We start from the raw sequence: 71694 nt of genomic DNA on the forward strand, positions 1-71694 counted from the left end.
AATCCCCCCTAAACGTGTAACTTACTGTCAATTTATCCCCTGAACTTTAATTTTTGCCAATTACCTTCTTAAACTTTTATTTATGGCCAAATTCCCATCTCCTGTCAAGTCTCACACATTTCATCCATGGTTCCGTTAGTTAGTTTGGAGGTCAAAATCGTCATTTGGATCATTTTTGTTTCCTTTTTGAATTAGCATCTGGGATTCGACCAAAAAGAAAGGATTAACATATGGGATTTGTTGTGGGTCAGGTGGGTTGTGGTGAGGTGTTACTGGGGCTGAATTTGAGGGAAAGGGCAGTGGGATGAAGGGGGTAGCTGATTGTTTGAGGTTTGGGGTCGGTGGGAAGGGGCACAATCGGGTAGAAGAGGGAAAGTGAAAGAGAGATGTGGTTTCTTTATTTTTTTTTAATTAATTTATTTTTATTTTTAGTATGAATCATGGATAAAAGGTGAGAAATTTAAACGGCAGGGAGAATTTATCCATAAACAAAAGTTTAGGGAGTAATTGACGCAAATTAAAGTTGAGGGGACAAATTGGCAGTTAGTTTTAAGTTTAGGGGGTGGGGATTTTGACAAATACCTTTTTTAAAAAAGTAATTTTTTTTGTTTTACCAAACACATTTGATGTTCTAAATTTTTTACTAAGTTGTTTTTTTAAAGCACTACAATCACAAATCAGCCACAATAAACACAAATTTGAATGCAACTACATACACTCCACATCAACCTTGGAAGACTACGAGTTGAAGAACTCCAGTCATAAAAAGGGCTTGACTATTATGAAACTTTTAGTCCTTTAATATGTCACACCTTAATCTTGAGATATGTTCGGAATGATAGTAAATATCTCTCGTCTCATTAATGTGAGATTTATTCTCAACACTTATTATATTAGTGTCTATAATTAATTTCTTATGTGTAATATTAATGGATATATCCCCATTCAATTCGAATAAGCAAAAGCAATATCTCATTGCATATTATGGACCCCAAACATTCATGATTTGGATGTCGGAGAGTTGAAATAAGCATCGATCTGGAGATTCTGGAATATGTTAATCTTTCAAACTGTAGCTCAATCCATGTGCCTTTAGGAACCAGACACATATAGTGCATGATTGTTGTCAATCTGTGTCGTAAGGTGTGAGTTAAGTCTTGTAATGACCGCAACCCTTGTGTTTAGTTACCACTGTTAAATTTAGAACCCTTGGGTGTGTTTGTTGCACCGGACTGTCTCGGACTAGATTAGCTTCAGGGATTAAGCTGGACTGGCTTAGACTAGATTAAGCTGGATTAGTTTAGTGAAGCGTTTGGTGCAGTGTCGGACTAAGAAGTTGGATAATTATCTAACTTAAATATTATATTATTTTATCTATATTTATTAATATTTTATTATTAATTTATCATTTTATTTGTTTCTAGAATCATATATTCTTATGTAAGGGCCAAAATCTTTTTATTTATTTATTCCTAAAATAATCTCTCTCTACCCTATTCCTCTTTTCCTCCGCCATTCTCCCTCTCATCTCCTTCTTTTTATTCTGTTTCTCCATTTTTCCAAAATATTCTTCCTCTCTGCAACTTCTCCCTATTTTCTTCCGGCAACTCTCTCCTCCCCCTCTCCTTTTTTTCCCTTCGTCCACTTTATCCCTAACCTCTCCCTCTTTTCCTTATGCAGAAGATTCGCATGGAGGATTCATCGAAGCTCTCCACGCAGTGCCTCCTGATTTTCTTGAAAAATCTCAGGATTCTCTGGTGATTTTGCCTTTTTGTTTTGAATTTATGTGGGGATTTGCAGGTGCTTGAGCATTTGGTACGCTTTCGGTCTCGACTTGCGTTTGGGTTGCGCGCGAATGCGGAGATCGACGGCGAGCTTCTGGTGATGGTTGTCTGGTGGTGGTCTGGTGGTTGCAACTATGACGATTTTGCTGAGAAAGAGAGTGAATTGAACGAAGAAGAAAGGAAGGGAATCAATGGATTGTTTTTCAGTTTTGTTTGAGGTCTGGGTTTAGGCTTTTGGGTGGCATAGTGAAGGCCCAAGGGAGTGGGCAAAGGTGCGGATCAGAAGGGAGAGGGCGAAGGAGAAGGGAGACGACGAGGGATCAGTGGCGGGGGAGAGAACGGGACTAGCAGTCCGCTTGAAATTGAGGGGTCTCCTTAAGAACGTTTAGCGAAACGTTCAGTCGGGGCGAGTCCCCTTTAGTCCCATTAAACTTAATCCTTGTCCAGACCAAACAAGGGACTACAGTCTAGTCTAGTCCAGTCCCCCTTAATCCGGTCAAACAAACGCCCCTAAGCAGACTACATATGATGTTCTACCACTGTTAAATTTAGAACCCTAAGCAGACTACATATGATGTTCTTTTAGGCACGCGCTTTTAATCATTCTAAAAACATTTTGCAAACGATCATACATTTTTCACTTAAAAGCAAAGTGCTTCCCTTGTAAAGTCTAGAGCTTTTGTGCTTCCATAGTAAAGTCTAGAGCTTTTCACAGTAAACAAAAATGGCGTCTCAGCTGCAGAAGATCGAAGGAGACGAATCTGTACTGCTCCGCGTAACACATTCCAATCTCAAGACCTTCTCCGCCGACATCCGCTTCTCCCTCCAGAGCTCCGTCGAGTCCGTCAAGGACAAGCTCTGGCGCAAATGCGGCACCTCCGTTGATTCCATGTCCCTCCACCTCTACGACGACGCCAACACCCTGGTCTCCACTCTCACCGACAACTCCAAACCCCTCGGCTTCTATTCCCCTCACGATGGGTCAGCTCTCCCTCGCCCCCTCTCTCTCGCATGTTATTTGTTAATTGTGATTTTTTATCTGGTTGCATTCTGGATTAGTGAGATTGTTGCCTACATCATGTTTGATAAAATGCCGCAATGAATGTATGTTAGAGAAGTATAAGAATATGAACAGACAAGTTGATGTAAAATTGTAATACATAGATCAATTTGGTGTATATTAAACCGAAACTGAATCGAGGTTATACAAAAAGGAGAAAGAATTGAAAACTGACTGTATGAATTGATAGGGGCTTGCAGAGCGTGTTACAATGCCCTTGTAGACAGAATTTCGCCTCTACTTTGTCGATGTCCACCAGAATTGCTCTATCGAATTCAAGTTCCTAGCACATGTATATTTCTCCGAAAATATCATGAGAGCGCGCCTTATCTTTTGATTAATTAATCATCCCGTTTCTAAGCCACATGGACGATAGATCCGTCCACGGTGATTGCTTTACTCTAAATTACTATGTCATATTGACATAGGCGTATGAAAGAGATGTTGATGAGTTGCTCTCATCAATGTGGGACAATAGCACTTTTAATTTTCATTCGAACTCCAACAATGTAGAACATGATTTGGTGATTCTTTTGGTTGGCGATCTCTCTAGGTTGGCCAGCTACTCAGTCTGACAAAGTGATACCAATGTTTGTTAGAAACTACTGGTTCACAGTTGCATTGTTTTGTTAGTGAGACCAATGTTTGTTAATTGTGATTTTTTGTTTGTTTTATGTGTTTTCGAAATCGAAAGATTCCGGCTACATGTTGTAGACTTGGATCCTTCGTCGGTGACCTCCGGGGGTTGGCTGGAGGACACATCGTTGGTGGAGAAGTACACCATTTCACAGGAAGCTTATGAGAAGAGGGACGGTGAGAGTTTCCCGATATATTTGTAATTTTATGTGAATAATGTCTGTAAAATGTGTGTTTTTATTTAGTTCAATGAATATTCTTACTGTTTTGTCCGAGGGTCCGTATTTCCGGGGTTTTGTGATCAGGTACTTTCAGAAAATTTAAGGACAAATTGGTGTTGCAGAACCCATCAGCAGTTGAGAACAAAGTAAGTCTTTCCTATATATGTTATCTATTCCTTTTGTAATCAAATTATACCCCATTGCTTCTACTGGTGTTTGCTAATCATGAATCAAATTGAGTTGCTTTTGTTGTTAGTCAGCATTGCATGTGGAAGTGAATGGATATGTTGATACGTTTGTTGACAGAAGTTTCTGTTTGTAGATACCAGAGAACTACATGGAAGATCTCTGTGTGAATATTAAGGTCCGTACTTTTCCCATTTTACTTATTGGCAAAACAAGCATTTTCAGTCCTTTAAGATGAACCTATAACATTTTATAAGGATGATAATGAACTTAGATATGCGGAATAGATGATGGAAAAGAAGAAGCTTAAGAAACCAATAGATTCTGATTGCAGCTCGAGTAAATTTTTTTTAAGACATTAGTCTCTTTTTATATATTCATATCAGTACTTTGTGGAATCACACTGCACTTTAATGAGCTGAAGATTCATAGATCATGCAGTAAAATCTCTCTTTCTTTGAATATATAATTTATATGTATACTTTCCTGGTGGCCATAAAATCTATGAAATTTGATCCCAAAGGGTTAAAGTTTGTAGAATTGAAGTCTCCATGGAGTTATTCATAATATTGTGCTATTAAAGGGTGATGGTGTAAGACTAATCTCACCTTTAGAAACCCGAAGAAGATGAAGTCATAGTCGACTTCAATGGTCAGCTTCTCCTCTCTTGCAGAAGCAATATGCTCGATTTACAATAGGTCTAAGTCCAATAATGAGCGTCATATTCTGTGAGAGCAGTGACCACTATTTATATGGAAACAATCCTTGTGATTTCCCTATTAAAATCAGTGTAGGAAACTGACAGACAATTCCAATCCAACTATGAGTGCTAAGTATCAAGATTTAATTAAAGTTTCAATCCCAAACTGATTATGACAACTTTAAACTCTTTAACAAGACCTTTCCATACCAATTTCTAATACAATAGCCGGTTTCTAGCACCCACAATCATTCTCATATTCTAACAGATTATTCTTCAAACCTTGTTGGTTTCAAGCATTAGCGTCTAGGCGGATCATTTTTGAGATGCAGTTGGCATTTTCTTCAGCATTCAATATGGAACATGAACTGTAATTTTATATGAATAAATGAACTTTTTTATACTATTTTTTCTTTCTTGTGTTCTTGTATTTTGTCTAGGAGTTGAGATAATTATTGCTGTCTATAATCTTCTTCAAATTACATGTGTTAAGTTTCAATTTATCTTGTCTTATTTCTTGTGGACCAATAATCATGATTGTCTTAGCTGCCTTCATTTATATGTTGAAGGTCGGAGATAGATGTGAAGTTGAACCAGGGGCTAAAAGAGGTGTTGTTAAATATGTCGGTCGGGCAGAACCTTTGGGTCCTGGTTTCTGGGTTGGAGTTCAATACGATGAACCTTTGGGAAAGCATGATGGCAGGTAAGTGAGCTCCTAAATCATGAGAAGTCTTTTTGGTTCTCATTTGCCAATAATAAATATTGTCAGTTTTCCTTTTTGTGTTCCCAACATATTTCTCAGTTATAAAATTTAAAATGCTTTTGGGAATTAATCTTGCATTCCTGTCTTCTGCATATTATTTGTTTGACATTATTCCTCTTCTTCATGTGATAGGGTGAAAGGAACGCGTTATTTCAGTTGCCCCCCACTTCATGGTGGAATGGTTCGGCCAGAAAAAGTAAAGGTTTGTATGCCTTACTCTGGACACGCTTTAAAATGTTTTCTTTTTCCTCCTGATTTTCCTGTAGAATGTTTTCCATTTGGTTATTTGGCAAGAAATAGGAATGTGTTTGTTTTAAACTTTAATACGACCTGTTAGCTCATGTTGCCACCCATCTGTGTGCTTGGAATAAATCCCCTTGTCATGACGAAAAAATTAAATAAGCCAAGATGACAAACACAAGGGAATACCAAGATACATACTTCAGCTAAAACCAGCCTATGCCCCCGACTAGCTTTCACCTTTCCTAAATAAACTTGTACAAAATAATGGTCAAGAACTACTCTCAAACCCGAGCCCTTGCATCCAATATGGATACCCCTTGTACACCTTCTCTCAAGTCGTAGAAGTATACTCCTTTCTCCAGTTCTCCATCCACCAACTCACCTTTTCTTCTCAAAAGAAAACCTTTGAGTTGAATGAGGAATGAGGCGGAAGCCTCCATAACAGTCACATGCGTGATAAAAAGTTACTGAAAGCCACTTTGTAAATATTCAACCAAAAAGTTTTGGCCACGATGTTTCCACATTTTGTATGCCTGCATACTCTCTGTATCTGATTCTTCACAAGTTGTTAACACCATTCTGGTGCAAAAACCGTTCCAATCTGAAATGTTAAATGCAATTATTTTAAATGACCTAGAGAAAGACCCTGCTTATGAATTGAGAGGATTTCTTTACAACATGGCCTTTTTGTGTATTCACTGTACGACTTCTTTATGGATTTGACTAATGTGATTAGTACACTTTCAGGTTGGCGACTACCCTGAACGAGATCCATTTGAGGAGGATGAAATTTAAGCAGGTCTTAAGGAGAGTACTTATGTACTTCATGTTTCGGCCTAACCCTTTAGAAGCAATCATGTTTAAGTTTCCTTAATTACATTTGTTTTAGTTGTAATTTATCAGGAGCGAGTTATGCGTGTGAAAAATCCTTTGAAGTGTTCAAGGCAAGGGAAAAGTTGTTGAGGTTCCTCAAGGGTCGGAGCGGAACCTTCGTTTTGAGTCTGCCACCCGTAGTAGGTTATTACTGGAATGCTTGCTTTGCAGCTTGTTGGGAGGAAATCTGGGGATAAAAGAGGGTAAAGAAACAATGGTCTTGTCGAGATTCTTCGGATTGGGTTTTCTTACAACTGTGTGAAGAGTTTGCCAACTGGAGTTGGAATTCATAATTTGTGATGGGATTATAGGTTGCTATGAATGTGAAGTGGTTCAGTTGTTATCATTTACTGTGTTTGGGATTATTGAGTTTGTGAATATACATAAAAAAAAAAAACTAAAATAAAATAAAAAAATTTGTAAGTGTCGCGTAGCGTGCATGATTAAAAAATGCATGTTGTGTGCGCTTAAGCGTGTGCGGAGAGGTTATTAACAATTAATTGGGTATATATATATGGCCATACTGTATAACCCTAAACCTTAATTCTGCTGCAATTCGCCCCGGTGACATCCTAAAAATATGACCCCTTCCGTTGGTATACAAGTAGAGGAATGCGGCGGAAAAAACATAGGTGTGACAATCAGTATGCCAAAATCATCTGGTTCTTACAAGGTCGTTGCCCAAACACAAGGTTGAAGTTATGAATTCATATTATTGAGTGAGGATCCTCGCCGAATTCTTTTTGTGAAGATTATGGAGATTTTCAAATCACATCCGTTCATCATACATCGTGCGGTCAGAAATTATTATAAATTTTTTTGTTTAAAATTGAATATAAACAGTACTTGACGAAAACTGATAGCACGGTGTACGATGAACGAATGTGATTGGAGGATCCAGCAAGGATCCTCTCTCCATATTATTAACCCTTTTGTCAGTTTATCCGTCAAATTAGCCGGTTGAAAAGTGTAAATGTAAAACAAAAAGTGACAAGTACTATTCCACGGTAGTAGGCAAATACAAATATATTTACGTGGAAAGGTTAGCAATAGTCCGACCTTAGCTCAGTTGGTAGAGCGGAGGACTGTAGTTGTATAAAACAGACATCCTTAGGTCGCTGGTTCGAATCCGGCAGGTCGGATATTTTTTCTTTTCTTTCTTCCCCTTTTTCAATTTCCTTATCAACGCTCCGAACCCCCGATCGCTGATTGCTCCCTCCTTCTCTCGCTCGCCATACATCTTTTTTACCCTTTCTCTCTCTCGCCTGAACCAGTCCCTCTTCTCTTCTCTGCTCTGCTCTGCTCCAAACATGGTAAACCCATCGGATCTGTGAGCTCATTTTTTACTTTCTCACTCTCTGTTTGGTTGCTGAGAAAAGTGTGTAACGGAGTCGCTTTCTCGGCGGCCAAGCAGACCCTTAAGGAAAAATTTGAGATCATTAAACCAAATTTGCATGATCTCTTGGGCATATAATTCGCTTAATTTCCATTGAAATTGTTGTTTTTGCAGTTCCTTTTAACTCTGACAAGGTTTATTTTTTTTATTTTTTCTCCCAGTCGAACTCATTGCGATTGTACTTGGCGTGTATAAGGAACACTCTCGATGCCGCATTGTGTCTACAGGTAGGTCTTCACATTTACGGGTCCAGTTTTATGCGAAAGCCGAGCCCTTTTAGCGTTGTTAATTTCTGTAGAGCTCTGATTTCTTCTCTACCTACCTGTTTTTCATGTTGAGTATCTGTTATGTTTATGTGTAAAATTAAAAGAATTGGGCAGATTACACTTGCGCTAGTATTCAGATGGGAATTGGTGAATTTCCACATGCTTTTAATGCCTGATTTGATTCTTTATCGTGTGTGCGTACGATGCGTTGTTTGCAGAATTTTCCTTGTCAAGAAGTTGAAAGGCATAACAAGCCGGAAGTTGAGCTGAAGTATGTTCACTTGCTGCCGCATTAAATTCTTTAAATTCTTAATTTTAATGTTTTGTAATTAGTATGAGAAAACGAGCTGCTTAAATCTAGTAAGGTGGCCAGTAGAGAAATGGATGTCTGTAATTATATGCTATTAAACTAAGTTTTGTCACAATAAGGCTTAATTCATTACTGTTTACTGCTTTTTTGTGTTTTAAGAAATATCTAGATTAGTCGTTTTGTATGACAAGTTAACGCAAAGTTTACTGGTAAATGATGTAAGGAAATCCGAGTGAGACTATTTGGATATCCGAGTGAGTCTATTTGGATATAGTGCCATTATCAGTTGAGAAATCCCATTCCCTACATTGTCAATAGAAATTAAAACATGAGCACTCCTATCGTGGAAGGTTTTCCTCATTGTGCTACCCTTTTTTTTACGGGCATGATAAACACATGCATATTGTGTATTGAGTTTACCCATAATTCAGAATTTATGTTCTTTTTGGCGGAAGTTTTATTAAAACTAATCCAAATATATAGTACAAGATGTCCTCCCTAGGAAGGCTATTGCGTTTCCTATGCCTCACCATGTCCTTCAGTTATTCTCTTGTCCTTCAAATTTTCACTTTTGACGTTTTTGCATGTATTTGTACACATTTAGTAAGGTCTTATGAGAATAATTGTGTTGCTCACTATAAAATGGGTGGTTAAATTCAAAGGATGAAGGAAACTTAGAACTATTGACTAATGTGTTTAGCCGAGAAAGTGTTAATCTTCTCTTCATGTTTTGCAGGACCAGCTCGGAACTTCTGCTAAATCCTGTAAGAACCATCTTTTTGGCATGATAAAGATCAGTCGCCGCCACCCTCTTTTTTTCCTGTCCTAATCTTAAAGCTTAACAAAGTTGGTTGTTTGCCTACATGTAGATTCTAATGCCTTGCACTATGTCAGGATTTACAGCTTTTCTTTTCTTCACATTTTTTCTTTATATGCCTACTTTAAACACGGCAGAGGTTGTGGAATTATTGTATGAGTTAGAGATTTTGGCAAGGATGCTTCCCTTTCATGCCCAAACTTTATCAGTGACCTTTTTACCATTTTTGTGACAAATTCAGTGTCAAAAAAAATTATTGGACTTAAGCAAATTAAATATACAAAACTTGCTGTAGCTAATGACCTGGAAATCGTCATGAACATAGATTTCTTAGTAAATCTCCCCACCCTCTACCTTATATGCTATTCTCGATAGCTCTACAAGATCTTTCCTCTATACATTGTGCCTATTAAACGTGGAACTTCTAGACTTCATAGCTTATGGTTACATGATGTTATAGTTGTCATTGAACACATGAACTCTGATGAGCCAGATACTCCTAAAAAGAATATGATGGATATCTTAAGCTCATGTTACCAAGATTTCGTTATTTTTTGTTTCCGTAAATATATGACGCTCAGCTTTTTGTATTATTGCTGTCACAGGTTTTGATATGTCGAAATGAGGCTGAAAAATGCTTAATAGAGACATCTATAAATTCCCTTCGGATAAGCCTCAAGGTGAATATACTTTAGTATGTAGTTGGTATGCTCAATAGCAGATGTTCGCTTGGACAGTGTTGTGTTTTGTTTACCGTTTTAACATTGACTCTATCTTATAAAAAAAGCCAGAAGCTACGGACTGTGAATCGGTGCTCCGAGTTTGTAATCTGTGTACTGTCTAATTTTTAGGATAGATTACAATTCTCGCCTGCAAGATTTGTAGTTGTATATAGAATTGATATCTATATCCCTTTTTATTTTCCCCTTATCTCTCTGTTTTTTTTCGGGTGCTCTCTCTTGTAGGTAAAGCAGGCAGATGAGCTTGAAAATATACTCACTAAAAAATTTCTTAGATTTTTGTCGATGAGAGCAGAAGCATTTCAGGTGTTGAGGAGAAAGCCAGTGCAGGTACATTAATTCTTTTGTGCATAGGACAATATATTATGTAGATGAAGTCCCCAAATTACTCAAGCCTTTTTTTTTATTTTACTGTGCAGGGTTATGATATTAGTTTTCTTGTAACAAATTATCATTGCGAGGAGATGCAGAAGCACAAGCTCATTGATTTCATTGTACAGTTCATGGAGGCAAGCATTTTTCGAAACCCTATAAAATTCCATGCTTAATAGTGTTTTTATCCGTACGAGTTGAGTCACAAAATAACTGGTCAATTTCTACATTTGAGAATACCAATTGCCTCTAGTTGGGGTGTCGTAGGCTGTTTTTGGAGCATGCAAATTTAATCTCTGGAGCAAGTTTCTTATCGTTACACGGCTTGAAACTCGTATGATATTATTGACGTGTATACGATTAATAGTGTATGTTTATACGAGTTTTGAGCCGTATAACGTTGTGTTCAAATTGTTAACTCCATTGCTTCTTTGGGTTGCAGGATATTGATAAGGAGATAAGTGAGTTAAAGATGTCAGTGAACACCCGGGGGAGGCTGGTCGCCACAGAGTTTCTGAAACAATTTATGTAATATTTCTGTCACCAAGTTGTATATGAATTCCGCTTTCACATACGCTGTTGAACCGTCAGACAGTTTGTTCTGTTACCGTCTCATAACGGTTTGCCAATGGTATGAAAGAAGCTTTGGAAGTGAGTTGGTTTACATAGCCCATATGACCAGTATTACCTATGTTATAAATAGGTTCTTGTTTTAATCACAAATGGTCCTTGTAATTATGCAAACGCATTTATTCACTCAAGTCAAAAATCGAGATGTTCATCGATGTCGTCTCTTTTTATGTGTTTAGATTTTTTTTCTGTTTAGATTTCGTCAAAACGTGTTAGTGTTTTCACGGACTTCGGTTTTGATTCTGTCATAGTTTGTTTGTGTGCTCAGGTGCCACGTGTGGGGCGAATTGACTGTTGAGTATTAAGATTCTCAACTTTCTTTGTTTTTGAATATTTTATTAAAATATATGTTACATGTATGTATAATTGTTAGTCTTCTAAGTTCTAACATAACAAAAAAGTTAAAAAGGCAGCCGCGTAATCTCACAAACAAAATTTTAATATTTTTTATTTAAGTCTCATCTACACATGATTTTAACGTTTTCTAATTTTCTTTAATTTTTAAAAATTAGAAAAAAAAAAAAAAAAGAATTAAACCCCACTCCCATGTACTCTCTCACTCTCTTCTCCTCTCCTTTCAATAAAAACAAAAATAAAAAATGTTAAGTTGCGTTGTCTGCCTTTTGCCTCCCGTTATTACAAATCTTTCTATTGTTATAATATAATGAGTTTTTTTTAGAATAGTAATAACAATTCTAATAAGTAAAACAATAAAAAGGGCCAATTACCACGTAAACGTGTGACAAGAAGCTAGTATTTTATAAAATCTCAGGTATAATGGACAAATATGTCTCGACTGAGCTGATACCTATGAAAAGCAACCACACAAGTTAGTTGTTTCTTTATGTACATATATACATACACTTTCCAGAATCTATCATTATACATACAACAGCGACTCGATTCTTCACTGAACCATAACAAGTCCTGCTAGAGTTAGTATATCGTGGCACGCCTGATCGTAGTTGCTGCAACGCAAATTCCAGCAAACCAACCGGACTAGCACATCGGTAGGATATGACACGGATACGCTAAAATCTGGTCAAATGAGAGCAGCAACTCAAGATGTAGTTGTATAAAAGCATAGCTGCTGCAATTGTACCAAAGCAGAGCAGGGATCACTATGTACCTTTCTGTTCTTGTATCTACACATGCTAGTAAAACATGTACCTGCTGAACTGAACTTTGGATGCAGCCCAAAGCCGATCAGTCACATGGGGGCCGGCTTATGAAGCACCGTCACGACAGCAGGAATAATTCCTTGTGATGCTTAGGCATCGAAAGATTCAAATGCAGCTTGCCCGACTGACACAATTTCACAGGGTTCTTGTATACCGAGACCCTTGCAGCATTATTACCCAACAAAATGACATGCAAAATGCTGAAAGCTTCACCTTTTTCAACTGCGAATTGCCACTCCCTCATTGATATGCGAAACCAATCTTTTGTCCGGAACTGGGTTGCTTTAACTTCAATGAACTCTGTACTATCTTCCTTCTCCCTTATAACTATGTCATAGGGAAGCCCGGTTTCGTTACATTCATTGACCCACTTCACAACAGACTTTCCAGCTTTTGCTATCAAGTATTTAAAAGCAACAAGCTCACCTAGTCTCCCGGTCAGCATCGCATCTCTTCCATCTCTTCCACTGGATGTACCAGCATGTCTAGGTTGGTCTCTTTGGCTAAAACTAGACAAACGCATCTCAGGAGGGTCAGAAACAAAACCTAAGTTAATAGGATCAAATTCAATACGCATTCTATTGTCAGTCTCATTGCAAGCTGCACCACAATGTTCTTGCAGATCATTGAAGTCTGGCATGACTAAAGCTGCAGATGTCGTTGCTGAATCATCTTCAATGGTCCAATTAATGTCAACTGAACCTGGAGTCAAATTATCCAACTGTCCGATAATGCCACCAGAATCATCATGCATTTCTTTTTCCAAGGCACTGCTAAACTGTGCAACCGGTGCAGTTTTCCAATCAACAGGTGGCCACTTTATTGCTTTCCTTTTGGATTTTGAACAGCTTTCCTCATTTATTTCTGTCGAAGTTACACTACTTTGGAGTGACTTGTAATTGTCTGTCAATGAACGCACTGATGGCAGGGACCAAACAGATTCTCCGCCAGAAAGTTTTGGCACCTTTTGGCTGTTCAAGATAAAAAACTCTGTCTGCTCCTCAGTTGAACCTGATTCAGCCATGATTGTGATCATATGAAGGAAATTTGCCAAGTGTAATTCTGGAATTCCGTCAAAAAGCAAACGTGATAGCTCCACAAATAATGCGTGTGAATCTGGCTCTTGGTTCGTATACAACGTGCTACCCTGTATTTATAAGATGAAAATAATTATGGCTTTGAAAGAGAGTTTCCATGTCCCCATTATGCAAGTATCACAAGTGCTTGGTACAAAATCTTCCGAATTAAAAAAGCATAACCATCAACTATTAGAAAAAGATTTACATATTATGTTACCAACATGATATGATTTCAAAGGCTAATTTGTTAACATTGTAAATATCAGTATTTTGAAGGGCTAGGCATAGGCGCATCATGAGGAAGGCAGTCGAGAATCTCCTGACCAGTGCCTCCATTTAGAAGTTTCCTAGGAACGCAAACGCCTGACTGTGGCCAAGTTTTGTTAATCGTTTCGCCTTTCACCTAACAGTCTAATTTTGTGTCCTAAAAAAGGGCATGTATAGCCACTTTGTCAGGTTTTAAGAATGAAACCGAATTATGTACCCCCTTTTCTCTCCTTCCCAAATAGAATGCCAAAACAAATTCTGTACCCTCTTCTCTGTCTGATCCAACTCCCAACTCTCTCTTGACGCCGTCTTAAAGAGCTTCTCCTCCAACTCAAGGTCTCTTTTCCATTCTCCACAACATGGCGGCGATAACCTAGAAATTTTACCTCAATGCTAAATGATTGCTAATGTTTCTTAAGCTCCCAGACTTAGTATATGCTATTCATTCCACAGTTTGTTTTAAGTTTTAGTTAGTAAACTTTTTAAATTAATTAGCTTAAGTCCAAAGGATTATACCTCAGCACTTACGCTTACTGCTGGCCTTTCAAACCATTGGTAAATATAGTGATCCCAACCAACTTCTGAGTCAGTTTGTATTTTGGTGTAAGCATATAGGCATTAGGAACACACACACACACACGCACTTGATGAAAGACAAAAGAGAATACCTGCAGCAGACAGCTACATCTTTGCCTCTTCTTGGATTTAATTCCGAAACTCTTTATAACGTTCTGATAAAACAGCTTTTCAACAACTACTACTTGTAGACGATTTACTATATCAAATCCAAAGTGCTTGAGTTGTGTATATTTATCAGGGTGTACACTTTGTAAGTAGCGTTGTGCATATGGAAGAGCCCAATCCAGCAATGCAGCTTTAAAGCTACAATCTCCCAGACCGGAAAATAATGCCTGACGAGTTACAGCCTGCATGCAAATGCACAAAGTGGAAAGATGACAATTACATTTCTATCAAGTGTACACTGTTTCATCTATTTATTTTCTGCATTAATTTTGCAATATATGAAATCCTAAATCTTGTAACAACATATCTTTTTACAATGCAGATAAGCGGAGGGTTTCTTCAAACAACAAGGAGCTGGGTCAACTATTCAATCAAATGAAATGGAGCATGTTTTCTCATATAACAATATAACATAGTAACAATGCATGGGCAGATGTAAAAAGTACAACGTTTAAAATTCTTTTACTTCGAACTTCAAAGCATATTGCTAATGATTCAGAGACGCACACAAAACCAAAGATATCTCACCTCTGAAAGTGCAGGAATCCCTAAAGCTTTCAAGAGAATGGAAACTTTCTTAAATAGCATCTCTACATCATCATGACTTAGTTCACCGAAGTATAAAAAATGAACGCCATCCAAATGCGTAAACTGCTGTCTTAACATCAAATCATCACACCAGCAGACAAATCCAAAGGAAGGATGTAGAGAAACCCACTTATCTTGCACAGTAGGAAGCACCGTGCATTCAATCTTCGTAAGAGACCTTTTCAGATAAAGAATATCTTCAGCACTTGATCCTGACTTCAACCCATCAGTCCATTTGAGGAGAACTCGAAAAACCTGCAACAAGGAACTCTTACATCACCGTGTAGCTTGCACTAGTTATAATATTTCTACAAACTTGATTACTTACAGCAATAGCTGCTTGTGAAGGCAAAGCAACATTTGATAAATCTAACAAAATCTGAAGGTAGCTCCGAAAAGGTGGGGTCTCATGTACTCCAAAGTGACCAACAAAGAAGTCATGAAGGCCTGGGTAGAAATTACGAAGCATCTTATTTAAGGGGATGTGATTGACAGCTGTTGAGCTGCACACAGGACGGACAGCTGTTGAGCTGCACTCAGGATGGACCGCCTTGATAAAGTTAGAGGAATCATCCCAATATACTTCTTCAGGGGACAAAAATACACCAGACACCACATCCTCGTGACTGAAGCCAGATTGATATGGAACAAATATGGAAGGTCCAGAATGGAACTCGTCCATAATTATCTGCTTTGAAGGAGCCATTTCATTCCAAACTAATGAGTAAAATTTGAACATTTGTGCTAGGCTGAGACAGAAGACAAGGAAGTGTGGTTCAATATGGGCACAAGCAAGGAAATTAACAAATAAAAGAATAAAGGAATGCGAACATACATGAATCTCACATGTCAAGCATCAAAAAAAGAAATTGAGAAACTTTTTATGTGGAATTTTCTTATCACACTTTGGAAACTGTACAGAATAGCACAAAGTCTCACAAGTCTACAATCAATAGAGGTCAAGACCAAGCTTGGAACAGAATGCACTAGTTCTGATTTTATTTAATAAGAAAAAGACATCTTATCCCTGCTGAAAAAGCTTTAGAAAACTACATTGAGAGAATATGATAACTTGGTAGAGATAAACATAAGGTAAAAGTGTAACACCCCCAATTGAGATTTAGAAAAAATACCCCTTTTGGGAGGCCGAAAAAGACTTTTGCCCCCTTTTTAAATTTTATAGACTTTTACTGTTTTTAGGTGCAAAAAGTCTTAAGTGCCCTTATACCTAGGTTTAATTGTTTTCAGTCTCCCTTAAATTGCTTTGAAACCTAAGTGTTCTGAACAAGACGAAGTCTGTAAACTGTCCCACTTCCTCATGAATTTCTCTCACTGATCAACTACCTGAGAACGATCGTGCTTTTATCTCTCACGTAAAACCAAAGAAAAGGCAAACTTACGGCGTCGCGCCTCTTTCCAGGTTCACCAACGAGTAGTCACCTCGACGAGAACCCACCACCCACCACCTTCCTCCTCCTCCCTTGAGGGGATGTTGAGAAATGTTTGCAAGATCTCTTGAGGTGATGTTGAGAATAACTTGAGGGTTTTTCGAGGAGATGTTGAGAAAAGCTCGAGGGTCTCTAGAGGGGAGAATGTCTATAACTTGAGGGTTTTTCGAGGAGATGTTGAGAAAAGCTCGAGGGTCTCTAGAGGGGAGAATGTCTAGAAAAGCTCGAGCTGTCTCAAGAAAAAAAATACAGGGCCGCCGTCTTGCTTAGTGGGGGCGTCGATTCAAGTGTCGCTTCCTACCTCCTCCACGCTGCCAGTCACTCCTTCACTACCTTGTACCTCAAAATTTGATTCTAATTTTCTTCTTAATCTCAAACCAATAGATCTGAAACTTATCCCTATCTATTATGTTGTCCAATTGTTCAATATATATATATATATATCTTTTGTTGCTTTGGTATGGATCTTTTTCTTGTGTTAATTTCACTTTCATCTTCAATTTGCTGATGATACTATTTTCTTCTTGGCGGATGATGAGGAAGTTTGGAACAGTTTATTAGAGGTGCTCAATTTATTTTGTACTGTTTCAGGGTTGAAAATCAACAAAGCAAAGTGTTCTTTGGCTGGAATAAACTCAGATTGTGAGAAATTAAAAAGGTTGGCAGATTCTTGGGGTTGTGAGGTGGGTAGATGGCCAATAAAGTATTTGGGTCTCCCTCTTGGGGGTAGGCCAAGAGCACTTACGTTTTGGGATCCAGTGGTAGAAAAAATGGAAAAAAGACTTCAAAATTGGAAGAAGGCCTTCTTATCCAGAGGAGGCAGATTAACTTTGATTCAATCTGTTTTGGGAAGCTTGCCAATCTACTACATGTCCTTGTTCAAAATTCCTTGCGGGGTGATTGGACGCCTAGAAAAACTAATGAAAGGTTTTCTTTGGGAGGGGGTGGAGGAAGGAAAGAAAAACCACCTGGTGAAATGGGAGAGAGTTATTAAAAGTAAGGAGGAAGGGGGTTTAGGAGTAGGGAATTTGAGGAATCAGAATGAAGCGTTATTGGCTAAGTGGTTGTGGAGATTCCCAAAGGAACCAAATTCTCTCTGGCACAAGGTGATAAGAAGCAAGTATGGGCTGCAGGATAATGGGTGGAATGCAAACCCTCCAGTGCGGGGTTCAAGTCGAAGCCCCTGGAAAGATATTTCGTGTGGTCTCCAATCATTTCTACAATGTTGCAAGTTTAAGGTGGGCAATGGGGAGAGGGTGAGGTGTTGGGAGGATGTTTGGTTGGAAGGGGGACCATTGAAAGAACAATTTCCTAGATTATTCTTGCTATCGAGAATGCACAACCAGAACATCGCAAGTTTTGTGGATCTTTCTATCAATTCTTTGAGCTGGAATTTTGATTTCAGGAGAAATTTGAACGAGGTGGAGATAGAAGAGGCGGCTAGATTATTACAGAAAGTGGAAAATGTTCGCTTGTCTCAATCAAGAGCGGATGATAGAAGGTGGAAACTGGAATTATCAGGATTGTTCACCTGCAAATCCTATCGCTCTTTCTTGAGCAACAATGGGATTGTGCAACATTTTCCACCCTCTTCTCAGATTTGGAAATCAAAAGTTCCTCCGAAGGTCAAAGTTCTTGTGTGGCTAGTGGCTATTGGGAGGCTCAACACTTGTGATCAAATTCAAAGGAGAAGTCCTTTTATTTGCATCTCTCCCCATTGGTGCAGTTTGTGTAAAGCAATGGAGGAAAGTGTTAACCACATTTTTCTTCATTGTTCTTACACGATTCAACTGTGGTGGAAATTGTTTCAGGAGGTTAGAGTAAGTTGGGTCATCCCAAAGGGTTGTTTTGAGCTTTTAAGCACTAATTTTGAGGCTCTAGGAATTGGGAGGAAAGCTAAAGCTTTGTGGGGTTGTCTGGTGTCGGCAGTTTTTTGGAACATTTGGTTGGAGCGTAACAAAAGAATTTTTGACGATTATACTGGTGTGGGGGTAGCAGATCTGTGGGGAAGAGTAAGATATTGGGCAGCATTATGGGCTTCAGTTTCAAATGAATTTAAGAATTACTCTCTTTCTCACATACTGTGGGATATGTTAGCAGTGGTAAAATGATTTTGGTTGAGGTTGTCCTACTTGTAATCTGATCCTCTGGAGAGATTTTCTTGTTCTGTTCTTGGTGGATTTCTTATCCACTTCTGTGTATTACACTTTTCTTTTTTAATAAACTGTTATAGTTTCTTCTCAAAAAAAAATTTCACTTTCATTGACGGATGAAAATCAAAAGCGCAGCAAACTCCAAATTTTTTATAAGCATAGATTATAGTGTGATGGTATAACTCCAGGACAAAGTCAGACTACCAAAAAGGTACAACAATAATATGAACTTTGTGATGGAAACTCGAAACGTTTATGCAGGTCAGTCGTAGAAACAGAAGATAGATAAGAATAATGAGAAGAAGAGGCATTTTGTTTGCCTCGTTCCAGGTAAAAAGGGAAACAGGTGTGTCACCTAGGTAAAGTGTTATGTCACGGGCTCCATAAGTGTCCACTACTAAGGCTGCCATGCACCAACATTGTCCCACTTAACCACCTAAGCCCAATATCCTGGGTGGTATCAAGACCAATGGACCTTTGGTGTGGAGTTTTATCTCAAAAGGCCTCGGGGCAATTAGAAGTGGAACACCTATATTTAAACCTTAGATTAATGTTGTACTTCTCCGATGTGGGATTCCCTTCACATCCATCTTGGCTTGTATCAAGCCAAACTTTTACACCAATAATAAGGGCACTAAAGTTTTTGTGCATGCAGAAAAGGGCAGAAATCTATAGAATTTAAAAACAGGAGCAAAAGACTTTTTAAGCCTCCCTAAAGGGCATTCTTCCAATTTTCTCAATACCCTTGTGACCGAAAGGTCACCGGTTCGAGTTGTGGAAATAGCCTCTTTGCAAAGCAAAAGTAAGGCTGTGTACAATAGATATTCCCCCAAACCCTCGCAAAGTGGGAGCCTTTTTGGCTCGGGGTTGCACTTTCTTTGTATTCCCATGTTTTTCACTTTCATCCATAATGAGGCTCACGGAAATGGGGTAGAGGAAAACCTAAGAAGACATATAAAGAGGCTATAAGAAAAGATATGGAATACTTGGATCTAACATAAGACTTGGTGCAAAACTGAGCACAACGGTGTTCAAGGATTCATATAGCCGGCCCCACTTAGTGGAATAATGCTTGGTTAGTGATGTTGGATCCATAATGAGGAATAATGGTTTAAACTACCATTTAACTCCACTGGATAAAATTGCTTTTTATGACGAAATAAAACATAGCTAAAGCGATACTTAAGAACTCATAAATAAATCTCTTTAAAAATGAGTAGAGACTTTGCCAAGACGCGAAAACTAAGAATCACACAATCATTTGCTTTATTCGCCCCACCAGCATGGTCTTCAGAGGAATTCTAATCCGACATTAACCTAGACCCAGTAACCTGTGGCTGACATCGGTGATCTTTGCTAAAGTTTAAGTTTAACAAAACATAGTGTATGCTTAGGTATTTTATTTTGATCCAGTTTCACTGATGATAATGGTTAACCCTGAAAAGGTAGATTAAGATATAAAATACCAACGACTGCACTTCCAGATAAACGAGGGAGAAAAAAAGTAATCAAAGCATACCTGGCCCTGAATGGTTTCTCACACCTCCAGAGTTTCAAAATCTCAAGAACATCGCCAAGAGAGATTCTTGTCTTAAACCCAATATCACTTGCAAACTTTCCACTTCTCACCTGTTTCAAAGAGAAAAAGGTAGCACAATCAACAATACAGGAATTTTTAAACGACTTTAGAGATTTCAACATAGCTGAATCTGTGATTGATAACAGTGAGATGAATAATGGACAACAAAAACTCTGTATGGTTTAAAGCTTGTTACTGGTTATTTGGTTTGAAGCTTGTTGTATGATACATCCTGCATTACAACAGCAAATACTGCAGCAGATGTCACACAACTTACAAACAAACAAAAAATATTTTTGTATTAATGAGTTAATTACATATATGTTCTCTCTCTCTCTCTCTCTCTCTCTCTCTCTCTCTCTCTCTCTCTCTCTCTCTCTCAAAGAAAAGAAACTTTCGGATTTTTTTGTTTTTTGTATCTTCTCACACTTACGAGGAAAAGTACATGACCTAATGTTGAGAATATAATTCCCACATCAGGAATTCCAATTTCTAAGCTTTGCAATGCAACTTATGAAACCCTGGGTTCTCCACAAATTACCAATTAGTCAACATCACAACTGTAACAGTCTCTTGAGATCATATTTCTATGACTACAAACATCCCAATGTGTGCTGCTTTCATGTCTAGAGCTCACTAGCAATGAGGAAAAACCCACACATGTGGGGAAGTGTTAGAATATCAAAACAGATGTTCGCTCACGTCCTGACATCATACACTTCTCAGAACAGTTGTAAAGTTAACAATCAAAATTATTGCTAACTTTGCATCATAGCAAACAATTTATCTACGTCTGAGACTCATCTTTACCAGAGGTGTTCTGTGTCACCCAATATAATTAATGTATATGTTTTTCCCAATCTGACCACAAGGGAGGAATGCCCAATCAAATAAGAGAATCTAACTAATAAGGGCTTAAGAAACTTTTGGATTACCCATAAACATTTGTCAATTTTTTTTAACAATTAAGGACATAGTTTAAACTTTCTCTAACAATTAAGAACATAGTCGATGTAGGCAACTCACGTACCAACACTTGGGATTTTTTTTATAGGTTTTGTCCTTGGTTGTAAAAACAAATTTACCACAAGTTATTAGGAAAGTTAAAAATTTTGGCAGGGGCCTAAATGTCAAACTCCCTTCAAATATTCCGAGTCTTGCATGTCAGTGTATAAAATCATTGGCTTTTCCAACAATTGATCCACGGTTCGATGCTCCAAATTTAACATCTTAGAACTGGAACATCTTTTTTCCTAAATTTCTCAAGCTAGTTAACGATTACATGGGTCAACTTAACAAGAAAAATCATATAAGAAAAATAATACGGTAAAATCCCTTTAAAGTCATAAAGTTGGGACCAAACTAATTTTATATCTTTAAAGCGGTTATTACTTAGTAGAGGTATAGTTAAAAAAATATTATTTAGTGACTTATTTATCCTTCATGAATGTTGTATTTCCTAAATAAGATTCTTGATGATGATAGTATGGAAATACCAAAAGTTTCATACCAAGAAGCTATAAACATGCTCGAAAAGTTAGAGACATTTTTGCTTTAACAAGAAAGTGTCCATGTTGACGAAGTATTATATACGCGCAAGCTCAAAAATGTGGCATCAAATCTAAAAACTAAAGCATTGTCTCAAAGAATAGAGAAATATTTAGTTCGTCTTAAACTTTTATTTGTGATATTGCAAATTTTTGTGCTCGTTGACAATTATTACCATGTGGCTGTGTGTTTCCTTAACATGGGAGTCGGTTAGAGAGGTTTTGTATAGATTTCATATAGGGGAGAAAAGGATGCAATGAGGACTTACATTTAGACATTTTCATAATGATGAAGAGAGAAAAATTAGCAGCTCTTTTAACACTTCTAGAAGGAGTTTGTTTGGTGGAAATGAGAGGGGATAAAAGGTGGTGGAAGCTGGAATCATCAGGGGATTAATCATACAAATATTTTTAGGGTTTAGATAGTAGATTGGAAGACCAAATCCTCATATTATATCATCAGCTATAGGATGACGTTACTATCATAATTTTCAGTGTGGCTGCTGTTACTTTAAGATCTCTATTAATTCCTGTTTTTGTTTCCGGCTTCTGGACTTCCGGTTCACTGATAGTAAATTTTTGTTTTAATAAATTGTTTCTTTTCCAGGAAAAATAAAGGAAAGGCGAGTTTGAGTGTACCATGTTTAACTAACCTTTGGAACAGAATATGGAGCAGATGCACCCAGAATCGAGCGCACTGCATGACAGTTGTGATACAAAGTTTTTGGATAGTGAAGTTCATCATCCATTGTTGATACTACCCATTGCACATCACAGATACTGCTTATAAACGAAGATCTGAAAGGCCATCTATCAGCTACCGATTTAGAAATGCAGTAACCTGTTGTTTTATCACTGTAGCAATCATCCCATAATGTATCGAGAACCTCTAAGAGATACTCACAACCTTTTTTGTCGTCATCTCCGGATAATAGGGTCAATAACTGGACTAATTCAGGTGACTCCCAATCAGTGGCATTCAATCCATGGGAAATGATGTCTTTATTGAACATCAACTCATTCAATAAAGCATCGGATAAACTACTGATTCCTTTCTCAACTTGAACTACTTTCACAAAATCTGTAACACCAATTTTCTGGAAAAATTCCCTCCATTTCATCAGTCCACTTGGGAGTGATCTGGTGGCAGGATGCTTCAGATAGGAGATGTCAATCTCATGCCAAACCAGATCCACCCCATCAATCAATTTATTTATGTCAAATGGGTTTCCAAATGCTTTACTGAAATGAATTGATGCTTCAGCTGGTCGTTTAAAGCCGCCATTTGTTAATATATATGCTTTGTTTCCTAGTTCTGAGATTATGTATTCCCGTTCAGAACGACAATCATAGCAGTCCAACTGTAGGTGAACCATTACAAAGCAAATATAATCATTCATCAAATTCTTATCACTGTCTGTAAACCTGTCATCAGATATATCCGGCAAGATGTGCTCCTTGATAATTTCATGTGCGGATAACTGTTGGACACCGATCCTACGAAGCATACTTGTAACTTTGTCAGATGTCGTCACATCTACGGATGGCACATCAGCACATGATGCAATGAGAAAGCCAGGATTTACAATCCTAAGTTTAGCATACAAATCAGGAAAAGACTCAAGTCCATGCTGACCCTCAAACTCAGTCTTTAAGGCATCAAAATGCAACCAAATTGGGCCTTCATCCACTGCACCATATGTACCGTCTGAAAGAGGGATGAAAGGAATTTTTCGAAGGGTATGTATGAATTCCATTTCCATTCCCGATTCAAATGAAGCTTTGACAGAAGAACTGAATGACATTGCATAAAGTGCACTTAGCCAAGTGGCCAGCCAACTCAGTCCCATTGATTTGAGGCCATTTTGTGTATGACATAAAGAATCCATAAGTTGAAGCAGAACTTTGGGTCCATACTCACTAATACCTAGAGCTCTTGCGAGCGGATCCGGCAGAAGTATATTTTTATCCAAGAACCCAAGGCCAAGATGCTCACGCAGTAAGGCATCAGGGAGAAGCAAACGAGCCTGTTTATTCCAACCTCTTAGGACTCCGCAAGGAGGAACCCATTCATTATTTCCCCCTTCCATGAATAAGCAATTCGATGCGCGTAATTTTGCAGTAATCAATCGCGGAAGAGGAGAAAAGAAACCATGCACTTCACCCGCAAGCGGAACAAAGGACATATAGACTGTCACAGCTCTCCCGGGATTCTCTTTAAAACATGGAAGAGAACAAAATGATTTCTCTGCATTGACAAACAAATCAGGAAATTCAGACAACAGCCACTGGTTCCAGGGACTATCTCCATCTACTTCCTCTCTAGATGAAGGAAGAACAAAATCACCCTGAAGAATAAATTTCAGTCCATATGTTCTGAGAGGGAGATATGAAAAAACAGGCTGTTGGATTAGATCGGAACTGTAATCACCATTATCTGATTCCTTCAAAGTAAATGCTATTGAGATTTCTGTTGTCTGTACATCAGTACGAATGAAATCTGCTTGCAATTTCTGAGATACTACAAACCATGTCATGTTCTCTTTTCCATGTGAAATCTTAACGATACCATCTCCCACAATATATTTTCTCATGACTGTAAGGGTATCATCGAGCAAGTTTCTAAACTTTATACACTGGAGGCGGTGGAGAAAGAGCAGTAGAGATGGATGAAGATCTGAAAACATATTAATTATGTTTTTCATGACAGTTCCATCTGATACTTTTGATCTGAAAGGAAGAACAATGCAAGTGTTCCAGCTGTTACAATCCCGTTTATCATCGTCAATAGATGTCAGGCTGCTAAACAAGTCAATATTGCGAGGAGGTACAACTGTGGGCAAAATTAAACCAATCTGACCCTCACTTATATCAAACTTTATATGAAAACCATTGGAATGTATTTCTGGAGCATCTGTAACCTGCACAAAGACAACAGCATAATAATGAAACCTCAATACAAGGTCTTCAGATTGTAAATTCCTTATTCAGTCATTGTAAATATTTCTTCTTTTCTAATAAAAGTTCCGTTTCTTTTCAAAGAAAACAAAATAAAATTACAGATATGCTGAAAAGCGTAGTAGGTATGCTGAAGGCTGTAACCGTGTTGAAGTGCTTTTTTGGCCTCTTTTTTGGGTGGTATAAAAATAATAGAAGAAACTATGTAATATGGAGCAGGAGTTGACTTCCCGAGCAAACTGGATTCAAATCCTTGTTTCTTGGATGCAGTACTCGTGTTATATGGCCAAAACAAAGTTCGATGAGAATTATTTTGCGGTAAGTATTTTAGGAAGAAAAGTATCACTTGGTGAATTGGGTTTGGGTCAAAGGTAAAGGGCAAAAGAGGCTTGGTATTGGGAACTTGCCAAGGACAAATGAAGCTCACTCAGATTAGGATTTTGGAGGTTCGAACAAGAGAGTGAGGGTCTTCTGGGTTGCTGTTATTAGAAGTATAAGTTGCATGAGGATGGGCGGGACAAATTGTCCTACATTTTAATGCTTAGCAATGCTTTACAATCATAGTTGAGTAGTCGAGCTAGACCAGTGGACAACTTGCTTCCTGTCTTGAATTGTTCTTTTCTAGTGAAGGCTATTCTGACCTATTAACAATTATAAAGGTTGTTGATGCCTAGAGCAACGATCCATGATCTGGCACTAAACTTTATTCAACTTAATTACTTGCAAACTTTCAGTGAAAAAAATACAAGCCTGCGCATCTCAACAACTACACAATCAACGTGATTACGACAGAGCGGGTACATGAGAACAAAACAAACAGAAACAATGATTGAAAGCATCCAAAGTTTTTATGTATAACGTTTTAGAGAGAGAGAGAGAGAGAGAGAGAGAGAGACTAATGTAATTTTCACAACCTACCCGAAAAACTGATTTGAAACCAATGCCCTTCTGCCCTATGTACCCAGCATTAGATCCTTTCTTGGTTGAATTTCCAACATCACATAGTGCCCTAATGTTCTGGGCAGAAAAGCCCCGTTCATTATTCAAAACAAGAATACCTGAATCTTGAAGAATGAATGTTAGAGTTGGTTCTACATTTGATGGGTAGGTATTATCATCAGCGTTTTGAACCTGCAGCGATAAAGAATAATTAGGTGCAACTAAAACACAATAAGCATATCAGAGGATTGTTTTCAACTCCAAACTCTGATTATAGCATCAAACATATAAAGATAGTAGAAGATTCAAATTGTAATTTTATAGTATCAACAAAATATTACTGATGAAATATGCTACATACAAAAAGACCAAAGAATAAACAGATAAACTATAGAAACTCAGTAACAGTTGTCTTGCAGATATTGATGTCTGTCCATTAAAGGTAACACCACATTAGTAAAAAGGAAAATCAAGTACGTCAAGCACGCTCATTTCTAATATTCTACAGTAAGAAATCCATATATTGAAGATCTATGCCACCTGCAGGGACAGATCACCGCCAGTAGGGATGGGAAATCTACCAATTAGCTGAAAAAATTTCTTAATGATTATAAAATTTAGGCAGGTCCAGTTTATTGGTAAAAAATTCCTCAGCCACGGTTTGACCAAACCTTACCGGTCAGAATGTTTAGAATTTAAACATGCCTATTAACACTGGTATGAACCTATTAGTTGTTGCATGGGGAGAACTATGAAGTGCACTAAGCACACTGAAAGAAACCAAAAAAGGCAGCCTTACCAGCTCAAGAAGAAAATGGGAATCCTGAGAATACAATTCCTGCGAAAGGCAATGCAGAGCTCGACCTAACCGAGCGTGCTGCTTCTTTAGGATGATACTTTCAACATTTGACAGGCTTGAATCTAGACCAAATTCATCTCTCCTGATCGACTCAATTACCAGCACTCGATCTTCCAGCTCATTAAGTTCAGTATAATGCTCTGGGTAGCCACTGACAATTGTAGCTTCGGAAGCTTCTGCACAACTAATCTTTAGACAGGCTTCAGTACATTCATCTTTTTGCTTGTCTTCCATAACAGATGCACTCATAGTCCCTTCATAAGCGGCAAGCTTACCTGACACATCTTTAATATACTTTGAGTCTGACCCCGTTTTATGCCTAACAGTGAAGCATGACGACCCAGAAATGAATGAATCAGCAGCATCATAAGAACAAAATTTATGGTAATCATCAATCCATTCTATTATTCCAAGTGATAAGCCAACTTCATGAAGCATGAGCCGCTGCTCCGTTTGCTTGCACTCACCCAAAATGGCTGAAGCAGCATGTTTGAAAACAGATTGCATCCCTGAAAGCAATACATCGGCAGCAAAACTACGAAACTCTGCAGGTAGATAGCCAAGACAATCAATGACAAATCTTGATAAAACTGATTCACCGATATTCATCCGAGTTACGTCCCTGTGTAACTCATTACATAATTTACTTGTCGAACCTTCACCAACCATTTGCTTTCCAGAAAAATCTTTTTCTTGATTAAGAAAATTCTTACTGCCATTTACTTCCAGAAGATGATTCTTCAAAATGACTTCAAATGCATGCTGCAGATGAAATTTCAAAAGGGACACTGGGACATGTTTTTCTCCCCCAGATAGTGAGAACAGAGATAACATTTTCACTGCTGTTTGGAAAGACGATCCTTGAAGAGCAGCTTCCAAGAATGAACCTACAGTAGATGAATGGTCTAACCGAATCACTTTTCCATCCTTCGTCACCAAACACAGCAGTTCATCAGTGTTGACTTCATTCAATAACCATAGTACAAGTGGACCAAGAGAGGGAGCAAACAAGAGGTCCCAATGTGACCATAAGTTTAAATCCAACATCATTGGAGCTCTGAGTAGGACTTGAATTGCATCCTTGGAGGTTACAGATTCATGGGTTTTTGTTTTCTTACAGTGCTTTGATGAGTCTGTCGGGTCACTAGTTCCATATAATGTCATTGAAAATAGAATACGTTTGGAAATTGCAGTGCTTTTATGCTTCTCCACTATACTCAGAAAATCTTCTACAGAACTATTTTCAATGGTTTGGAAACTAATCAATGGGAACTGCTTCCTAAGCAGTAATGGAATATTTAGTTTGCAAATTTCTTCATCTTCCCATAAACTATTTATAGCTTGAGAAACTAACACAATAAAATAATGCTGGAGCATGCAAACCTCCAAAGGACACTTCTCACTTCCGTCACCAGTCAAGAACTTGCACAGCTCATGTGGAAGTAGACAGGCATATTTTTCTAAAAACATTAGAAATTCCCCAAAACCAAGGCACCTAAATTCCTTGACACGAAATTCTTCAACCAACCAAATTTCACAATTGCAAAGCTTTCTCAAGAAGATAAATATCTTCTCCTGAAGTGGCTCACCGCTGATGCACATTCCATGATCAAATTCAAAATATGTAGCAACTTTCCTGATTATGTCTTCAACTGACACACCTGTGGAGTATAATCACAAAATACAGTAAGGCACACCAGTTCTGTGAAGGAATGCACATGTGGAAGGCCGAAAGGGTGCAAAACTGAAGGTAGGGAAAGGTACGGTGAAAGGACAAGTTTTTACTTGAAACCAGAGACAAAATTTATTGCACAAAACTATGCCAGTACAAGGGCTGATCCAATGTCCACAAAAACAAAAACAGAAACAGGATAATAAACAAGATCAGCCTGAAACTTAGAATCTCGTAGAAAACTCCACAAAATTAACTAACAGTAGCTTTCCAATTAAGAAGCCAAATCTCCAAATTCTAAGGTAACCGATGCCCTTAAAATAATATGAAATAGTATAATTTTTATACTACATATATTAGACCATTACACACGGCAAATTTGGCTATGAAGTCAGGACTTGGCTAGTCAGTGTACTCACTTTGTGTAATGGTTTTTTATTTTATATTTTATGTACGCTGGCTCATTATCAACTTTGCTTGGTAGTTGACCAATTGTATAGGAAATGTGTAGAAAACAGCGTATAATTATTTTCTTTTAATCAAACTATCACGGATAATGTCACTCCTCAACCTCCAAACCTAAAGGAGGATGAGGTTTCACCATAAATCTTATTGGCAATACGGAGAGTAGCCCAATCCTTATAACCACATGCAAGGTCCCTTAATTTCCTCATGGAATTGACGCTCTCAATATGCCCCTTCTCGTGTGGCGTCGTTTAGACACACATGGACAACACATATTGAGCACTCAAATGCAGATTACGCAATGGTAGCTCCAGAGTTTCTGGTCCTAATCACAATAGTCTTGAAAATATGGCAAAAATAAAAGTGTGTGATGCACCAGTATCTATTACCCTAGCTTCCGGATTAAACAAAATAACCTTACCATCTACCACAGCATTGACTTTCTCTTCCATCGCTTCTCCAGCAACAGCTACTTGACCACCTGCAGGTCCACATGCTACAAATTCGCATCCACTGTTCCGTGGCATTGGTGCTCTGTTCGTACTCTGTTGTGGCTGGGGATGAACTGGAAATTTCCCAACAGATCTGTTTGACTGAGCTGGGTGCTGAACCAATTCCAAGGGATCCTCTGGAGCCAAAGATGATCCAGTCTGTTGGAAGCAGTTCTTGTGAACGTGTCCAACTTGACCACACAGATAGCAGACTTTTTTTTCAAGAGGAGATCCTCTGGATGAGCCTTTGCCCGTGTTCTTTTTCTCACTCTTTTGGATTATCTTCTGCATACACCAGACTGGCTTACCAAGAACTCTCTGACGACGTCCACGAATTCTCAGACGACGTTGATGATCCTGCTCTGGGCAGCGTGAGGCTGCCACAACATTGTTGTAATCCATGGTGAGCACTCTCTGACGACATCCACGAATCCTCTGACGACATTGATGATCCTGCTCCAGGCAGTGTGAGGCTGCCACAACATTGTCATAATCCATGGTGAGCACTCTCTGATAACATCCATGAGTTCTCTGACGACGTCCATGATCCAGCTCTAGGCACTGTGAGGCTGGCACAAATTGTCATAATCAATGGCTTATGAGTACCGTGTAATGTTGTAATAAGCTTTTTAAATTCTTTCCAAAGAATGTCTAATCAGAATGCAGAGTTGTCTTTAGTCACTTGGCCTAGAAATAAATGATTTGTTCCTGCTTCGATATTAATGCTTCCTATCCCTTTTTTTTTTTTTTTTTTTTTTTTGTGTTATTCACCGAAGGATACATAGCAGAATACCTTTTTCTGCTGCACAGCAGTTATTTTGACTTACTCATGCAGCCATGCTAGTAGTCCTAACATAAAATCAATGAAGATTGAAAACATTTGAAACAGAAAAAGATTACGTTATTAAAAAATAAATGGATGATGTAACAATGAACACATCATACCATGTATAAGAACAAAATCAAATTGCCCTTTCATAACAGCCATCATTTTTACTCGCTTTGCTGCTCCCTCATTCAATACTTCATTCTCTAAATGTCCTTGACCTATACTGTTTCTAATTTATTTTATTCAAATCTGATAAAAGAAAAAAAATAAGCACGTAACCAAAATTTCAAGAAAGATACAAAACAATATAATAACCATTAGTAAAATATCAGACTACATAAAGTGCATTACTCACTCTGAGTATGTTGGGTAACATGTTCAGTAATGACTGGCGGTGCATCCTTAATATTTGATTCAACATCGGTGTTCAAATATTCAGAATATTTATCAGTAGAAGTTCTACTTAATTCGTGTTGGCCAATGGATTGGGATGTATCATACATGCTATCCCACATTCCACATTTGATAGATGAGACCTGAAAAATAAGTGCACATGCAACATCAATAAGAACTAACTGGAGGAAGTCAAACAAACAGCAGTAAGTTATTATTTTATCTACCTATTAATAACAAAGAAGCAAACTTACACAAACAAGTACTACAAAGCTGAAACGATTGATAGAGATAACATAGAAAATTGGAAATTGTTAAGAATGATAAATAAAAGCATAAATGTCCTCTAGAACCACAAAAATGCATTTTTAAAAAACTTTTTTTTACTACATTTATTCTTTTTCTTGTATACATAAGATGAACTTCAACAGCAGTTCTGTAACGTAATGAACTTTTCAAGGCCTTCTAAATATGCAGAAAAACTAAAAGGCAAGATACAAAGTTAAGGAAAAGCCAATGACTGATGTAGTGCCTAAGCTAACAACTGTTGCCGGCACTAGCACCATGCCTATATGTAAATTAAAATGGGAGACATGGGTAACGTTCTATTTCCAAATACTCAGGTATTATATTAATTCCCTAAGCCCTCAATAAAGAATCACTTATCACTGAATATTAAATTAAAATGCAAAGTATCAATTTAATATTGAGTTTAATTTACGGAGCACCAGTAGTACTTATGAGACTTATGCATAAACAAAGAAACAGGTATATCAGCTAGACTTCTAACATCAACCACTGAATATTGCCAAAAAAATACATAAATTTAAATGCACAATATGTTGGAGACTGAATCAACCGAATGACTTACGGCAACATTCAATAATCCAATCAATGGGTCTGAAGCAAATATTCTGCTGATTTTTTTCATCCTCTTATCATAACACTGAAGCATGCTCCAAAGTACCTACAAGCAACAGAAGCCAGTTGCTGAGAACGCATATCTGTAGAACTTAAATCAGAAGCATTACTCAAAAACAAAACTAGATTGAAATCCCAATATTTCTTGGATAAAGATGCTCAAAGAGAGGTTAGACATCTAATCATGCCCCAAATAAAAAGTATCCTCATTTTGCATCACAGATTCTTTTTTTCTTTTTTCGAAAAGAGAATTTAATTGTTAAAAGGCAATAAAATTACATAGTACAGACAAAGTGGTCAAGAAAAAAACTCCTGATAGGCTAAAAAGAATAGAGAAACAAAATCAGCTGAAACAAAAAGGCTTACCAAAAAGCAGAACTAACAAATACCAGCTTGCCAATTTAAAACAAATAATTGAAGCCCATAGTGCAAACTAAAAACGAACTCTTTCCCATAACTTTTTAACCCCTACACCCACACAATCTTCAAAAACCATTTTTTGTCTCTATCAAAACCACCCAGAACACAGCCAAAGTTATACAACCCCATATTAATTTGGCCTTCTTAACCTTCCACGCCATTTGTGGCTCTTACAGAGTAAGGAAAAGCAATCCCTAAGGATGATCCCACTTTTTTCATCTTCCTGAGAAACCACAATATCACAGGTAATGAGGAAGATACCATCAACTGATTCCATATTCTTCTTATACAATGTACCCCAATGGGGGGACAGGCAAAACTTTGGTCTCCTTCTCTGACCACACCACAAGTATTTACCATACTGTGAGTCACTAACCACTCTTTTTGCTCAATTTGAATTATTCCCAAAAAATCCAAATGCGGCAAAAAATTCACAATGCCAAGGACTAGTGCCATAACGCCCAAAAGCCAGAAAATAACAGTTTCTTGTCCAAACAAACCACACTACAAACATATAGAAACCTACTCCAAATTGGTGGAAGGAAAGAGCAATGCAAAGAAATAAAATCAGCTTCTATGCACATGCTACCAGCTCCTTTGCAACAAGACTCACCAACTCAGGGATATATAGATATATATACACATATTTATTTATACGCTGTCCTTTTCCAGCTCGGTAAAGTGCAAATAACTTACCAACTACACATCGACAACCATAGAGGCTGCATATCGACAGCTGTGAAGCTGAAGTATGGTCAGTCATAGATCCATAAGTATGATCCCACATGATTTGTGATGGATAACAGTCCTCATAATCATGGGCAGAGTCAGAGGCATGATCCTTGAGGTAAGGGACCTCCAAAACTAAAATAGGACTCTTAATGGCACCCCTCCTCATGTCTCCCAAAGTCAAATGGCTAATTGACTTAATGGGCGGGATACTGGACCTCAAATCAGCCAATCACCGGATGTCACTGGTCTTTCTTCGTTCCTGGAGTGCTGCAAGTTTGAGGTGAGTAACGGGTAGAGGGTGAGGTTTTGGGAGGATGGTTGGTTAAAGGGTGGACCGTTGAAAGAGCAGTATCCTAGATTATTCTTGTTATCGAGATAGCACGACCAGAGCATTTCAAGTTTTGTGGCTTTTTGTCTTCTGTCATTGAGCTGGAATTCTGATTTCAGAAGAAATTTGAATGAGCTGGAGATAGCAGAGGTGGCTAGGTCATTACAGAAGGTGGAAAATGTTCGTTTGATTCAATCAAGAGCGGATACTAGGTGGTGGAAACTAGACAGATCCGGATTGTTCACTTGCAAATCCTATAGCTCATTCTTGTGCAACAACGGAACTGTGCAACATTTTCCAACCTTCTCTCAGATTTGAAAATCAAAAGCTCCTCCGAAAGTCAAAGTTCTTGCGTGGTTAGTGGCTATTGGGAAGGCCAACACCTGTGATCAAGCTCAAAGGTGAAGGCTTATTTGCATTTGTCTTCATTGGTGCAGTAGGAGGAGAGTGTTAATCATGTTTTTCTCCATTGTTCTTACTCAATACAGTTGTGTGGGAAATTGTTCAAGGAAGTTAGAGCTAGTTGGATTATTCCAAAGGGTTGTTTGAGCTTCCAAGCACCAACTTCAAATGGGAGGAAAGCTAAAGCTTTGTGGGGCTGTTTGGTGTTGGCAGTTTTTGGAAACATTTGGTTGGTGCGTAACAGAAGAGTTTTTTATTATAAGGGAGTGAGGGTAGAAGAACTACAGGGTAGAGTAAGATACTGGGCAGCCCGCTGGGCATCAGTTTTGAATGAGTTCAGGGATTATTCTCTTTCTCATATAGTGAGGGATGTGTTAGCAGCCATAAAATGATTTTGGTTCAGCCTTAGTTATTTGTAAATAGCCCTACTTGAGAGGTCTTAGCTAGTTTTGCTAGATGGTGGATTTCTAATCCACTTTTTTGTAATTCATGTAAATGTTTTAATAAAATTTTATCGTTTCTTCTCAAAAAAAAAAAAAAGAAAAGAAAAATTATTTGCCACTATATAAAGATATAGCCTTCCACCATGAGAAGATAATTATTCGTCTGCCAAGAAACTCAAACTCTTGAATTTGCATTCATCCACTAAATCTACCAACTTAGGCATCGGAGGATCACAATAGATTGGTGTCGGTGTGACAAGGTCTAACCTATCATTTTCTTTCTTAGTTGCACAGACACTCAAGTAATTCTACGCTTGTATGGAATTTGATACCGCATAGACAATAAAGAAAAAATCCGATGAATTCCCTATAAAGTTCCTTCTAAGCCTCAAGTTCTAAGAAATATCCTGAGGTGATGCTAGGCAAAGATTACCGCACTAGACCAATAAAATGAGTCACCATTTCAAAAACCTTCCCAAAAACAAAATTTTACATTCCAACACCAAATTAAGACAATAAAAAAAGATAGTTCTAAATTCGATCATAGGAACCCTCGACAACTCCCATCCATTGGAATGCACCATACTTACACCCGATAATAGAACACAACATAGAGAATAATAGAAGTAACTTGAAAGTTTAAACCACAAGGGATAGTTGATAAACCAGCATAGCCCAACAATTTATGACACAATTAGGAAACTAAGGATAAAAATATAAGTGAACTTATTTCAAATGTTTTTCTTTTTTCTTAAAATGCCATACATAGAGGATATAAGGATTAATAGTTACATTAACATGGAAAACCCTCTAGCATGTCGTTCCTTACAATTATTTTGAGTCGAGAAAAAAATTAGTAAATCAATGAAATGTTCTATCAACTAGAACTTCATTTAAAGGTCTAAGAAAACAATGACTATATGTAAGGCACTAACATGCATCTGACCAATATACAGGACATTGACAAGTGTTTGATCTAGACAGCAAAATGTATCTTGATAATAAGTTGTTCATATGACACAACAACAGCAACAACATACCTCAGTCACAGTCTGCTCCTTACATGCATCCTTCCAAGTTGTAATAAACTTCCTCAAAAAATCACTGGAAACTGAAAGATCAGTTTTAATCATACTAATGTCCTCCTCGGTTTCATGGTCATTCTTAGTAAAAAGAACATCTTGTTCTACCTTGTCTCTCTTTCGTAATTTTTGGGGGACAGAGATGGGGCTGCTTAGATTTTCGTATTTTCTTTTCTTTTTTACGGACCCATTACCCTCATTATGCTTTTGGGTTCCACAAGCCGGAGAAGGGTGGTTTGATCCAAGCAAAGGCCTCTCCTCTATTGCAGACATGTAAGTAGAGTTACTCACTTGGTCCGAAATTTTAGCAGATTGTAACGAAAAGTTAACCTCGGTGCATGCATGACCTTTATCTTTGTCATCTTCATGTAAAAAATCCTTACCACCTCCATCCTTTGAACTTGAAGAAACAAATCTATCTTTCTTGTCACAAAATTCCTTTTGTACAACAGAAAACACTTCAGCATGCTGAGAAATGTCACAGAAATGCTTGTCTAGCTGCTCATTCAATGAGGTAAGAATTGGTTCCTTCTTCTTATAGCGGCGCATTCTAACTTGCTCTTGAGATTTAATTAGAGCGGCACGTTCTAACTTCCTGCCTTTCCGAATAGAAGAAACGTGCACCCTATGATCATGTAGTTTACTTCAAACAAGAGCATTATAACATATAATTTTCTAGTACTTTCAAAGGACTAAAAACTTAAGTTACTCAAAACGCCTATGCACGCCAAATGTAATTTTAACCACTCAAGGCATCAAAGTGAATCAATCCAGTAGTCGCAACATTTTCTAAATCTGTGCAGGCGGGAGGGGTTGTAAATCTTTTACTATACAAAATCATTACAATTATTAGACACAATGCCTATCTATCATAAAATAGAAGGAAAAAGATGTGAGACGTACCCCAAGCTACAAATTCGAATTCCGATATTTTCCTTGCTTGCAACTGATCGCCTCTTAACAATATAATCCAAAAATTCTTCAACAGAGACTTTACGTTTATGTTCTTGATACAAGGTGAGTAAACATAGTATCTCCTCGCTAGTTATCTTAAACACTTCAGTTGTATCAGAACTCACTGGGAAATAATGCAAAACAAGGGGGTGACGGAACAAAGGGCCCAATCCCAGCACTTCAAACTCCTCAATCTCCTCATTCTTGCAGATTGCAAGTTCCAAATCATACAAAGATGTAATTCTTCGAGCCAGAACAAAGCAATGGATAAATGAACTTATCTACATAACAAAAGAAAATGAGTAAAAATTAGAAAGATTTAATACATAAGGATACAAATTTGTATACATAATTTATGATAAGTTCCCGACGCAGAACAAATAATTTCCAATTGCAAATGAAAGGACATTTATCTTTTCCATCAATTACATTCCTTTTCCCACACTTTCTAAGCAACCAAACAAAGTGTTTACCCAATATATATATATATATATATAGAGAGAGAGAGAGAGAGAGAGAGAGAGAGAGAGAGAGTGACTATTACCCTGCCTTCGGTGAGCATGAGGCGGTGAAGAGAAGGGACTTGATGCATTTGAAGCCCGAGAAGAAAGCTCCGGTCATCAACCTTGAGCATCACAAGCGCAGACTGTAACACCTTCCACGCCGAGACGCTCCTTCCTGCCGCCACAAAATCACCGCGAGCCTTTTCGACTGCCTGATCGATGCTCTCCAGCATCTCTTTCAGGTTCTCACATGAAGTCTGAGGCTGAAACGCAGAATTTGGGAGCTGTTGAGGATCAACATTGGGTTTCGGGTTCTCGGATGAGGTCTGGGGCGGAAACGTTGGATTTGGGAGCTGTAGGGGATTAAAAATAGGGTTTTGGAGCGGGAAGCTAGGGGTTTGGATTGGGAAATTAAGGCTTTGGACAGTAAAACTAGGGAAATTGGGGTTGTGGGCAAGGTAGGGGGCAAAGGCGGGGTTTTGAGGATAAATATAGGATGAATTGGCGGGGTTTTGGTTTTGGAGAGAGAAATTGGGGTTTAGAGGTTGTAGGTATGGTTGCTGAGGCGGCGGCGGTTGTCGCCAATCCCGTTCTCCGGCGGAGGGCGGTCGGAAAATAGAAGGGTGCCTGAACATGGCGGAAAGAAACGGAGTGAAACTGGACAGCGGTGGACGTCCCTTTCTTAAAAAATAAATTCTCCATGTGTTCCACGCGTGGCTCCCTCTCGTCTCTCCTGTCGCTGCACCAACGAGGTCGTCCAGGTGTCATTAATTTTGGATAACGATCTAGGGATCTCATGATTATGATTGTTCATCGTACATCATACGGTCAATTTTTATTAGTACTATTTATATTTAATTTTAAATTTTAAATTTTGAAGTGATTTCTGACCGCACGATGTATGATAAACGATCACAATCACGAAATCTTTAAGATCCCTAAGAAAAGGATCTGCGCGAGGACCTTTTCCTATTTATTTTGTTGATGCTCCAAACTTTTAGACTTGGAAATGCTGGGTGAAGACAAGATTTATTATCAAATCACATAATGTGACAGTTAACAAATGAATATTTTTGATAATTTTTTAAAAATATAAGGAAATATTTGGACCATATTTGTATGTTAAATTATTTAATTATGAATCACATGATATGATTTACAAAATATGATTTAAAGAAATGGTTTTTTTAGCTTCACGCATCTTTTAAAACAAGAAAGATTTATTGGTCAAGAGCTGGTTAGCGTTAGATAAAGGACCCGTTAACTCATTGCACTATCAACTTTGTGTTATAATTCTAACCCCTTCTGGATCTTGCTCTTTCATTGTCTTTGGGTTTTTCACACATTATTCCAACCTTGCCGCACCCTATTTATAAGTATAAGGTGCGGTTCACATGCCATTGTTCCGTATTATGGTTCGCATTCTAAATGGACAAAGTACACTTTCTTTCAATTTCCAAATTATCTTATAGGATTCCTAATCTAATTGAACAAGGAAACTAAGATGCCTTCCTAGTTCTTTTAGGAGAAGAAACGGTGCACCCCTTACTTTACCTACACAATCCTAAACAAAATAAGACACTAACTTGACGAGCCAAAATCCTAACAATCTCCACCTTAGTGAGTCAAACCAAGTCTTGATTGTTGCATCCCAAAGTATCTTCGAACTTGATTGTTGCATCCCAAAGTATCTTCGAACCTTCTTGAAGTAGCTCTGCAAATCTTCAAGAACCTTCACCTTGACAATCTTCTTCTTGCCTTATTCCATCTCAAGTGAGGAGGTGCTCTACCTTAATCAATCAATGAGATTGATAAGTTCAAGCAATGTATGAACTTATTGTTTGGCACTATCTTCATAAGGAACTCTACGACATTGTCGTCCATGTGATCAAATCACGTGATGTGACAGTTCAAAGTACTAAGAAATGATTGGACCATATTTGTAGATAAAATTCTTTAATTATTAATTACATGATATGGTTTACAAAATATGGTTTAAGGAAATGGTCTTTCTAGCATCACGCATCTCCTAAAACAAGAAAGATTTATTGACCATAAGCTAGGCAGCGTTAGATGAAGGACCCGTTAACTCATTGCACTATCAACTTTGTGTTATGATTCTAACTCCCTCTAGATCTCGCTCTTTGATGTATCTAGCAATAGACAAAAACTTAGCAAAATAGAGAAAATCAGAAACACAAGATTTATACTAGTTTATCAGAACTTTTGCCTACGTCTAGTTGTGATTTCTCTAGGTAGAGAAATCACGGCTTCCTTGATTAATAATAGAGTTACAATACTTTTGCAAACACTCTTAAAACTAATCGCCTTTAAACTATCTTGATTGTCTCTAGCTTTTTCACACATTATTCTAGCCTTGTCGCACCCTAATTTAAGTATAATGTGCGGCTCACATGCTATTTTTCCAGATTATGTTTCCTATTCTAAATAGACTAGGAAAGTAAACTTTTTTTCCTTTTTCAAATTATCTTCTAGAATTCTTAATCTAATTGAATAAGGAAACTAAGATTCTTACCTAGTTCTTTTCAAAGAAGAATCGGTGTACCTTTTATTTTCCCTACACAATCCTAAACAAAATGGGACACTAACTTTGACGAGCCAAAATCTTAACAATCTCCACCTTGGTGAGTCACACCAAGTCTTGATTGTTGCATCCCAAAGTATATTCAAACCTTCTTGAAGCAGCTCTGCAAATCTTCAAGAACCTTCACCTTGACAATCTTCTTCTTGCCTCATTCCACCTCAAGTGAGGAGGTGCTCTACTTAATCAATCAATGAGGTTGATAAGTTCAAGCAATGCTTGAACTTATTAGCTGACACTATCTTCTTAAGGAAGTCTAAGGCATTGTCGTCCGTGTGAACCTTTTCAACCAAATCTCCTCAGACACCACCAAATCTCTGATTTTGTGATACCTTGCTTCAATGTGATGTTATCTTTCATGAAAAACCTGATTCTTTGCCAAGTGAACACTTTAGCTGTCACATTTCAGCTTCACATAATCCTGAGTGATTCTATTTGGCTTACCCAACCACTAAGCCAAATTGCTTTATTTCCAGCTTCACCCAAAGCAATGTACTTTGCCTCTGTGGTCAACAAAGTTGTAATTGGTTGCAGTAGTGCCCTCCAATTGGTCCTCCTGCACATGTAAAGACATAACCAAAAGTTGACATTCTCTTGTTCAAGTCCCCTGCATAATCGGCATCCACATATCCCTGCATTTTCTTTTTGCTTCTCAAACATGATCACTTGTCGTCAAGAACCTTTTAAGTAACGCAAAATCCACTTGACTGCATCCCAATGTTGCTTTCATGGATTTACCAAGAACCTTTTAAGGAACACAGCCTAGTACACCAAGTATACAGAGCCGTGTTCCCTGCGCATTGAAATATTTATCCCGAGATGGGTGTGTGTAGCACACAACTACATGCTTTAGTTGTTTTTCTTCTTCTCCGATTAAAAAAATTACGTTTCTTAAAAATTCAACTCCACTCATCTCCAAAACTCAAATTATGTTCGAGTAAGGCGCAGCTTGTGTTCTAGTATGAAAGGAACTGGAAAAGAATGCCTACCAAAATAACAAGGTGGTCGAACAACAGCGCGTTCTTGCGGAGAGAAAACGTCTCGTATATGATCCTCGAAAGCACGTAAAAAACTCGAAAGAAGAACATTGATAACCTAAAATGCAGAACTTGAAGTCCTCAACTTTCTGTACTGTGGTAAAAAAACTGTACAAAATCTTTGATAAGCAACTGTTATCTGGTTAAAAAAACCAAGTAAATTCTGTAAATATATACATTGTTGCCAGAGACAATTCCTATCCATTGTACATACAGACATCATAGAGGAGAGGTCATTCTCACTCCTATTAAAATCAATGAAGGGGACTGAATTGTTCGAATAAACATGAAGAATCCCGGCTGACAGCAGTAACTACACAGATAAAAATTTTGAACGAACAGTTCCCGGCATGTTCAATTCCGGCACAATTTTCACCCAAAAGTCAACTTTTGCTTGGAAATTAACTGGCCTATGGCTTTCCAATTAGATGTGATAAAATCCGATTAAATAAGAAGATCATCCGCTGCCACATCAACTGAGATAGGCCAATTGGGCATGCAGAAGAGACCACATGAAGCACCTTTCAGGACTGGGACACAATGGAAAATTCCTTCTGCTGCTCAGGCATCAAGACAGCCAAACGTAGTTTGTGAAGCTGGCACAATTTTGCAAGATTGTTGAATATTGAGACCCTTGCAACATTATTATCCAATAAAACGACATGTGCAATACTGAAAGCTTCACCTTTCTCAACCGCAAATTGCAACTCTCTCATCGATATTTCAAACCAGTCTTTTCTTGTAGACTTGGTTGCTTTAACTTCAATGTACTCTCTACTATTTTCCTTCTCTCCCAGAACTATGTCATATGGTAGCCCAGTTTCGTTATGTTCATTAACCCACTTAACAACTGACTTGCCAGCTTTATCAACAAAATATTTAAAAGCAACAAGCTCACCTAGCCGCCCAGTTAAAATTGCTTGTGTCGAATTGGGTGTACCAAATCTAAGCTGATCTCTCTTGCTAAAATTAGATGAACCAAAGTCAGGAGCATCAGACACAAGACCAAAACTACTAGGATCAAACTGGATATGCATTGCCAAGTCAGCCTCATTGCCAGCCTCACCACAATTTTCTTGCAGACGATTGGAGTCTGGCAAAACTAAAGCTACTGACGTTGCTGAACAATGTTCAATTGTCCAATTAGTGTCAACTGAAACAGGTGTCAAATTATCTGTTTGTCTGCAGATACCTTCAGAATCATCACCCAATTTATTTTGTACAGCCGTGTTAGGCTGTGAACCTGGTGCCTGCGTCTTAAAACCATTTGCACGAGCATAACCAAACCCTGGTGCAGTTTTCCAATCAACAGGAGGCCAGGTTGCTGCTTTGCTTTTGGATTTCGAACTGCTTTGTTCATTTACTTCTGTTGAAATAGAACTCGTCTGCAGTGGTTTATCACTCCTCGTTAAGGAATGCACAGAAGACAAGGTCCAAACAGATTCACCCTCAGGAAGCTTTGGCACCTTTTGGCTATTTAAGATGAAAAACTCTGTCTGCTCCTCATTTGAACCTGACTCTGCCATGGTTGTGATCATATGAAGGAAATTTGCCAAGTGCAGTTCAGGACTTCCATTAAAAAATAAACGAGAAAGCTCCAGAAATAATGCGTGAGAATCCGACTCTTGGGTCGTATACAAAATGCTACCCTGTATTTGTGAAATGAAACGATTAAGTGTATGAAAGTGAGAAAAATTGCAAGTACTCATCACACCAAATTCATGGTAGAAATATCTTCCGGAATCATAAAACTATGAGAAACACCATTCAATAAGAGAAGTTGATTAAAAGGAGGAACTTTTAGGGGATGCATAATTTATATTCTCTCTTTTACCAGAACAAAGTTGGACGATGGTGTCACATAACCTGCATAAGATGTTTCACATACTAAATCCTTGTATTTCAGAAGGATGTAAGTATATTGTGGTTCCAGGTAAAGTCTAAATCAGTTTGAAGTATAATAGGAGCATTATGAAACACAAACAGCAGGCATTCACATTCAATGAAGGATGAAATAACATACCGTCAGAAGGCAACTACATTCAACTTGCTTCTTGGATTCGCTTCCAGTACCCTTTATAACATTCCGGTAAAACAGCTTTTCAACAACTACTACTTGCAAACAGTTCAGCATCTCAAATTCAGATTGCTTGAGTTGAGAATATTTATCCGGGTGCACACCATGTACGTACCGCTGAGCATATGGAAGAGCCCAATCCAGCAATGCAGCTTTAAAGCTAGAATCTTCATTACCAGAATATATTGCCTCACGAGTTACAACCTGCATGTAAACGCGAAGGTATGGGGAAGTTTTAGGTGCATGAGTTAATTTCCATAATTTAGTTTTCCATTTTCTTTTTCAAACTGATAACCCTGAATTTTGTAATACAATGCATTGTTCAACTTAATGTGGCATAATAATACATAGCAACTTTAGAGATTATTATGACTTATTGAATTCCATTTATAACTCAAACATGTTGCTTATGTTTCATACACATGATCACTTGACATGTGCATGTTTGTGAACAAATAGAGACATCTCAGCTCCGCGCACATAAAGACATATCTTAATCTTACCTCTGAAAGAGCAGGAATCCCTAAAGTCTGCATGAGGATGGACACTTTCGTACATAGCATCTCTTCATCATTTTTACTCAGTTCACCCAAGTATAGAAAATCAATGCCATCCAAGTGCTTAAACTGCTTGCTTAATTTCTTATCATCACACCAGCACACAAGACCAAATGACGGATGTAGAGAAACCCACTTATCTTGTAAAGTAGGAAGCACCGTACATTCAATCTTTGTAAGCGAATCTTTCAAATAAAGAACATCCTCAGCACTCAATCCTGATTTTAATCCATCAGTCCACTTCAGGAAAACTTGAAAAACCTGACACAAGCAACACAAAACGCTTAGATCACCCTGCAGCTTGCATTCATTGTCATATTTCTCTAAACTTGGTTACATAGTACTTACTGCACTAGCTGCTTGTGAAGGCAAAGCAACATTTGATAAATGAAGCAAAATCTGAAGGTAGCTTCGGAGAGGAGGGGTCTCATGTACTCCACAGACGTTCACAAAGAAGTCATGAAGGCCTGGGTAGAAATTGCAAAGCGTCTTAATCAATGGGCCATGAGTAACACCTGCTGAGCTGCACTGACAATGAATTTCTCTGATTTGGTCTACAAACGATGTGGAATCATGCCAGTATACTTCTGCAGGGGACAACAATGTACCAGATACCACATCCTCGTGCCTGAAGCTAGATGCATAAGGAATAAATATGGAAGGTCCTGAATGGAAAACCTCTGTAATTTTCTCCGTTGAAGCAGCCATTTCATTCCAGATTAATGTGTAAAATTTCAACATTTGCCCTAGGCTGGAAGACAAAAGAAAGGCTGACTATAAAGTGTGCAATCTTTTTTTTAAGATGCAAAATTTTTGCAGACCGTGCAAAATTAAACAAATACAATAAGAGTAAAGCGTACATATACATATATGTTTTGTGCCGAGCATTGCTTAAGGTTGTGATTTTGAAGGGACATATATCTCCATATAAGAACATTGCTTAAAATTACCTCCCGATTATGTGGATCTAATGCCTATAAAAGCAAATGATACTGTAGAGGAAATGCTCTAGGTTTAAGCACTTAAATTTCTTTGGTAATAGTATTCACAAAATTGGTGAAACCAAAACATTTAGCGTAAGATATAAGAAATAAAAGCTAACAAAATCCCTCCTGGATAAAATGAGGTCAATCATGATGGAGGGAAAATCATAATCATACCTGGCCTGGAATTCATTTTCACGCCTCCATAACTTCAAGACCTCCAGAGCATCGTCAAGAGAAACTATTGTCTTAAAGCCAATATCACGTACGAAATTCTCACTTCTCGCCTGTTTCAAAAGAATAAAAAAAATTGGAGCACACGGATCAAGAAACTTCAAACAATATTTAAGATTTTGTACAGCTGAAATTGTAGTTATTATATCCACAGTATAGCATTGTCTCACATCCATGTTATAGAACATAGAGCAATCGAAAAGTATGCCACTACGCCTTCCAGAAACAACATATGCAAAATATTCTTGAGGTGCATTGCTCATTTCATAATGTAAACAATAGGGATTGCTAAAGAGGATTGGAATCTAGAGCTATCATTTTTTTTTTCTTTTTTCAAAATTGGTAATAATATAGTCCTGTAATCAAAAGATGCAGCCATCTCCAAATTCTAAACATATAATAAATTCTAATATCTCTAACTAGGTGTAATTTCATTTTTTTTATTTAATAAATTTTCACCTTGTACCGTCGAGTTTTCTCTTGAAAAAACAGGTTCATTCCAATATAGGTACCAAAATCTCCACATTTTCTAAAAAAAAAAAACAAAAGGTTCTGGAACATCACTGTAAGAATCAAATGACCACCGGAGACTGCTTCACATGGGAAGGAACCAGACCTGATTGTGGAACAATAAGACTTGGAGTTGAGTTTGTTCGAAAAATTAGCATCAGATACGCCATAATTATTTAGTGGTAAAATACTGAACAACTGTGCTTCACTTGACCCTGGTTGGCTCAATAAAAAATTGAATAACCACATTCCAGAACCCAATATCCCCATGACTTTGACAGGATCATAAATCTTAACCCTCAGATGTCACCACGTATGAAGAAAATGGCCAGATAATCAACAAACCATTTAAAAAGGGAGGATTGGATTCAAGAGAGGTTTTGCTTTGATGAAGATGGCATGGATGTTGCATTAGCGAGTTTTGAGGTAAATAATGGCAACACCCAGGCCATCTTAGTCAAGTGAGGTTAATAATCCCAACATAATCCTCCCATTTTAAATCGTTTCTTGATTTTGTGGCTTTTTCTTCATTTTGCACATGTAAACAGTTGGATATGAATTAGTAGGTGAACAGAGAGGCGGTGGGGGAATTATTAATGAAGTACAGCGTCCAAACAGCAACACCGTATAAATAATGTTAATTAATTTCTTAACTACCATAAAAAATTTCTTCTTCGTAGATGCAGCATCATAATATCCTTTTGTCTTATTATGAATTGTTTTATGAAGCGACAAACTTTTATTTATGCTTCTATGGACAAGGAGAACATTAAACATGAAAGAGAACAGAGGCTTATCAAATCGAATGATAATAATATAATGATGTCACCAACCATTAACACCAATATTCAACTAATTCACATAATTAAAATCTTGAAGCTAAATTGTGAATCCTAGCGATTATGAAAAGCATGTCATATTAGATAATTAAAATACGATTAGAGAAAAAAAAAATATATTAGAAGATAGAAAATAAAGTTGACATATAAATAATTGTGTAGAAGAAATCCAAAATATAAATATCACAAGAAGTCAAAGTTGGACATATATTAATTTCCCCACACAGATTTTCACAGAATTATTTACAATCATTCATCAGCGGATACCTACAAATATTCTCACACCAATGTGATTGAAGTTATATAAGCTTTATTGATACCATTCAAACTGTTAGGAAAAATCGGGAAGTGATTTAACATGCAGAAAAAAGACAAAACATGTAGAAAAGAAATAAAAAAGGTCACAACCTTTTCCCTTCGGAGTAAAAAATGGGGAATTTCGTATGCAGGTACCAAACTAACCTTTGGAATCGTAAAAGGAGCAGATGCCCCCAGAGTCAAACGCACTGCATCACAGTCATGATATAAATGTTTAGGACAGTGAAGCACATCATCCATCGCTGATGCTACCCACTGCACATCACAGATGCTACTTATAAATGAAGATTTGAAGGGCCTTCTGTCGGCTTCAGAGTTAGAAGCACAATAACCAGTAGTTTTTTCACTATAACAATCATCCCACAAAGTATCAAGAACCTCTAAAAGATATTCACAACCTCTTTTGTTGCCATCTCTGGCCAATACTGACAATAAGTCGACCAATTCAGGGGACTCCCAATCTGTGATATTTGGCCTAAGGGAAATTAAGTCCTTATCCCATATCAAATTCTTAACTACTCCATCTGAAATATCAGCTATTCCCTTCTCAACTTGAACTACTTTGACGAAATCCATTATCCCAATTTGCTGGAAAAATTGCCTCCATTTCTCCAGTTCACATGGGAGTGACTTTGCGACAGGATGTCTCAAATAGGAGATGTCAACTTCATGCCACTTCATATCCACCATATTAATCAACTTCTTTATGTCCGCGGGATTACCAAATTCTTGACTGAAATGAATTGATACCTCAGAAGGTCGTTTAAAGCCATGATTTGTTGATATGTAAGCTCTATCCCGTATTTCAGAGATTATATATTCCCTTTCAACATGACAATCGGAGCAGCTAGCCTGTAGGTGGAGCATAACAAAGCACAGATATTCAATCATCAAATTCTTATCCCTATCCATTATTCTATCGTCAGACATCGCTGGCAGGATGTGCACTTTGACAATTTCGTGTGTAGACAACTTCTGGACACCAATTCGGAAAAGCATACATGTGAGTTTTTCAACTGTCGTCACATCCATGGATGACATATCTGCAGACACTGTAGAAAGGAGGGCAGGATTTACGGTCCGAAGTTTTGCATATAAGTGTGGAAAGGACTCAAGTCCGTGCTGAGCTTCAAGCTCAGTGCATGAGACATCAAAATGTAACCAAATTGGGCCTTCATCTATTGCACTGTAAGTACCATTTGAAAGAGGAATGAATGGAATTTTTCGAAGGTTTTCTATGACATCCATTTGAATTCTAGAGTCAAATGAAGCTTCCACAGATGAACTGAAAAACATTGCATAAAGTTCACTTAGCCAAAAGGCCAGCCAACCAAACCCCATTGATTTGAGATCATTATGTTTATGGCATAAAGAGACCATAACTTGAAGAAGAACTTTGGGTCCATACTCTGCAATACCTAGTGCACTTGCAAGTTGGTCTGACAGCACAATATTTTTATCCAAGAACCCAAGGCCAAGATGTTCACGTAGTAAACTGTCAGGAAGAAGTGAATGAGCACGTTCATTCCAACCTCTTAGGACTTTGCAAGGAGGAACCCATTCATTGTTTCCTCCTTCTAGGAGTAAGCAATTTGACATACGTAATTTAGAAATAATCAATCGAGGAAGAGAAGAAAAGAAGCCATGCACCTCCCCGACAAGCGGAACAAAGGACATATAAGCTGCCACAGCTCTGCCTGGATTCTCTCTAAAACATGGAAGAGCACAAAAAGATCTCTCTACATCGATAAACAAACCTGGAAATTCGGACAATAGCCACTGGTTCCAGGGACTATCTCCATCCACTTCCTCTCTAGATGAAGTAATGGCAAAATCACCCTGCAGAATAAATTTCAGGCCATAAGTTCTTAGAGGAAGAAATGCAAAAACCGGGTGTTGGCGTAAATCTGGACTATAATCGCCACTATCGGATTCCTTCAAAGTCAATGCTATCGAGATCACTGTTTTTTGTACATCACTACGAACAAATTCTGCTTGCAATTTTTTAGATACTACAAACCATGTCATTTTTTCTTTCCCATGTGAAACCTTAACGATACCATCTCCCACAATTTCTTTTCTCATGACAGTAAGTGAATCATCGAGCAAGTTTCTGAACTTGATACACTGGAGGCGGTGCAGAAAGAGTAATAAAGATGGATGAAGATCTGAAAACATATTTATAATGTTTTTCATGACAGTTGCATCTGATAACTTTGATTTGAAAGGAAGAACAATGCAAGTGTTCCAGCAGTCACGGTCAGATTGATCACTGCCACCAGAAGCAAGCCTACTAAACAAGCCAATACTGCAGGGAGGTACAACCGTTGGCAAAACAAACCCGATCTGACCCTCACTTATATCAAATTTGATATGGAACCCATTGGAATGAATTTCTGGAGCATCTGTGACCTGCAGATAAATGCAAGCATATAAATGAAGGCATACTATCAATGTCTTTCTGGACCATTATGGATCCAGTGGAGCAAGTCTCCTAAAAACAGGGAACGAAGCTGAGAGTTTGATTAACATAAATAATAAATAATTCACAGCAACAGTATAACATATAATCCATAGTTCCTATAATAAGGCTTGTTAGAAATTCAAATGATAGTACAACTGTAGTGTTTTCACTTAATGTACTTCACTTAATGCAGCAAACAATCAAAAAAGAATAGGTGTGGTTTGACATGAGAGAGAGCGAGAGAGAATGACAACTGCAGTGTTTTCACAACGTACCCGAAATACTGATTTGAAACCAATGCCCTTCTGCCCTATATATCCAGCATTAGATCCTTTCTTGGTGGAACTTCCAACGTCACAAAGTGCTCTAATGTTCTGGGACGAGAATCCTAGCTCATTGTTTAAAACAATAATACTTGATTCTTGAAGAATAAATGTTAGAGTTGGTTCTACATTTGTTGGGTAGGTATTATCATCAGCATTTTGAACCTGAGACAACAATAAAAGAATAAATACGTACAATAATTAGATGTATAAAATTGTATTAAAACATCACTAGCTTATCAAAGGCTTGTTTTCAACTTCAGACTCAACTATAGTATCAAACATATAAAGATCATATAAAATCTAAAATTGAAATAGTATTTGACAATATGTTGTTGTAGGAGAAATTTCATAAATGAAAGGTGTTGAGAGTATGTCCTACGTTGAGAATTCTAAGCCCTGCATAACAATATATGCTATCAGGGGCATCAGGCAACAAAACAAAATATAAATAAATATATAAATATGCATAGTTATGTTTTTCAAACTATCAACCTGGCACCACGCTATAAACAAATAATAAAGTTGACCACTTAACATGTCAGGCTGTTTACAAAGATTTCTATATGTATAAATACATTTATACCATAAATGAAAGAGGAAAAAATTATATGACAAGACCAAGAATTTAGACGGTAAATGTAAATGAAAGAGGGGACACCAAAAAGATAGTAAAAAGGAGGAAAACATCACATAATTGAGCAGATGACTGCACTAAGCACAATGAAAGGAGGAAAAAGACAGACAGACAGAGACAGAGAGGGCACCCTTACCAGCTCAAGAAGAAAGTGTGAATCCTGAGAATACAATTCCTGTGAAAGACAATGAAGAGCTCTCCCTAAGCGAGCATGCTGCTTTTTTAGCATGATACTTTCAACACTTTGTAAGCTTGAATCAAGACCGAATTCATCTCTCCGGATTGACTCAATTACCTGGGCTGCATCTTCATGTTTATTAAGCTCCACAGAACTTTGTGTGGAACAATATCCATTTCTAGCATCAGAAGCTTCTGCGCTATCAATCTTCATACAGATACCAGTACATCCACCTGTCTGCTCATCTGACCTACCAGATGCACCCATGCTCTGTTCAGAAGCAGAAAACTTACCTGACACATCTTGCACAATCATTGAGCTTGACCCTGTTTCATAACTAACAGAATTCATACGTGAATCCGCAGATATGGACAAGTCAGTAGCATCATTGGAACAAAATTCATAGTAATCAGTAATCCACTCAACTATACCAAGAGACAACCCAACTTCATGAAGCATGAGACGCTGTTCTGATTTGATACATTCACCCAGAATGGCTGAAGGAGCATGTTTGACAACAGATTGTATCCCAGAAAGCAATATATCAGCAGAAAAATCACGAAACTCGGCAGGTAGGTACCCAAGACATTCAAGGACAAATCTTGATATAACAGGCGTTGCACTATTTATCTTGCTTAAGTCACTGTGTAATTTACTACACAATTTACCAGCAGCAACTTCACCAACAATTTCTTGTCTAGACAGTGGTTCTCCATAATTAAAAGAATTATTATTGTCATGTACTTCCAAACCATCTAAATAATTCTTCAGGATTACTTCAAATGCATGTTGTATATGAATTTTCAGAAGGGAGACAGGAACATGTTTTTCTCCCCCAACTAGTGAAAATAGAGATAGCATTTTCACTGCTGTTTGAAAAGAGGATCCTTGAAGTGCAGCTTCCAAGAATGAATCAACAGTTGCTGAATGATCTAACCGAATCATTTTTCCATCTCTTGTCACCAAACACAAAAGTTCATCCGTGTTGACTTCCTTCAACAGCCATGGTAAAAGAGGACCAAGAGAGGGAGCAAACAAAAGGTCCCAATGTGACCATAAGTTTAAATCTGACATCATTGGTGCCCTAAGTAAGACTTCAATTGCATCCTTGGATGTAACAGATTCATAAGGCTTTGCTTTCTGGCCACTGTCAGTATTGATTAAAGTGCTGTTCCATAGGACATTCTCCATCTGTGCTAATGACTGTCTAGCATAACTAGTTCCACATAGTGCCATCGAAAATAGAACACATTTGGAAATCGCAGCATTTTTATGCTTTCCCACTATACTTGAGAAATCTTCCACTGAACCATTTTCGATAGTTGTGAAACTAACCAATGGGAACTGCTTCCTAAGCAGCAGTAATATTTTTTCTTTAGTAATGTTTTCATCCTCCCATAAACTATTCAAAGCTTGAGATACTAAAACAACCAAATGGTGTTGGAGCAAGCAAACCTCCAAAGGACACTTCCCAGTTACGTCACCAGTCAGGAACTTGCACAGCTCGTGTGGCAGTAGACAAGCATGTTTCTCTAAGAACATAAAAAACTCCCCATAACCAAGGGATTTAAATTCCTTGACACCAAATTCTTTGACTAGCCAAAGCTCGCAATCACAAAGCTTTCTCAAGAAGATAAATATATTCTCCTGAAGTGATTGACTATCGTTATGCCTTCCTTGATCACTCTCAAAATACAAGGTAATTTTTCTGATTATGTCCTCAACAGAAACACCTGTGAAATTTAATTACAGAACACCATAAGGCATACAAGTTTCAAAGAGAAACATAAAAAAATGAGGGAACAGAGAAAGACGAGATATTATCTTATTATAAGGAGTTAAGAAAAAATACTTTGGTGTCAATAATTTAAGCCTATTTGCGGCAGTAATTTTGACTGCCTACAGCTCAAAAGTATGCTGGGGGGTACTGAAATCCATTTTTCAATTGTTAGATGGAATTACTATTGTAAAATAATAGAAGATTGATACCCATGATGTGATCCAAAGGGGGAGGCCTTATGCCTGCTAATCTCCTCATTCCTGTGTTATGTGCAAAGCAGTGGGGGAAAGTGTGGGTCATGTAACCTTACACTGTCCCCTTAGATACAACGGGTTGTAGAGATTGTTTAGCGAGAAATTTCTGGAATACTAAGTGCTAGGAACAGGTAAACAAGTAAGACATGGTTAGCTTTTTAGACACTAGTTATATTGTAGGTTATCTAGTTGGAGAGGAATAGGAGAATCTTTAAAGAGTATGAAGGGGTGGAAGTGGATAAACAATGGAAAAAGGTTAAGTTTGGGCCTCCATTTGGGCTTTGGTGACTTGGGAATTCAAAGAATTATCTATTTCTTCTAACCAGGATTACAGGTGGTTGAAGATTTCTTTGTTGTTTTCACTCTATCTAGAGTTCACCGCAGTTTCTTTGTGCTTCTGGGATTTATGTTGTACTTGTATGTATTAGTGATGTTATTGATGGGGACTCCTTGTCCACGAATTGTAATTAATGTTTTCTTCACTATTAATGGCTTGTTTACTAACTTCAAATAGGGAAAGTCTGAAATATGGGTTATCAAATGGTTTTGTATTTCCTGGTTTTTCAGGTATTGGATTAAGAATGATTCCAAATGTGTTGGTAAATCAAAGGGAAGTCAGAAAATAGAAGAAACCCCCATTCTAGGTAAGTAAACATGAAATTATCATGTGAAGAAGGTGGTCAATCATATGGGTCAAGGGTGTTTTAGTCTTTTAGTGCTAGGGTTTTAAAATAAAAGTTGTCGATTTATGGTTCCAGCAGGCCCATTAGTCTTTAAATTTCCTTGATCTACAAGGATCCGGTTATTATTTCCGCTTTCTAAAGAATTGGGTTATTTCTTGTTCAATTAGTTTTAGGTTTGTTATAAGTTGCATCATTGTAATTCTCTTTAGATAGTAATGAATAATTGAATAAGATCGATGGAGTTTTTCTCCTCTCCAGGTTAGCGTGATTCTAACCCTAGTTGTTATGCCCAAGGCCTCTACAAGTGATTCATAGAAACCCATGATGCTAGTAGTTTCTATCCTGTACTCATATTTTCCCATATTTTCCCATAATCCTTTTGTCCTGCATCATTATGCTTCTTCTGTTTCAAAAAAATTAAAATAACCATCACTTACTCTGCATATGCTCAACAATATGTTCAGTGATGACCTGCGGATCCTTCATTTTTTGTTCATCTTTAGTAATTGGTTCAACATCTATGCTCACATATTCAGGACAGTTATCAGTAAGACTGCCAGTTAATTCATATTGACTGACAGTTTGGAATGTATCATACATGCTGTCCCACATTCCACATTTGATAGACGAGACCTGCAACATAGAAATGACAATGTGAGTGATCATAAACAATAAAGGATTTCGCTGGTTATCACAATACAAAATAAAACTTCCACAGCAAACCTGTGGAAAACTGAAAGAAACACACATAAGACAAATTGAGAACCTTCTAGAGTAATTTTTTTGAAAATTTTCAGATATAAAGAATGATCTTAACCTAATATACAGGCCTATAAAATGCCATCTATAAGCATAACAACAATTTTAAAAACCATTATAAGCTACTTCGTGTTCTTTTCTTGTAGACTTCCCATACTCTCAGGTACGACCTTCTCTTATCTTATATACAAGGCCTTAGCTGAATCTTACCTTAAAGCATTCAAGGTAATTAAATGTATTGAACCCACGATAGAAAAACTAAAAGCAAAAGGAACCACATGAAGTACACTAAAATATGTAATACAAGAGTTAAAACACCAAAACACACAAACATAACAAAAACATATATGCATCTCCATACTTTAATATCCTCAGGAATTCAATAATAAAAAATCTGCAAAACAATAAAATACTACATGTGAAACTAATAAGCTGATAATTAAACAGGCCACAATGACTTACAGCAACATTTAGTAATCCAATTAATGGATCTAAGGAAAACATTGACTTGATTTTCTTTCTCTTCTGAGCTTTAGTATTATTATACAGCAGCATTCTATCAAGTACCTACAAGAAACAAAAGATATTTTGTGAAACCGAATTTTGTAGAATAAAAAATGAAAGAACCCTGATACTTATAGCACTCGTAATAAGTTAAAACAGCGAAGGAATAAAAAATGAAAGAACGTGGTGCAACTTTTGTAATGCAAGGAAACACAATGTATTGGAATTATTTGACATGTATTTCTTATCCTTGTCAACACCCGTGGGATATGAGAAACATCAATACTTTTAGAACTCTGTTACTTATAGCACTCGTAATAAGGCTAAGTTAAAACAGCGAAGGAATAAAAAATGAAAGAACAAGGTGCAACTTTTGTAATGCAAGGAAACACAATTTATTGAAATTATTTGACTTGTATTTCTTATCCTTGTCAACACCGGTCGGATATGAGAAACATCAGCAAACACCTCCAGTTATTCCCTGAATATATTTCCTTTATATCCACGACCTTCCCCCATTAATACAATTCACTAAAAATATCAATCAATAAAGATATCAGCCAGAAAATGAAGCACATTTCCAGGCACAATGTTTTCTTCAAATCTTTGAAACCTAGAGAATATGGTATCAGTTACACATAAAAATCAAGTTCATTATAATTCTGAAAAGCAATGAAAATACATAGCAAACTAAATACATTACATAAACAGATACCGCACCATTGGCAGGTATGTGATATCTAATCATTTGTTTACATACCAAAACAAAAGCATGAACATACCTCTGCCACAGTGTGCTCCCGACATGCCTCCTTCCAGGTTGTAATAAACATCTTCATATAGTTATTGTCAACTGAAAGTTCATCTTCATGCAAATTGCTGACCTCATTGGTTTCCCTACCATTTTCCACAGGATGGGCATCTTGAACCTTATCTCTCTTCCGCAATTTGTGCGGAATGGAGATTGCACTGTTTATATTTTCAGATTTCCTTTTCTTTCTAATGGACCCACTACTCTCATTGTGCTTTTGGGTGCCGCTAGCTGGAGAAAGCTGGCTCAATCCAAGACGTGTCCTCTCTTCTATTGCAGACGGGTAAGGACAGCTGCTCACTTGGTCAGAACTTTTAACAGATTGTGCTGAGTGGTTAACCTGACTACCTGTGACATGGTCATTATTTTCAAAATCATCTTCGGATGAATAATTCTCATTATCTTCATCCTCTGAGCTTGAAGAATCAAATCTAATGTGCTTGCCACGAAAATCCTTATGCATGGAAGAAAACGATTCAACACGCTGAGAAATGGTGCTGAAACGTTCATCTAGCTGATTTTTCAGTGCGGAGAAAAGTGGACGCTTCCTACATTTTGTATCTAATTTTTGCTCAAATCCCTTCGCAGATTTCTTTTCTAATCTCCTGGCTTTCCGAATGGCCGAAATATAATTCCTGTGATCATAAAGTAACTTCAATCTACGACATTATAAATTTGCATACATCATTGAAAAATAATAAATGAGATGACTACATAATATCATGAGACTGTCTTAACCCCTTAGAAAACTAAAATCATGGTTAACAAATTTAAACATCAATAAACTAGGATTGATACACACACACACACAAACACACAGAGGTGATGACTCATATAAATTATAAATGACCAACTACTTCATACAGGTCCACAAACGAAGCAGAAACAAAGTCAACACATAATGCTTGAGATTGGGCCATTTTATTTTATATCAAAATGTCTGTGAATCCTGAATATTATTCATGACAAAGAGATTTTATAGTTAGTGGCAAGAATTGACAAACAGCATGCATTACCTCAGCAGAAGCATGCATCAAATATCCCTGTGACTCAAAGAGAGAATGGGCAAGTACTATAAGAGATCCTACTCAACATCCCTAATACAGAAGGAAAAAAATTTAACTGCCGCATGCACTTGCAAATACTAGAAGGAATTTTACTGCATGAAAGCTTCATAAACTAGTAAATCCAGCATCTTATAAATGCATATGAACTAAAGAAAAAAATAGATTTCCTTTGCCAATGTAATTCTCTGATCACAATTCATCTATCTACAAAACAGCTTTGTTAATCATAAAGTAGAAGCAACAAATGTGAGACATACCCCACACTGTGAATTCGTATTCCAAGATCATCCTTGCTTGCAGCTGCTCGCTTTGTAACAATGAAATCTAAAATCTCTTCAGGGCTAAACCTTTTATTGTTAGAAGTATCCATGAACTCTGAAAGTAGAGATATTATCTCCCTACTAGTTATCTTAAACACTTTAGTTGTATCAGACTTCACCGAGAAATAATGCAAAACAAGTGGGTGTTGCAACAAAGGGCCCAATCCCAGCTCTTCAAACTGCTCAATCCTCTCATTCTTGCAGATTGCTACTTCCATATCATACAATGAAGTAATGGTTTGAACGCCAACGAAACAATGGATAAATGCATTTATCTAAATTCCAATAGAAAATAAGTAAAGATTGATGGGATTTAATACATAAAAGCATTAGATCTTATAAGACAAAATACGGAAAAGATGCAAAATTTTAATATTGTATCATATGCTTCTTTGGTTGTTGAGAAAACAAGAGAAAATAAATAGTTGCATGTTCATTGTGCTTGATTGTATTACTTTTACTTTACAAATGAAACTTCATATTCAAATGAGCGAAACAAAAGACAATATGTATACTCACCCTGGACAACTAACGTCCGGTGCATATAGATAGCAAATCTCCTTGCAATTGCTAATAAAAAGGTCAAGCCTTTTAGTTGCTCTCAACCCCAATCAGAAATATTAATTTATTAAATCACATCCATTATGTTTAAACTACTGAAAAAAATCCGATGAAGCAAGATAACTTTTGCCAAAGAAAGGGTAAAGTAAAAAAATATCCTTAAGAAGCCCAGAGTTCTCTCGACTCTTTGGTCCAAAATTCCAATTCTTCACCCCACAATCAAATGTGGTCTCTCTTATATCCATGATTTTCTTTGTTTAATGTGGTTTCTCAGAGGTTGATTACAAAATACAAATCATGTATGTTTCCCCCAATACAGAGTAATTTCAATATATTCCTAACACGCAATCAAAGTGTTTAAATTACGAAAGAAGGATTACCAATATCAATTGCAACTATTTTCTCATACTTTATTAGCAACCAAATGAAGCATTACTTAGAGGGTACCATTACCTTCGCTTCGGTGAGCATGAGGCGGTTCAGAGACGGCACTTGCTGCATCTGAAACCCCAAAGAATCCCAGCTATCAACCTTGAGCATCAGAAGGGCCGACTGCGAGACCTTCCACGCGGAGACGTTCTCTCCTGCGGCTGCAAGTTCGTCGCGAGCCTTCCCCACTGCGCGGTCAATTCTCTCGAGCATATCTCTCGAGTTCTGAGGCCGAAAGACCGCCGAGCTCAAAACCTGCTGGGGATGAGGAGTGAAGCCAGGGTTTTGGCGGGAGTAATTAGGGTTTTGGATAGGGAAATTAGTGGGAGGGAAGGTTTGGTAAGGGTTTTGGTAGGCACTGTGGGGTATGAAGGCAGGGTTGGAGGGATAGACATATGGTGAATTGATGGGGCTTTGAAGGGGGAAATTAGGGTTTTGGGGTTGTTGCGGTGGCTGACCCCGTCCGCCGCCGGAGGAGCGGCGAGAAGGTCGTCCGTACATGGCGAGGAAGAAACAGGGAAAGAGAAGGGAAAATATTTGGTGGGTGCGTGGAGTTATAGTTATTATTGGAGGGAGTTAGCACCCAGCTTCGTACTGGAGACCCAGCAGCAGCTTTACTACAGGACTGGCTAGCCACGCTCTCTCTGCACTTGCTGGGTTTGTGAGAGCGTTTTACGGCGGCGCGAAATCTTTTTGTTTCAGAGTGGAGGTTTTGTTGGGGTTTTAGGTTGAGCGCCTCTTTCTCTGTTTCAGAGTGGAGGTTTATTGGCTTTTATAGGATCGGTTATATATATATATATTTTTTTTTTTTTTTTTTTTTATTTGTTTTGTTTTTTGACATATTTTGGATGTCAAATTAAGAAGGAAAAAAAAAACCACGTAACGCTTCAATTCAATACATTGTCACGTGTTTTTTTAAGATGATGATGCATTATTAGATCGAGATGCATAATGATAACAGACTTATTTCATATAAGTTATTTTTTATACATAGACATAAGGTTTTGACTTATTTATGTGTCATACATACACTTAAGAGAGAGTCGTATATTAAATATACTAGTAAATAGAATATTAAGTTTTTACCAATGTACTATGAGTTTAGAACTTTTTACATTCCAACACCAAATTAAGACAATAAAAACAGACAGTTCTAAATTCGATCATAGGAACCCTCGACAACTCCCATCCATTGGAATACACCATAGTTACACCTGATGATGGAACACAACAAGGAGAATACTCGAAGTCACTTAAAAGTTTAACCCACAAGGGATAGTTGATAAGCCAGCATAGTGATAGGATTAAAAGCACACACAAAGTAGCACACAAAATGTCCTATTGATTTTCCTTATTAACACTAAGATTTGTCAATTGTAGCATATGAAAATAATGGTCTTTCCCGCAGAAGATTGTTTTATCTAACTACTTAAAATGTCACAAAAACTGGGCTGCTGTCCCTACTGGCCAGCCACCGAAATATAATTATTAGCCCGACTTACACTTATCTAAAGTCTATGAAATTTAATATGCAAATACTAAACACACAGAGCTACACTACACAAATTTTTGGGATTTTTGGAGTTGATTTTCTATTTAAATTAAATCGAACAAAAACAAGACAAAAACAGATTTTAAGTAGTTCACAAATTAAGAAAAACGAGTTAGGGGAATTGCTATCCACCACCAAATAATCATGCAAACATGTTATGTTTCATTCAAATTCCTTCTATTTATGGATGAAGATGCTCAAGTTGGCTCAATGTTAGAACTCAACCTATTACTCTTTCTTATGTAGTATGTTAAGAGAATGACGTTTTCAACTTAACTTAGTCTCTAACATGCATTCTAGAATTGCGTGTTCATAGATTTAACAAGTAGAAATCATTAAGAACGAAAAGAGTTTGAGTCATCACAAGGCATCGTAAGTACTAGTGTTGTCTTACTTATCCTAGAAATTGGTTCACATGTTAATCGCAATTAACAAGTACTACTCTAGAACATATGTAGGTCCTCATTCGACAAGGGCAGGCACACACATATTCATAGTATTAGAATCCTAGATATGCTTACTAAGTAAGGATTCGTAGAAAACACATAAAGAATTCATCAATGAGACAAGTAGTTAACCAATTTTCATCCATTCATAAAAGTAATTCAAACGAAATATCATAACAAACTTGCAATCATATTCCGGGCTTCAAAACAGCCCCTAATTACTAAAAATTTAGTTACACATTATTCTCAAATAAAACCAAAAGAAAGACATGAGTTTAAGAAGATAAAACCGAAAGAAGAGAATGCCAAGATTTCCTCATTCCTTTCTTTCCTTCCCCAACGCAGCAGCCTTGCCTTTTTTTTTCTTCCTTTCCTTTCTTTTTTTCCTATCTTTGCCGTTGCAACCTGCAGCCCTTTTTTGTTCTTGCTTGCTGCCACAGTTTCTTCTCCATAACTCACCCCACTAACAGCCATTTAGTGATGACAATAAGTGAAAGAAAATGGTAAAACAATTGTAACTCTTTGGGCAACCTTTATGCCAATTACTCCCACTTAATTTTCCATTTCCTTGAATAGGTGTCAGCTGGCTTGTTCTTGGCTACATCAGTTTTGGCTGCTAGTTTTATTGGATTTATTGCTTTCAATGCTTTCTTGTCAGGTACAAACTGTTCAGCCTCTTGGGAACCTTTCAGTGTTAAAATGGTCATAACTTCTTCTAGAAACATGATATTAGCAATCTGTGAAATGCTCCAGAAAATAGACATCCGTAGCTTTCCAAGAATATAAGGCTCATTCTCTAATTCATTCTAAACTGTCCGTAACTTGCTTCCAAAGTCAGCTGATCTGCACAGACAGTTTTGACAAATTTGTTACCTAAAATCCCACTTGTGCTATTTTTCTTTTCTTTGCTTGACAAATCCTACAAAACACAAAATCAAAGTAAATAGCTCAAAAATATAAAGAACTAACAAAAAAAAGGCAAATGAATTTGATGTAAAATATATATAAATATGAGCTTATCACATAGCCCAACACCTTATGACACAATTCAAGAAACAAAGGATCAAAATATAAGTGGAGAAGTTATTTCAAATGTTTTTCTTTTTTCTTAAAATGCATATATATATATATATATATATAGAGAGAGAGAGAGAGAGAGAGAGAGAGAGAGAGAGAGAGAGAGGATATAAGGATTTATAGTTACATTAACGTAGAAACCTCTCTAGGCTCTAGCATGTCGTTCCTTCAATTACAATTATTTTGAATCGAGAAAAAATTAGTAAATCAATGAAATGTTGTATCAACTAAAACTTCATTCAAAGGTCTAAGAAAACAATGAATATATGTAAGGAACTAAAGTGCATCTGACCAATATATATATATATATATAGAGAGAGAGAGAGAGAGAGAGAGAGAGGATATAAGGATTTATAGTTACATTAACGTAGAAACCCCTCTAGGCTCTAGCATGTCGTTCCTTCAATTACAATTATTTTGAATCGAGAAAAAATTAGTAAATCAATGAAATGTTGTATCAACTAAAACTTCATTCAAAGGTCTAAGAAAACAATGAATAGATGTAAGGAACTAAAGTGCATCTGACCAATATATAGTAAGACATGGACAAGTGTTTGATCTAGACAGTAAAATATATCTTGAAATAAGTTGTTCATATGGCACAACAACAACAACAACATACCTCAGCCATAGTTTGCTCCTCACTTGCATCCTTCAAAGTTGTAATAAACTTCCTCAAAAAATCATTGGAAATTGAAAGATCAGTTTTAATCATAATACTGTCCTCCTCGGTTTCATGGTCATTCTTAGTAAAAAGAACATCTTGTTCAACCTTGTCTCTCTTTTGCAAAGGCCTCTCTTATATTGCAGACACGTAAGTAGAGTTACTCACTTGGTCCAAAATTTTAGCAGATTGTAATGAAGAGTTAACCTCGGTGCATGCATGACCTTTATCTTTGTCATCGTCATGTAAAAAATCCTTACCACAAAAGTCCTTTTGTACAACAAAAAACAATTCAGCATGCTGAGAAACGGCACAGAAATGTTTGTCTAGTTGCTTATTCAATGAGGTGAGAATTGGTGCCTTCTTCTTATAGCGGCGCATTCTAACTTCCTCTTGAGATTTAATTAGAGCAGCACGTTCTAACTTTCTGCCTTCCCTAATAGAAGAAGCGTGCACCCTATGATCATGTAGTTTACTTCAAACAAAAGCATTATAAAACATAATTTTCTAGTACTTTCAAAAAACTAAAAACTTAAGTTATTCTAAACGTCTATGCACGTCGGCCAAAGTCTCTCTGACGGCCAACTTAGTGAATGATTTTAGACTTAAGCAGTGGGTAAGAGAATTCAAGTGTATAAATTGTGTTACCATAGATGAACCTCTGGTGAATGTATTTATACCGTGGGGATAAAGACCTTTTTAGGATAGAATCTTCGTTCGAAGCCGGGAGAATCCTAAAGGATGTCTAGTAAGTAGATATTGCATCCTCTTAGGAGTGTGATTACTTGTGGCACACGCCTATCCCAAGATTATAGGGACTCTAAGATTTATAGGATCTGATTGTGTCCATATCCGGATCAAATCACGTGTCTTGTGGAACAAGTATGGTCAACTCCCATGATGATGAACGCCTCCACTTTATGTGGTTGCCTTTTCCACATGTTTTATTATTTAGCTTCAATCCCGAGATGTGCGACCCTTCACTTTCAATGGTGAGATCTTCTAGTGATCTTCCTTTAAATAGCCTTACCAAGCCACAGTTTTCTTCAACCCCTCCTTATTTTTTGCCATGACGCATGTGTCTTTCCTGCTTAAACTTTAATTCTTTTCTGAACCTTTCGCTGAGAAAGGATTCAATCCAAGAAAATTGCATTGTTTGCCGTAAATCTTCAAAGGTGTTTTCCTTCTTCTTGCAACTTGTTCTATAATTTTCCACGTTTCTTGCAACTCATCTTATAACATTCATCATTCGTAAGGCTTCCATATAAGTCTTATGGAAGGGTTAGATCTGCACAAAGCATGGAGATCCAACGAAGGGCCCTCCATCTTTGTTTTATTCCTCATCTGATGTTCGTTGATGGTGATGGTGATGGTCATTCATTCAAGCACTCGTCCATGTGGCACTCATGTGGCTTGAGTGTTTGAGGTTGTGCTGGAATGCCCCATCACCCATTATCTTCTCGCTGGACTCCTTCTGCAAAACATGTATTGTTGTCCGGTCGCTTCAAGACGATGGGGTGTTCTTGTGAATTCTTCGTCTCTAGGCTTTACCATCTCCTCCATGCATGGACGACAATGGTAGTGGATCTTCATCAGTATATTCGCCTTCAATGTAATATTGTGCGCAGTATCCAGCAAGGTGGACATAACAGATTGCTAATCCGGCAACAGAACATGGTGACTTTGATCAAAAGTCTTGTGTTATTCTTTTCAAATATTTCATTGCCAGGAGTGAGGGTTTATCTCCCCCAAACTACTGTACTGAATTGATCTCTTCTGAGACTTTGATAATAGACATGTGCTTGTGTAAAGATTTTCCATCTTGTGCATCTTCTTCATGAAAATTTCTCAATCCAATAAATGTTTCTAAAGTAAATGAACTTTTAAAATAGAATAAACAACAGAGCAAAATGTGGGTAACTTTGCGGGATCGGAACATAGTTTTTAGTGAAAAACCCCCTTCGGTAATATTGATTTGGAGAAATATTACCTCCTAAACTTAGCATTTGTAAAAGATTCTCATCGAAGCTGGAGTACCACCTTATTCCGGTACTAGGAATGCAAGCATTTAAACCCCATGAGGAATCCCTTGCTCCGAGCTCATTTGTGCATTTATCGGACTTAAGACGGTTGCATTGTTCTTGAACTAAACCTGTAAGGAATAAGATAGCAAAAATTTGCTCATTACTTTGCGCCGTTTCTATATTAAGATGTTCAATAAGCGCAATGTAGTTTGGGAGTGATTTTCCCATACTGGATTACATGTTAGCTCCTAGAATCTTAAACGAAGGTTATGTGGGAGTATGATCATCAGCATGTGGATTGGAAACACTTTTTGAATTCTTTTGTCGGACCATATGTGTATGACTTGAGCGTTTCTAATCGGACTACCTTGGTTAGCTTGACCAAAGCATTTTCGCGTATCAGAGCTCCGTTGGAATAAATTCTTCTTGGAGATTACCTAGTTTGGATGCCCCATTCGAACCTGCTAACACTTGGTGTTGCAGAGCTTACTTAACCTAGTAAGTTGGTCCAAGATAGATATGGTCGTACTCGGGGTCAGATTTTAGAGCCACCTTTGGATGAGTTCTAGATCGCCCTTTCAACTATTCCCTCAAATGGCGTAGAACATGGGTTTGAATGTTATAACCCACAACCTTACTAGTTGCATAAACTTTCTAGAGGCTGGATGATGCTTTGGACTTCTGGGTCAAGGCCGCATGGGCCCGTGCCCGTAACCCCCCAATCGTTACCTCGCTTATTATGATTCAAGTCTCCCAAGCTGCTAACCGTTCCAGATGGATTGGGCTTGTGAAATCCCATCCCCAGATTTCACTATTTAAAATTATGTATTCCGTATTCTTATTCGTAGTTTCAATGCGTTTGTAACGTATAATTTTTTTTTTAAGAAAAAGGACAAAAACGACCTTAATGGACTAAACAGAATTTTCGAGGACATATTTGATGTATATATATATTTTTACTTTTACGTATTTGGATAGTACTCGTCGATACAAACGTGTGAGCACAAACGGAATGTAATTTGGAGTTATAATGAATGGGTTATAAACGAGTAAAGACAAGGGCGAAATGGTCATTTGACCATAATTTGGAAGACTCTAGATTTGCTGGAGCACTGATTGGAGGAGTTACCCAATCAGAAAGAGGGAAATGAGAGAAAGGAGAGAAGAGAAAAATGAGAGAACCCGATCATCCCTTTGACCCGTTTCTCAACCCATGACCCGGTTCTAACTCGGACACCAAGCGTGATTTTTCGGTGTCTTCGCGACATTTCTTCTAGCGAATCAGGGCTCTCCACCCCTACCAAATCATTCCCCCGCCACTTTCCCTTCAATCTTCAACCAAACCCGACGAGTTTTGGCCTTGATTTTGCGGGGAACCCATCGATGGGTTCGAGTGATTCTTGGCGGTGATCCACCATTTGCAAAACATTTTCCTTCGATCACCACCACCATTAGCCTTCTCTTGAGGCCAATAACAAAGCCCAAATAAGTTTGGAGGCGGCGGAGCTACGGATTCAACAAATCGAAGAACGCCTATTTCTAAGGTTCCTATGGATCGAGGTGAATTTCAGGTGTTTCTCTGCCAAATTGGACTTCGGCCCAGGTATGAAAGTTGTTCCCCATGTTGTGTTCTACAATTCTATAAAAATTTGGTAATTTTTGGAGTTAGGTGAATTTTCTGACGAGTCGGGACGGCCGACCGCCGCATGCGGCGCATGGCCTGAGGACCACTTAACCCATTTAGGCTAAATTTGATACCTTGATTCCCTATTTGACATCTGATTGACGAAATTCCTACATTTGAGTATATTTTCGTTAGAGGCCGCCACTTGATCTTTATAACCATCAACGGTTCAACCATTGGATCGTCACCAAACTTTTATGCGTATTAGTACATAATATTTAAGGACATTAGGAACTGACGGATCGGGAATCTGACATACGGATCTTCCCGAATTGAATTTCTAAGATTGTTAAACCAAGTGTTGACCACCACTTAATCTTAGCGAGTGTCGAAGATCCGACTGTTGGATCATTCCGAAATTTTAGGATATTGTTCTAGAAGATTATTAAGACTCTTGGGAAGTTTTGGATCGAAAATCCGTGGGTGGATACCCTGATCGAATTATGTAGGATTGTGGACCCACCGTTGAACAATAGTTGACTTTTGGTCAATATGTTTCGAATCGTTCTTAAATACTAAATTAGTCCTACTAGAGACTAAGTAGAATCTAGTGAATCTATATTGGTTAGTCAGCTATCCCAGTTAGTATATACCTCGCTTTACGTGTATGGGATACATTGTTGTGACCTATATGTTTACTTAACTTCTTATCAAAATAAATGAGAAGTATGATTGCTAGTTTGAAAATATGAGATGGAACCTTGTTGGAAGTATTTCATAGAATTCATATGTCTGGGTGACTAGACATTGGGTAGTTAAAAGGAATCAGTATTATGTGTATTTTAAATTGTGATTCATAATGAACTGACGTAGGATATAGTATATGATTCGACATTCGTTTGTTCTTTGGAATCGATAGTGTGTATGCTAGCAATTATAATTATTTATGTTGATATATGTGGTGTGAAGATGTGATTGCTCTAGGTAACGGTGGTATAAGACTGGTTCAACCTGGTTAATCCGAATTAGGGGATCATGTGCACGTTAAGGGTGACTCCGCCTGGTTAATCTGTATTGGGGGGTCACTGCCTACTCTGTTTACTTCCATAGGTGGTTCTGCCTGGTTCATCCACATTGGGGAACTATACTATTTATGGGTTACGCCTGGTTAATATGCATTGGGCAACTCTAGGATCGCGCCTGGTTAATCCGTATTGGGCGATCCTCGTTACCTTGGTCCCGCCTGGTTAATCTGCATTGGGGGATTAATTGCATACTAGGGGTGACTCCGCTTGGTTAATCCGCATTGGGGAGTCACTACCTACTTGATCACATTAGATCCATAGGTGATCTTGCCTAGTTAATCCGCATTAGGGATCACGCTATCGGATGGATGCCTATGGTTCCGCTTGGTGAGTCCTCATTGGGGAACCATGTGCATTCTAGAGCGAGATTCCATGGGTGGTCATATATGTGATATGGTTATTACCCTGATTTTGTATGCATTATCGTTTGTAGATGTGACTTGGTTTTACAAATGAGATTTCTATTAACTGTGATTTTTTATATTTAGCCATCGATCTATATTTATTAAATGTGATTTGATTTTGTGAAATGTGATTTGAAATGCATGCTAAATTGTTTGTGAAATGTGAGGGCTACTAGTGGTCTGATATCCATTGTACTCCGTGATTCTGTTGAGTGGTCCAGAATCATATCCACTCAGATTTCGTTGAGAGGTTCGGAATCACTTCTATTCTGTGATTTTGTTGAGTGGTCCGGAATCTCTCTTTGTATTTTGGTTTCGTTGAGTGGTTTGAAATCACATCCTTGACTTCGTTAATTCCTTGGATTCAGTTTGGATTGAGAAAGCTTCAGAGATGTAGGCTTCGGCCGAATTGTGTCATTCTAACCTTGCATTTTGATGTATTGTATGAGTTATTAATTAATGTGATTACAGAATAGTGTTGGAAAGCTTATGTGTGTGTGAATGGCAGGATGATAACTCTTGTTTGGCTTATGGTTGACATGTAGTGTGGTACTCTATGTTTTCTGCTAGGAAGTGTTTTACGAACAGTTTAGAGTTTAACAAATGATGAACTAAGAATGGTTTGATCCCGTCTGAGGGTATGTAGGCAGTCTAACGAGGAGATTAGATGCAACCATAAAAGATACGAAAGATTACTACATAATTAGACCTTGAGTGGTGTTTTGTCCATGTCCTAGAGGTGGGGGCATGGTAGATGTACGGGTACATGGTGACGTCACGTGTCGATCTTGGATGTATGTCAGGTTCAGGGCATGACAGGGCTAAATGAGGCTTATCTAACAGTGTAACTTTGAACATTTTTAGACTTGCAATGTTGCAAAGTTTTCAAAGTTTAGGCCTTGTTCTGAACGAGTAGGGTACTCACTGCATACTGAAAAAAAAATAAAAATAAAGAAAGAACACGCAACTAAAGCAAATAAATGCTATTTATTCATGATCCTAGGCAAAATGGACAATGAATGAAAATCCCCTACGGATCTATGATACATGAATAAGGTCAAAATCCGCAGATCAAACCCTTTACCTTACTTACCTAGGGTCCCTTTACTTAAGCCAAAATGGAGAGGTCAAAATTGTCTGAACCCTTGATATTTTAGTTGGAGTTAAGTTTGACGAAAGGGTGTGATTTAAGTAAAGTTAATTTACAAGGGGGTGTGATTGAATCCAAGAAGGATTGCCCACATATCTCCAGATGGAGAATCAAATTACTGGTGTAGTTCTAATTAAAAGATGATATGATTTAAAAAAAATTACATCAGGGATTACTTTTGACAATAAGCCTATGGTGGGGAGTTAAAAGATTAGTTATCTGTGGACTTGTCTTCGCGCAGACGACTGCGTTTGCAATTAGGCCCAGAGAGGACTACCTACATATTATGGGAAGGAAATCAAATAGTGTGTAGCTCTTTTACTTTTATTCAATCTGGACAGGATGGTAGGGCCTCCATTTCAGGGTGATTGGTACTGGGTTTCTCACAATTTTTTCTGCTGCCTGCATCCATGACTCTGTCCCTCGTTAATGAAATTTATGTTTTGGTTTCTTTGTTGGCCATCGATCTTCCTCATCAGTGTGTTTGTTTGATCAATCTCTGCCCCTGGTTTCAGTAGAATTTTCTTTCATTGCCTTGTCTTTAATGAACTTACAGCAATGCCCCTAATCTGGTAGTTCCTCAATATGATCCCTCAGTGCTCGACACCCTTTGGTGATTTGGCCAATACTTTTATGGAAAGAATAATATTTGCTTGGATTCTTCTTAACCAAATGTTATGGGAGAGGTTTTGGTCTTTTATGTTGTGGAGAATATAATTAATGACGGTGTTTAGGGCGGTATATTGTTTGGGTTTTGACAGGGCTTGTTTGTCTCGACGTCCTCCTCTTATGACATGTCACGGAGAGGATGAAAGAGTGTCTCTGTCCATTCTTCTTTATAGGGTAGTATGTTTCGATGGTTGTCATTCTACTTTTGTCATCCCAGTAAGTCAGATCGTCTGCGATATCGAAGCATTCAGCCACGGTAGCATAGTCGTACTTCGTCTTGTTCAGTTTCTAAGAGAAAGATGAATAGACATAGAGACCTTGCTTGAATACCAAAGTTGCGAGTCTGTCATCAGGTTTTTCTACCTCAGCCAACGCTGCCTGGAAATGCTTCAGATAAGCTTTGAGACTTTTTATCTTTGGTTTGAGGGAGTAATCTGAACATAACTTCATGGTGTTTGTGGACATCGCGGTATACATAACAGGTGTTAGTAAATAAGTCGACCAGAGTTTCGAAGTAGTCGATGAACTTGGCTGGTAGTTCAGAATACCCTCTCACGGCGGGTCCCTCTGGAGTTGACGGAAACATTTTACACATCCAAGCATCGTTGTTGCTGTATAATGCCATGACATTCCTATAGTGCATGACACGGTAGTCGGGGTTGGAATCATCGCAGAATGATTTGAACCTTAGTTGACAAAAATTTTCAAGTGGGGGTGCCACTTTGATTATGGTTGAAATAGGTGTTTTCATCTAGACCATCGTCTTGTTCGAAGTGCGAGGCTGAATGAGACTTACATGGTTATCTCCGTTCGGGAAGTACTGTTGTTCTCAGCCTTTTAGGACTTCAGGTTTGTCGAACTTCATATGGCAGGGCTTTGCCCTCAGTACCCCAAAGGTGTTCTGAGGAAGATTTTGTGGAATTCTTCTAAAGCTTGTGACGTTTGTTGATGCTTGAATGACTAGAGATACTATAGGGTCTCCTTTTGGAGTTATGGTACTTATGCTTCCAAATCCAAAGACAGAGATTTGGGTAGGAGGTGTTGTCCTGCTTGAGTTCTCCAGGTTCTTCATCTGTTTTTCTATGTCCACGAAATTGGAATGGCTCATAGCTTAAGCGGCAGTCTGGCTATTCTGTAACTTTTCGACAGAAATGTTGATCTTGGTTAAAGTTTCCCATAACTAGTCCGTAGAAAGGGAGGTAGTTCGACCAAATTTCCTCATTCTCTAAGGACAGTCATTGCCCATTAGGGGTCGTTGTTGGCTCCAGGTATTGCTGCAGTAGTCGGAGGCAGCGGGCATCTTGCCCTAGGGATAAATGATGCAACAAAGGGTAGGCCCCTTTAGCCGGATAGGTTAACATTGGCGTTGACTGAAATTTCTTCGGCTGACATGTTGGTTGAGTAGTTTGGTCAAGAAGAATATGAGTTCTCTCTCAATGAAAACACCATTTATTGGAACCAAATCTATGCACCTCCATGAGTGATGGTTGAGCACAAAGTCGAGTAAACCTTAGCAACTTGCAAAATAGTAAAACAACTGTATGCAAAACTTGAGCCGGGGGGGGGGGGGGGGGTGGGGGTGATCCGGCCAAAGAATCTCCGACGGTCAAGTTAATGAATGATTTTAGACTCAAGTAGTGGGTAAGAGAATTCAAGTGTATAAATTGCGTTACCATATATGAACCCCTGGTGGGTGTATTTATATCGTGGGGGAGAGATACCTTTTTAGTATGAAAGGAGAGCCCAAACAAACCTAGTCAATAATAAATCTAGACCGGGACATCCCAAGTCGATTCTCACGAATAAAACTAACTGAACAAGAATGAGGAGTATCAAAATAAAAATTACCTAAATTTAAATCAAGATTGTAGGTCGCTAAACTATCTGCCACAAAGTTCTTTTCTCTGTAGACATGTCAAAGTTCGCATTGCCACGATCTTGAAAGCAATTCTCGACATGCCAAAACAAAGGGGCCTAAAGGATGATTATTGCCAGCAGCTTGTAACACCAAATGAACTGTAACTGCAGAGTCTGATTCCACAAGTAATTTATGAATTTGGAATTTTCATGCCAATTGTAACCCAAGTAAAGACCTTATAGTTCAACAGTGAGAATCTCACATGTGCCCAAATTGACGCAAAACCCAGAAATCCATTTACCATCAAAATCTCTTAAAACACCACGTGCTTCAATAGAATTATTATTTCCCTTCTTGCAACCATCGACATTAAACTTGAACCACCCTGAAGGAGGAACATCCCAATGGAGAAAAGTTTCAATCTTATGCGATTTATCAAACTTGTGAGTATTAGCCTTCAACCATTCACAAAGATAAGTACAAATAACAATTGTAGGCTCATCAGTCATTGCTAAATCCTCGTCTCCGAAAAGGAAAATTTCTGACGAAAATAAAGACAAATGGAAACCCCACGAGGTGGAAGCAAAGGTCAACAAGCAACTTGCAAATTTTTACTTCCAGCCCGTGCCCCTAACTCACTTATCGATTCTCTCTGTGTTTATTATTTCGAGGTTTGTACGCGACTGAATTTTTCGTTGTTTAATTTTTATTCTTTTTTCGTTTCGTTTCGTTTCATTTCGTTTTGCCTTGTCCGTGTGTTCTTAAATTTCAACAGCCATTTTACAATTGACTAGATTTTTCTCTCCGTGGTGTGAGAGTGCTTGCTCCTTTGTGAGATCCGCCTTTGTGCGTGTGGATTGCAGGTTTGTCTTGATTGCGAGATTTGTGATTTTCTTGGTTTCTGCTCTTGTACCTCTATTTATGACGGTTGTTGGCTTACTGTGAGATTGGATAGTCGATGGGTTGTGAGGGTAGAGTTAGGGCGACGATAAGGGGGTGGGGTTTTTGTCTAATCAGATTGTTCTTCGTTTTGAGGGTTGGTGGGGTTGTTGTGTTAACCTGGTGGGGGATGATAATTTCGTCCAATTTGGGTTTGTGTGGGTAGGGTTTAGGGTGAAGGTACGAAATTGGGGCTTCTCAAAGCTGACAGATTTCTCATCGAGGGTTGTGGGGGTGTTGGTGAGGATCTGGTAGGGGTATTAATTTCACTCATTTAGCTTGGGGGTAGGGCAAGTTGAGTCTGGAAGGAGTGCTTGGTGGGTGGGGAGTAATGGGGAAACTGCCAAGGGGTCGAATTGATCTTAAATATGATCTCGACTGGCTCATCGCAGCTGTGCAGTTAGGTGGCCTTTCCCAACAAGTTTGGCATACCAGAGTTCATTATGGGCGACTGATAGCATTTATGAGGGTCTTAATGATGAGCTGCTTACTCGGCCGAGTTGACAAAAGGTTTCAGAAGGCAAACCGAGTGGGATATATGTGCTTTCTGAGGAAGTGTGCAGAAATTAAAGGGTACTCTGCGATTCAGACTGGGCGAGTTCGAAAGTTGGCTTCCAACCGGATGGCGAATAGGGGGGTGGAGGAGCTAGTAGTTCAACTGAATCAGACGCTGGAGTTATCGTCTATGGAGCAGGGAATCAAATTGGTTGGGAAAGTTCTCACGCAGAAACCAGTGAATAAATGGGGAGTCAGGAATATTCTCAGAGCAGCTTGGCAAGACTTGGGTGAGGTTGAAATAAAATGGGTAAGGGAGAATGTCTTTATCATATCGGCCAAAGATGAAACTGTAGCTACCAAAATCATTGAGCAGGTACCATGGGCAGTGATGAAAAAGGTATTCTCTGTAGTGAAGTGGCCACCGGAGCTCGCTCTAGAGGAACTGGAACTGGATGCCGTTCCATTTTGGGTTCAAATCAGGGGAATTCCTCTGGGTTTAGCTTCTGCAGATAATATCCATCGATTAACCAAAGAGGCTGGAAGGTTCTTAGCCATGGAGGATCCCGGCCTTGCTCGGGGATTTCTGCGGGTTCGAATCCTAGTGGATACGGAGAAGCCGTTATTCAAGGGATGTTGGATTCGGAGGGATTCTAACAGGGATACCTGGGTTGAATTTCGATATGAACGGCTCTAGGATTTCTGCTACCGGTGTGGCCGGATAGGGCATATCAACACTGAGTGCACTGTTGAGGTGACTGGAGAAGGGGCAGTGGCATATGGAGAGTGGTTAAAGGCGCCTCCGGTGAGGGATGTGGTTGCAGTTAGGAGAGTGGAATGCGTGGGAAGGGGAGAACGCCGACAGGCAGGTGCTGTGCGCAGACCTGGCAACGCGGTTGTTCAGAATCAAGGCAGTTTACGGAAGTCGATTGTGCAGGGACAGGAGAGTACACAAATAGTTGAGTCGGGGGGGGGCATCAACGATTCAGATCACAGGTCCAAAGAAGTGGCGGAGAAGGATGCGGGTGGAGGGTGAGGATTCGTCGTCCAGTTCTAGTATGGAACGCACAAAACCAAGGGGGGGAGGACAATCGGAAAATAATCAGGGGGTCAATGAAGTTATGTCGGCCCAGGGTGAAGACCCAATGTGGGGGATCAAAAGGGGTGTGGAATCGCAGGATCTAATATTAACTCCAGTCTCACAGAAGAAACCCAGAGGCCTGGATATGGAGGAGAAATGCCAAGGCAGGGTGGCTGAGCTATGGAGGAGCTTAAACTTAAAGGAAGGGAGTCTAATGGTGGAACGTGCGGTATTTACTGCGGGTGCAAATAAGGATGGAATAAGTGAGCATCAGGAGAGAAAGGAGTTATCGGATGGGGGGTCGGATACTGCCAATGGAAGGATGGTGGCAAGGAAGGCGGGCATGACAGTTCAGGGCGGTGGCGGCTGGCCTTCAATAACCACAGACCAGCCATGAGTTATATCTTCTGGAACTGTCGTGGGCTAGGGTCGGACACGACAGTCAGGGCTCTTCATGGGCTAATTCGCAATAGAAGACCCTCTATGATTTTTTTATCTAAGACTAAGATGAAAGATCATAGAATTCGTGGGGTGAGGAGGCGTTTGGGCTACTCAAATGGTTTCGATGTATCGCCAAATGGAAGATCTGGAGGTCTGAGTTTGTGGTGGGAAGACAACCTGGAGGTTAATATTATATATTCGTCAAAGCATATTATTGATGCTGTTATGAGAGGTGACGGGCAAACCCACTGGAGTCGGCTTACGGGGGTGTACGGAACCCCGTA

At 38.2% G+C, this 71694-nt stretch overlaps 4 protein-coding genes and 1 non-coding gene across 8 annotated transcripts; 3 read left to right on the forward strand and 2 right to left on the reverse strand.

Annotated features, from left to right (window-relative positions):
- Window positions 1-1468: 1468 nt before the first annotated feature.
- EMB2804 (tubulin folding cofactor B) lies at window positions 1469-6812 on the forward strand. Of its 2 annotated transcripts, XM_068462054.2 has the most exons (8): window positions 1546-2765; window positions 3539-3657; window positions 3786-3847; window positions 4024-4065; window positions 5157-5290; window positions 5483-5552; window positions 6341-6392; window positions 6497-6812. In XM_068462054.2, the coding sequence occupies exons 1-7, from the start codon at window positions 2509-2511 to the stop codon at window positions 6386-6388; spliced, it is 732 nt and encodes a 243-aa protein (XP_068318155.2). In that variant the 5' UTR covers window positions 1546-2508; the 3' UTR covers window positions 6389-6392; window positions 6497-6812. The 2 variants fall into 2 exon arrangements, with proteins under 2 accessions (XP_068318154.2, XP_068318155.2); XM_068462053.2 differs by having other exon boundaries at window positions 1469-2765; window positions 6341-6812.
- Window positions 6813-7520: 708 nt separating this feature from the next.
- Window positions 7521-7608, forward strand: TRNAY-GUA (transfer RNA tyrosine (anticodon GUA)). Its single transcript is given in 2 exon segments — window positions 7521-7557; window positions 7573-7608. It is a non-coding gene; the product is annotated as a tRNA-Tyr (tRNA).
- Window positions 7589-11018, forward strand: ARPC4 (binding protein). Its single transcript, XM_068462140.2, has 8 exons — window positions 7589-7779; window positions 8024-8089; window positions 8347-8399; window positions 9175-9202; window positions 9861-9935; window positions 10221-10325; window positions 10415-10504; window positions 10810-11018. The coding sequence occupies exons 1-8, from the start codon at window positions 7777-7779 to the stop codon at window positions 10897-10899; spliced, it is 510 nt and encodes a 169-aa protein (XP_068318241.1). The 5' UTR covers window positions 7589-7776; the 3' UTR covers window positions 10900-11018.
- Window positions 11019-11735: 717 nt separating this feature from the next.
- On the reverse strand, window positions 11736-36768 carry LOC137722350 (protein NO VEIN). 3 transcript variants are annotated; one of them, XR_011066755.2, is made up of 15 exons: window positions 36016-36768; window positions 35421-35752; window positions 34476-35142; window positions 31061-31156; window positions 30152-30332; window positions 28898-29536; window positions 26280-28000; window positions 25460-25672; window positions 22237-24504; window positions 19977-20086; window positions 15185-15605; window positions 14797-15111; window positions 14193-14450; window positions 12127-13325; window positions 11736-12035 (listed from the first exon to the last, which is right to left on the reverse strand). XR_011066755.2 is itself a non-coding variant. In XM_068461331.2 (14 exons), exons 1-14 carry the CDS (start codon window positions 36607-36609, stop codon window positions 12237-12239), a joined length of 8904 nt encoding a protein of 2967 aa, XP_068317432.2. In that variant the 5' UTR covers window positions 36610-36768; the 3' UTR covers window positions 11736-12236. The 3 variants fall into 3 exon arrangements, 2 of the variants coding, with proteins under 2 accessions (XP_068317432.2, XP_088548220.1); XM_068461331.2 differs by having other exon boundaries at window positions 11736-13325; XM_088692094.1 differs by lacking the exon at window positions 34476-35142 and having other exon boundaries at window positions 11736-13325; window positions 36016-36627.
- A 2899-nt stretch (window positions 36769-39667) lies between these two features.
- On the reverse strand, window positions 39668-56657 carry LOC137722351 (protein NO VEIN). The gene is made up of 13 exons (XM_068461334.2): window positions 55926-56657; window positions 54849-55186; window positions 53496-54159; window positions 52672-52776; window positions 51888-52083; window positions 48692-50466; window positions 47871-48083; window positions 45276-47543; window positions 43408-43517; window positions 42596-42998; window positions 42194-42508; window positions 41637-41894; window positions 39668-41262 (listed from the first exon to the last, which is right to left on the reverse strand). Exons 1-13 carry the CDS (start codon window positions 56400-56402, stop codon window positions 40138-40140), a joined length of 8247 nt encoding a protein of 2748 aa, XP_068317435.2. The 5' UTR covers window positions 56403-56657; the 3' UTR covers window positions 39668-40137.
- Between the last annotated feature and the right edge of the window lie 15037 nt (window positions 56658-71694).

This window comes from Pyrus communis, chromosome 4, assembly GCF_041283825.1.
Source record: "Pyrus communis isolate YQ-2024b chromosome 4, ASM4128382v1, whole genome shotgun sequence".
Classification (NCBI taxonomy): domain Eukaryota; kingdom Viridiplantae; phylum Streptophyta; class Magnoliopsida; order Rosales; family Rosaceae; genus Pyrus; species Pyrus communis.

Coding starts and splice junctions, on each gene's coding strand:
- EMB2804 (XM_068462053.2), top strand. CDS start 2,509: ATGGCGTCTCAGCTGCAGAAGATCGAAGGAGACGAATCTGTACTGCTC. Junction 2,766..3,538: donor TTCTATTCCCCTCACGATGG/GTCAGCTCTCCC, acceptor CGAAATCGAAAG/ATTCCGGCTACATGTTGTAG. Junction 5,553..6,340: donor TTCGGCCAGAAAAAGTAAAG/GTTTGTATGCCT, acceptor GTACACTTTCAG/GTTGGCGACTACCCTGAACG.
- ARPC4 (XM_068462140.2), top strand. Junction 8,400..9,174: donor AAGCCGGAAGTTGAGCTGAA/GTATGTTCACTT, acceptor CATGTTTTGCAG/GACCAGCTCGGAACTTCTGC. Junction 10,326..10,414: donor TGAGGAGAAAGCCAGTGCAG/GTACATTAATTC, acceptor TTTACTGTGCAG/GGTTATGATATTAGTTTTCT.
- LOC137722350 (XM_068461331.2), bottom strand. CDS start 36,609: ATGTTCAGGCACCCTTCTATTTTCCGACCGCCCTCCGCCGGAGAACGG. Junction 30,333..31,060: donor TTGGATTATTGAATGTTGCC/GTAAGTCATTCG, acceptor CTTATTTTTCAG/GTCTCATCTATCAAATGTGG. Junction 15,606..19,976: donor GAGAAACCATTCAGGGCCAG/GTATGCTTTGAT, acceptor CTTCTGTCTCAG/CCTAGCACAAATGTTCAAAT.
- LOC137722351 (XM_068461334.2), bottom strand. CDS start 56,402: ATGTACGGACGACCTTCTCGCCGCTCCTCCGGCGGCGGACGGGGTCAG. Junction 52,777..53,495: donor GGGAGCACACTGTGGCAGAG/GTATGTTCATGC, acceptor TGTTTCTTGTAG/GTACTTGATAGAATGCTGCT. Junction 50,467..51,887: donor TATTGTTGAGCATATGCAGA/GTAAGTGATGGT, acceptor TAAATTTCACAG/GTGTTTCTGTTGAGGACATA.